Source organism: Dermacentor andersoni, chromosome 3, assembly GCF_023375885.2.
Source record: "Dermacentor andersoni chromosome 3, qqDerAnde1_hic_scaffold, whole genome shotgun sequence".
In the NCBI taxonomy this organism is placed as follows: Eukaryota; Metazoa; Arthropoda; class Arachnida; order Ixodida; family Ixodidae; genus Dermacentor; species Dermacentor andersoni.
In genome coordinates this window covers 194,323,011-194,395,099 of record NC_092816.1, presented here as the reverse complement: position 1 = coordinate 194,395,099, position 72,089 = coordinate 194,323,011, and positions in this window count along the sequence as shown.

Here is a 72,089-nt window from a genome sequence, read left to right as displayed (position 1 = left end):
GCCACAACGTTGGATGAATGCGCAAAAAGCCCGAAACGAGCACTTATACAGAACAAAATAAACATTTCCCCATTTCACGAGGCGTCTTGCGTCTTTATGAAATTGCACGTGGCACACATTCGACGGAGGCTTGTAAAGATCGTTCGCAATCAATTTTAGTTAATAATAAACCAATTTAGCACGAAGACAGCGTGCGGTTGAGCTGCAGAAGCGAAAAAAAGAAAATGTAGCCGGCGTGAAGCATACCAGCTAGTATTCAAAACGCGCGCGCGCAAAACCGAAACCGGAAGTATGGCTCAGGTATTAACGCCGATGGCTCGGTGCGCTGCAGTCAATTAGGCCGCTGGGCTCTATGGGAGTGTCCGTTCTTGTTGTATTTCTTTCTCTATGGCCACCTCTTGAAAGGGATGCAGACGGTTCAAACCATTATGCGCACTGTGTTCTTACTGCTGTTGTGTTGAAGCGATGGACCGCACGAAGGTCAATTTGCGCGCTGCTGCTGCCGTGCTCGCTCCCACCAACGTTTTTACAGCGGCTGTCCGCGCTAATCGAGTGTGATGTTTTGGCGTTTGCTTGCACGCACTGGCACCATGCTTGTTAATTCAGTTAGTAAGCGAATGTTTTCAAGCTTGCACGTCAGATAAGACTGCTATCCTGGCTTCGTATAGCTCTCTGCTAATTTGCTATTGCAATCGACGCGTCGCCTTTCGGGTGCAACAGCGACTTTTTTTATCTCCTTCGCTGAATGGGGATATGCCTAATGTGTCCCATACCACTAATGAGTGAAGTTTCGGCTTCTGGCTGGCTTCTTGCTGGCCATACAGCCTAAAAGACATAGGAGGTAGCGCCGATTAGCTTTGTCAGTTTCGCCAAGCATATCCCTCTTAATCGTTCCCCAAGTAACGAACACCTGTAAATTTAAATATTGAGTAGAGTGTGACGCACTGAAAAGGAAAAAAAAATATTGGTCCATGCTTTTTCGTGACCTGCAAACAGCTTAAAGCCCCATTTAGGTTTACTTCAAGCTACCGCCGCTTAATGTAACCCATAAAAGGGGGCTTACTTCTGAGAAGTGGTTCAAAGAGCAAACGACACTGGCAGAATCTATACTGCAATATAGTTTAGTCCTCGCGCTACTGCCGAACGTTTCTGTGAACAAATCCGAGAATTCGATATTTTACCATGAACTGCTGGTCGTGAGAAAACAATCTTGAGCAGATAAAAGGCAACGTAAATGTTTTAGAGCTCATATATAGCCAGCCTTTGCTACATGCATGTTGTACGATGCCAGTATGGTCGCTTAACTAGATTGTTCTATCCTATGTCATCTTATGGTATATCCTAAGGCACGTTGGATCTGCGGAATCTTTTTATGTGTCGCGCTTTTGCTGCTTGGCGCACTTCCGGTGACAGCCTCGTGTACGACCTGTTGCCTTTATAGTGTTTCGCACATCGCACAATTTTGCACGCTGTGCACAACGCCTGATCAGCGGTAGAAGTCTTTGCCACAGTCACAGCACCGACTCAGTGCTGGAACCCGGTAGAAAACGGCAGCTAGCTTTGTTTTCGCCGCGCGAGCGCACGACATGGAAACACGGAGATGAAATGGAAGGGTGCCACTCTTGCTACAGCACGGAGTAAAGCAATGACACGGAAACATTAGGTTTGTGGGTTTCATAATTTCTTTCAACTGAAGATGGTGTCTTTAGGCAGCCAGTCAAACAAACAACCGATTTTTTCTTCAATAATTGTCGATGTCACGTGTCACTGTGAGTGGCGTCACAACTTCCGCAGTTTACGAACTTGTGCGATTGACGTCGACTCTCTGGCTGTGAGCGCGGCCCCCGCGAGGAGCAAGCGTGGTCTCTGGTTTGAAATTTCAGCTCTTTTCACTGGGCGTTGTGGTTTAAAACTTTGCGGAGACAATCGCTAGCGCGCATTGCATGCACTGCACGTCTCTTTTAGAGGCACTGTATGTGTTGCGTGTATATACACACACACATATATATATATATATATATATATATATATATATATATATATATATATATATATATATATATATATATATATATATATATATATTTCAATGCGCTTGCTGGAGCCTGGAAGGCGCTGGGTACTGGTGCGAAAAGCAGCTCTAGAGCGACGAAAACGCGGTGCCTGGCCATCGTGTGTATACTTTTTGAAAGCGACAAGGAGCATTTCATCGCAATAAGTAAAAGAAGAGACCAAAAAACCCCGCCTATTAAGAAGCCCGATCCTCTGACCTAGAAATCACAAGTGCACTACTTTACCTTTTTAAACGGAACAGCGCGTATTTTGAGAGGGTAAGGGGGGAGACGTGACACGGCTTGTCCGAGTCGAGTCTCCCTGCTTGTCCCTCTCAAAATAGGCCCTGTTCCGTTTAAGATTGCCTACCAACTCGCCCAAACGTCCGTTTTAACTGCTTTACCATTACACCATGCAAGATGTTTTTGTTTAGAACATGGTGTTTATTACAAGGAATGAAATTATGTATGTATGGGTACTATTTACAATAATATGAGCACTAGTTTGTCAAAAGCAACCACTAGCCAACGAGCAGTACATACAAAGAAAACGTCACACAAAGCCGCTTCTTTCATCACAACAAAAACTTGAAAGGAGAACTTAAACACCTAATCAAAACTGGATGCAAATCCTGCTAACATTTTCGTTGAACGTCATGCCAGATGTTCTTTTACGTAGCATTCATTACAGTGGATGACCTTGTTTTGTGAAAAAGCTGTGAACGCCCAGATGCAGCTTCAGTTGGTTTTTACATGTATCGTACAGATATGGCGTATTCCCTGTCAGCTGGCAACTAAAACATATGTCTCTATCGGAAAGAAAAGGTTGTCCGTATTGAATAGTATGCCTTGAACTGCCACAACCCTGATTTTCTTTTGCGATTAGTATTGTTACTTCGAAAGAGCTGTTAAAGCAACTGCTGACCCGGCACACTGTACGGCCTGATACTCTCGATTTTGACAACCGTTTCTTGTATTTCGCACAAATAAAACAGACGATTTTTTTATTGCAAGAATGAGTTTCAATCGACACGTCTGTGGCACTCAGATATTGATCAGAGGAGCGGCATTCAGTGTGGTGGCAGCCTTCGGCGCCAGGACGCATACGCATATTTATAACGCCTCACATCGGCGGAACGGCTTCTGCTGACACTGCAGAGAGGAAAAATAGCTTATTTAAAAACACTTATAGGAAAACTGAAATATAGAATGGTTTCTGCTTGTTACCCTTGTCCCGAAATTGGCCCGAAAGTGCCGATAGCGTGAATACGTCTTCAGCGGGTTATTTAGGCCTGACCTTTCGTTGAAGGGAACCATCTCGGCGAGGGTACTTGGCGAATGCTAAAACTGGTGTAGTTCGGCCTAAGAACCTTATAACCATTATTTTTTACTGCACTAGGGAAAGTGGAAGCGTACAACTTACCTCAACTTTGTTATTGGGGCGATTTATCAATCAGCAGCTGGTTTCCTCTTTTCGAACATGTCCGAGCGACTGCTCAGTTTTTTTTTATTTCGTGTCGAATCCACAATTCAGCGACAACTCGCAGATGTCGGTTGCGTCATCGCTTATAAACAAATATAAACCATTGCAGGAACACATCACGGACACTGACATAAGAAGTTTGGAGAACACGCACGAAATATAAACATGAACTGCTGCTGAGCAATGAGTCCTCATTTACGCCAGGGGAATGAAAAAATTAAATAGATACACACTTCCTAGAAAACGAGGCGATATCATTGTTTGCGTATCTTTCCTTTTTTTTTTGCCCATGTACATAGCTACCCGCACAGCCAATAGGGGCGTGCGAAATTCAAAAATTACCTTTATGGTCTCACATGCATGCATAAACGGAGCAGCTCAGCACCTTTATTACAAGCTGCACCATAAAACAGACATTTGTGACCTCAAAATAAAGCGTTCTTTATGACAGGACACAAGTATCTCCCGATAAAATTGCAACAAGCTTTTATTATTCAACATCGCCTACACTCCGTGCATAGCGGCACCAGTGGGCACAAACGCAACCATCGCAGTTTCGAGTACGAGCTAGTGAACTGCAGCGAGAACCAGAGCGTGTACAGCACTTGCCAGTGCACCTCACCGTCAAGGCAGTGAAACCAGCGTCGCGTGTAGTATCACGTAGCTCTAATCCTGCGATCTCACAGGTGTTACAATGACTTCCAACGAATGCTAGCGTCCCCCAGTGCAAATCAGTGCCAGAAAACACACCGCTTACGCAGTGGAAGGCACTGGAAGACACTGGCTTCTGCAATACAGTACAAGCATATGCAGGGTGGTTTTTTTAGACAATACAGTTTTTATTCAAAAGGAGTAATGATCGCAGCGAACGTGGCGTTGTTGCACACGAGTTCCTGGATGAGGCGGGCTACTTACCGCTAGTAACGTGAGCTTCAGGGGACTGATTAAAAAAATTATTAAGCAATTAGGTCCTTGCAAAGTGAACTTAGAAAATTTACAGAAATCACGGACGATAAACAAGGGAAAAAATTCGCCGAAAATCCATCTCACGATGACTGTCGGCGGTGACGTGCTTAGCAGCGAATCAATATAGTCACGCAACGTATTGCCCCCGTCGACACGAGTTGTGTATGATGCGTGTACTGGAGCGGGACTGTTCTTTCGCGCATCCTTAAGAAAACTCGGTGCCATTTAGCAACGTCACCGCGAAGCGTGCTCAATGCCTCCGAAATTCATGGCGCGCCAGTGCGTGCGAACGCTGATCAACGCGCCAGAAACGAGCCGGGCTTCTCTGTCGCACTTGTTTCTAAACGCGCTGCGCCATTTGGTGGCGCTGCGGAGGAGAGAGCGCATGGCCTGCGAGACCGGAAGCGTGGAGCGCCGGTACGTGGTTACGCTGCGAATCATTCGCTCACTAGCCGCAAACCCAGGGCCCATACACAATGACCCATGTTGGCCAGAGGTTCAGTTAAGAGCAACACATGCCCAATCTGTTCATGGCGCAGCTCGCTAAAGCGTTGGCGTGAAGGGTCTTCAGTGAAAAGCGGCGCATAACCCGAGCAGTTGCGGCGCAGCCTCCGAACGTGTCGGGTTGCAGTCCTCGAGGAACCCGTGTGCCGTGCGTTCGTTTCCCCACTGAATCGGATAAACTTAGAGGATCTTTCTTGTCATTCTAGACTTGCAGACACCTACTGGTATGCTCTGTGCCCCAATTTGATTGATTGAAAACCAGAGCAGAGCGATTGGCACATAACCAGTGTTCCTAGACTGCATCAAAGAGTTTAGTTGAAGGGCAGTTAATACCCAGTCCCGCATCTACAGTGACCAAAGTTGGCGGAAAGGAGGCTCATTGAAGGTCGGTACATATGCACAGTCCCTTTCTCTGTTGCGTAGAGTGCGCGACTGACCACCTCTGGCATAACGAAGGTACTGATGAGATGAAGCGTCGCCGCTCGCGAAAGGCGACATTCGTGGTCTGACACGTGCGTGTCTTATGAGCATGCACCTAGCAGCATGAACAATGTAGAACCAATAGCCGCTGCCAATTCTCGAACCTGTAACTGAAGCTAGCTGATCGTGCGCTCTATGCAGCAGTTAGCAGGACTCAACAGATTGCCACATACTGTCACCAATGTCGGTCCGTCGGTTGGTTTCGAGCACTGTTTCCTAAGCACAGCCGTCCTATGCTCTTACCATTCGACCAGATGCTACACAGTAACGCGTGTTGGCAGGAAAATGTATCCGAACAAACAAACACCATCACCAGCAGTGCAGCGTATGTACATGCCAACTGAAAGGGGAAGCCTCTCACAGCAATCTCCAATTACCACTGTCGTGCGGTACCTGATATCAAATTGCGCCTGCAAACTTCCTTATTTTATCACCCCGCCTAAGTTGAACACTGTCGTGGCGTATGCCATTTACTGTCTTTATCTGTCGCACTTACTTTTCTGCTTAATTGTGTCCAGACTTAAGTAGAAAAGGCCTCCTTTTTAGTTAAGCAATAGAGCCTTGCTACTGACGTAGCCAAATCAGAAGCACGTACGCATAATGTAGGTCTAATACTATCAAGAGTCGATTCGTGGACATTACCACATATTAATTAGAAACAGCAAAGAAAAGCTTCGCGCCATTCATTATTAGCAAATATCTCGATGCATAGGGACCTGCATGCTTTGTGCAATTGTCGTTTGGCATGCGGTTTTCTTTGTTTATCGTACCAAAATAATGCCGCCATAATAACCGCATTACCTTTATAACAAGGACTGACAGCAGCAGCATGGATTGGCTTGGTACGGCCAAGATTTTAATGCAGTGTAAATTTGGGCTTGCTGGTTCATGGTCACCGGGTTACATAGCGAAGACGGAACGATCGCATAAAGGGTAGCGCGACGCATGAAGCACTTTTTGTGTCGTCTTCTCATTGTTTTTGTGGTCGTTCACTCTGCGCCCTAAAACCTGATGATCGTGCTTTTAAATTTCAGCAATGAATATACATTATTGCGCGCGACACGGCAGAGGTCAAAGTGAGGTTTACGTTGCCATGATGGCTCACTTGAGACGCGTCTGTCCGTAAGTAAGGCCTTATCCGCCATCGTTGCCCAACACCCGGTCTCGGCTTAGGCCTCCGTTTCCTCGAAGTATTGAGTGGACGATCACTGCTCTGCCGACGTCCTGCTTCTCCAGTTGGTGAGCGGGTCCGACAAGGAGGGCTGGCCCGGGGGCAGCTTTAAGGAAGTCTTGTTCTTTGTGAAGAAGAGCTACGCCGCTGCCGACACCCACACCGCTTACGCCGTATCCAATGCCGTATCCGCCACCGAAGCTCAGGCCGTAGCCTCCGGTTAATCCTCCAGCTCTTGCTGCAGCCAAGGTAGAGCACAGGAAGATTGCGAAGAACTAGGTGCAAGACGGGAAGCACGCGTGTACCGTAGTCGATGTTGTGTTCTGCACCTCCTATCTAAATGTAACGTTCGCAATACTAATCGAATATAGCCGGGTCTACGGCGTGTAGAGCACCTGATTGCTTCACGTACTGGATGTGAGGATGTGGTTACAATTTCTTTTAATAAAGCAGAATTATAGATGTCTTCTACAGCAAAATAATGCCCGAGCTCTCTACATGAGGTATACATTGCGCACTCACACCTCACCTTCTTCTTCTGCCCCTTCTTATTTTCTTGGATATTGTTTTTTATGGTTTAATACATTTGATGTGGTTGCAACTACAAGATACGTAATATTTTCCCTCCTTGTTCCACAAAAATAATGGTCCTACCACGGCTGAATTATGTCACTAGCAAAATAAGTTTAACCTAGCACTGAGTGCGCCCCTTCCAGAGAAAATTCTACTCGACGGGGCGATGCTACGCGACAAGTGAAGATGTCTTTTGCAGCAAGGGGGAAGCGCACGGTCTAGACGTTCACTTGACCGTAAGCGTTACCAACCTTGGAACAACGTCGAAAGCCGGCACTTCTCTTTTTCTGACAAATTCTCAATACTTTTAAAGGACTTGCTTAGGCAAATGCAAAATACAGCAATTTTTTAGCATCTCAGCAAATGACAAGTAGAATGCATGCCTACAATCAAGGAAAACAACAGAAATACATACATGCTAACGCCTGAGCTTTGCCTAGTGTAATTCAAAAGCGCGTTTTATAAATGGCAATTGCAGGGTGTTTCTTTTTTTCTAGTTTCCTTGCCTTTCTGCGTTGTCATGATTGTGTGTTTATGATCCTTGAAAGTGATCGCTGTATTGATATATCTAGGTCTATTTCTTGATTGCTCAGTTTTAGCTAACCATAATGTCTGCTGTGTTTTCGAACAGGGCACACATAACTTGAAGTGTATTTGAAGGCAATTTTACAAAAAGAAAAAAAGATACTGTTCCACATAGCTTCCACAACATAACTGCACAGCTGCTACGTGACACTACAAGAGAGAGCAAAGTCGAACTTCATAACGTTTTTCAACGCCCATTGGATAAATTACAACGTGGAAAATGCACAGTGCGCATACTATTATTCTCGTATTTCCCTTCGGCTACTGGGAGTGCACTTATACCCTCCGTAGCATTGGACTCAAGAAACATTTTGTTTTCTTTTATTAACAATTTCAATAATGAGGAAAGGTTGTGCGATCACGTGCTGTAAAAATATCCATTCTTTAGGCATAGACAAGGTGGTAAACAGATTGGCATTACTCAGTCAGACAATACCCTACTCAGTAGCCCATAAATGCATATGCATAAATGCATAAATGCATAAATGCAAATAAATGTCTTCAGCTAATCCATTTATTTCCGAAGTTCCTTCGGCCAACAGTATTTCGTCATGTTAACTCTGCCTACGTTTCCGACACTGAATAGCGCCGCATAATTAACCGAATGTAGCTTAGATGTTTTCTCTTAACCATTTCGCAAGTCCTCAGGTCGAAAATATCCTATGCTCCTCTCGCCGACCTCAGGCAGTCACTGCGCCACGAACACCGCATGCTTACCGCTATGCCCATGGTCGTTACTCGCCGGGAAACCGAACTACGGCTAGACACGAGGCCCTTGTTCTGGGCGACTTGTGGATGCGGCAGCCGCTTATATGCCCTCCGCTATCAGGAGTACATCTGATATTTTCTTTTTTCTTTTATTTATTAACTTTTTCTGGCAGCTAAGTAGGGCCTCTGCGCGATTCTGTGCTTGAGGAAGTCGGTGCCTCCTATCTTCTGCGAACGTATCTACCGTTACCGAGCATCGTAAAAAGAGAAAAGTATGGAGAGCATACAGGCGTCCAAAGGTGTGGTCTGCAAGACGACCACTTTCTTGGGGAAGAGGAGCTTCCAAGCACGTTCTCGATTTCTCGCGGAACTGGTGAGCGGGCGATCGCGGTCGCCCGTTCCCTGTGGCCTACCGACCCATCTTCTATCTCGAACACGTGCCTTGGCTGCTCTTTTCCTCGCACTCTACTCGTCGAGATATAAATCGCCGCGTAGGAAATTTTAACGGTAGATGCGCACGAAAGCCCTCCTTACCTTATCATTTTTTTCATCCTTTTATTACTCTCACGGCCGTTACAGAGAGGAATGGGAAAAATTCAATAAAAACAAACAAGAACAGAATAGGTTAAGGCAGATAACTATGAACAGCATCCATAAATTTCGCAGGATCGTTGACGGTGATGACAGAGGAGGGCAGGTGATGATTCCCGTCCAAACCAGTTTTTGTGACAAAGGAATTGAAGTACTGGTTTGTCCGGCACTGTGGAAGATGTGTCTTTAGGTGGTGATCTCTGCGAGACGATAAGTATAACGGAGAAGTTAACAGGGATCTGCACAGGCGAGATATGCGACGTCGTATGGAAAGATCTGGAAGAATAAACGTTTTTTATTAACCCTGAAACACTAGCATGGCGGGAGTAATTCGACATTATATATATAGCCGAGTGATTCTCAACTCATTCTAACATTGCAATGAGAGAGTTAGTGTATGGATCCCATAGTGATACAGCGTGTTCAATCTTCGAACACACCAGTGTTTTATACAGCAGCAGTTTTAAAGGGATAGACAGAACGGAAACGTTGCGCCGAATGAAACCAAGCATGGGGTTGGCATCGTTAGTAATATATTAAGTGTGCGCCTGGCTAGCTAGACAGATAATCTGTTATTTGAATATCAAGCCACGTATACTTGCTAACGTGGGTCAGTGTTATTAAGGGAGTATGACCACGGGGTGATTTGTAGAGTCATGCGTGTAATTCTCATTAATTTGCATTTGTTAATGTTTAGTTTCATTAGCCAAGTATTACACCAAGCTCCAATATTGTTCAGATTACATTGAAGAGCACACGCATCATTTTGGTTAGTAACTTATTTGCAGGAACACAATCATCAGCGAACAATGTTATTTTGGAAGTAATTGAAGAGAGAAGATCATTAATATAGACAAGAAAAAAAACAGGTCCTGGTAGGGATCCTTACGGAACACCGGATGTAACGGGGAAATAACAGAATCATGATCATTAGCGTTTAATTATTCGTGCCGATTACCTAAGAACCACTAGCCACTTTAGCACAGCATTATCAATATTATTTTACTTAGCATATGAAGTAACAGTTTATGTGACACGGTGTCGAAAGCTTTCGCGTAGTTGATAAATATACAATCAATAATAGAAGAGCAGTCCGAAACAGAAATTAAGTCATTAGTGAATGCAATTATTTGAGTTTTACAAGAATAATGGTTACGAAAACCATGCTGTCAATCTGTAAAGAACGAATTATATTCCAAATAATGAAGTAGGTCTGAATGAATAGTATGTTCAAGGAGCTTACATGGAATTGATGTTAAGGAGATAGGTCTGTAGTTGTTATAATTGCCGAATTGTTCTCGAACAGGTCGAACCTACCGATCTCCAGGAACCGGCCATGCTGCGCCAAGCACCGGCGCCATGCTTTAGTGACCTACAGCATCGCTGCTGAGGATCAGACCTGCTGAAACAATAGGGCAGCGAATCAAAGGCATCAGCCATTCCGTAATAAACCATTAACACTATAAATTGCTGTGAAAAGTGTTTACAAAAGCTACAAGAAAAAACTAAGGTTTTCCACGGGCAGCAAAGAAATGACTTATTACAGGTGAAGTGGACAGAAGCCTCTGCTAGACGGAAGCTACGGCTTAGAATACAAGCCATGGCAGCCGTATTCTGATGCGGGTAAAACGTTAAAACGCGCGTGTACTTACATTTAGGTGCACGTCGAAGAATGCCAAATGGCCCGAAACCAACGTATTTTATAAGGGGTCTACAGAGTTTCAACGACGGCGTCTTTTATCTACTTAGAGTCTCTTTGGAAGATTAAAGCAGTGGAATCAATCAATCTATTACGCCACTCCTCCTAGGAAGGTGACTCTGAGAGGGTTCGTAACCCCGTTGCCAATGTGGGAAAATGGTAAAAGTGCCGTAAATGGACAGAGCTTTGGACATAAAGAGAGTGAACCGCTTCGGTTAGAGACACCGGGATGTGTGGAAAGCATTAGGTGTTATTTTGAATGCTGTAAAGTCTCTGTCGAAGTGCCTGAAAGAATCCTGTACATACACTAATTTTCATAGTCTATACAGTGCTCAATTTTTATTCATTTTTACACGATCCTGCATTCGACAGCGGCACGCGACGCCGCTCCGGCCAATAGTTGCTGATAAATATCGCACTGATGCACCCTGGCTCTTCAATAATAATTTTTCTCATCGAATACGTTCATAACTGTGATAATAATTTGGTATCGGCCCTACAAATGTTTGCGTAGTTCTTTGTCCCACCCTTTCCTAGGGTTGAATATTTGCGTTTTGGCAAAACAAATTTTCGCTAGTATGAATTAGTAAACGGCCCGATTCATTTCATTACTTGCTTGAGAGTTTTGGCCTTGGAACAACATATATCAATTTACTCTATGACATTATCTAAAAGTGGACAGATGCACTTAGCTTACTTGCAACTAACTTGATTGTTCAGGGCGCAATGCATAAAATTGACGAGACACAAGGCAATTAATAAAAGCGATTTAAGGTGCGCGCACAGCTGTAACAAAACCCAAAAGCTTCAAGATATTTTTTGTTCCACAGATAAATCTGTAGAGGTAACTTAGAGCTCCCAGCGTTGGTGAGATAAGGCACGTTCTGAAAATATTATGTTACTGATGCAAAGCCAACTGTGACCGTATGCTCGATAACTTGATCTCATTTTAGAAGTAGCTGCCCCGTTGTGGCGGTTTTCAACGTTGCGCGTTAGGAGGCAGTCCTGTTCTTAATACATTCATGAGTATTTGTAACTGGTGTTCATAAAGTTTTGATCCGTGCGCAATACACCTATAGAACGTCGCTGAAATAATGAAGCCCTATCTATCAAAGGAGCCGGTTTCGGTCACAATGGTGCGTGAACTGAAGTCGTTGCCACAGCAATGGCGTATTGCTTATGGCGTAGTGTCTAAGCACTGGGCTTAAGAAATGTCAGCTTTGTAGCTGCTGCCGGCCCGCAGAACAGCACGAGTACCTTTCTTCAAATCTCCCCGTGGTGTTTAAGAGCACCGCCGGGTTTTCGTATCAAAGAAATTTATGAACTGCTTTTCTGGAATTTTTTTGAGGTTGTGCTTGTAAATGCGAAAGAATTTGAACTTGCTAGGAGCAACTTGCTCCGAACTTGCTCCTAAACTGAACCGTTTCCCCCAAAAGTGAAATGAAAACCTGGTACAAAACAGTTCTGGTTTGACGCTTTGCAATATTGGCGTAACTTTGTCGCGGACATGTTTTGTGGCATTCGTGTAACCTGGATGCTGGACGTAATGGGCATAACTTCTAAATGGAGCTGGTGATTTTTTTTACCTACGGTTTCTATAACCGATTCCATTGTTCACGCTCTAGCTTTGTCAGCTTACATCAGTGCCAATAAGTTTCAGAGGTAAGTACTCGTGACATTAATTTCCTGGCTTACGGATACCTCCTATTTTCTTGGCTCATTGCATCACCTAATAATGAAACGTACGTTGGAGTACAATAGCTGTTATTTAACAAAGATTTGCATAATAAGGCGGAATTTTCCTTTGTACATATTATAAATACGCGATAATGCTTTTTTTTTACATTTAGCTAGTACGCGTGTCTTAGGCTGAAACAAGCTCATGGCGCTAAAATTGATGACGGGATAGGTATGACGCAAATGAAAAAAGCAGGGTGACATCGAGAAAAGAAGTGCGCCGGTCTATTTGCATTGCAATCATAAGAATCACGAATTTGGTTATCAGTAACGCAATGTCAATGAAACAACAGAATACGCGATCAGAAATGGACGTCAAACGTAGCGTGTACGCATCGAAACTTCTGAGCGGAGTGAGTGTTGCACTCGGAACGACTGACCGTGCCCTCACCCCTCCGTACACGCCAGCTTAAGCCATTCGTGTACGCCTACTGCGAAGCAAACCGGTTCAGCGGTCAAGAACTTTGCTGCGGTTGGCAAAAAATACCGAGATTCTTGTCAAGGGCAGACTTGTCTCGGGCTTCAACAAGAAAACTGCAAAACGATCTGTTCCGTGTTGCTCCTCGGCGACTAGAAAGCCGAATCAACCCGTAGTTTTGAACGCGTGTGGTCTACTGCCGGTTTTTATTAAGGCTGCGTAAATAAAATAAAGTAGGTAAACAATCGAGCAAGGAAATAAATAAAAAGGATTCGGGGGCTTTGAGTGCCGAAATCACAATTTTCTTATTAGCAGAAGCACGCCGCGGGGGCTCCAAGTTAATTTTGACCACGTGTTGCTCTTTAATTGGCACCCAATATGCTTTACACCAGCGTTTTCGTATCCTGCATCCACCGGAATGCGGCGCGATGTGCTCGGCAGCGTAATGTGTTGGCCACTGGGCTGCAAGCAAGTAAATGAATAAATAGGTACAGGAAAACCTCACCACAGCTGGTGCTCCTTTGCTTCTTTTATCTTTCGTTTGCGGTTCTTGCTTTCATTGGCTGAATTTTTAAATTGGGTCACCTTTGCTCACACTCCCCCTCCCCACCCCCACCACCGATTCGTTCCCTCACGCGTGCACCCGGACTTTCCCTGGAAAATTGGTCATTTTAGCCTTCAACTTAGAAAACAAAACGAAGTAGAGACAAGTATGCCATATTTATTTTCACGATGTAGCTTAAACGAAAATGGCCGGAGGAAAAAATTACCGGACAATAGAGACGGCCATCGCGACGCATGAGCTAGCCCACATGCTCTCCGTTGCTAGGAGCCAGACTAGGAGAAGGTCACGCTTCCACCAGCAGCCCAAACAAGCGCTGCTTTTTCTTTCTTTTGTTTCTCATCTTCTCCTTTGCTTTAGTCATGCTTGCCGATGCGATGAAAGCGAGATCCAGGTGGGTGGTGGAGGGGAAGCCCTGGCTCCCGTCGTTGCAATCTTCACATTGCGGCAATTGCGGCGGATGAACTGGAAAAATTGATTGGGCCGTGTAACGTAATGTATCTCTTCGCCTCCGATTATTCGATGGTGTTCAATAACCCCAGAGATATGCAAAATAAGATGGGATTCGCTGTGCACTTTGAATATGAGATGCACTCTAGGAATTCGTACTCAACATGCATTACTCAGTATGGCATTGTTACGCAGCTATAGGCCCGTTTTCTAAAGCATCTTTTTTTAGAATGTGTTTAATCAATGCAATTATAAAGCAATAAAGAGCAGGATGGCCAGGTATACATTCTGTCCAAATGTGAAACAGTGCACCAGATGCTCACGAAAACGAAGATCCATAAGGTAGAGAGAAATGCTTTCCACCGAAAAAAAATTCACGAACGCACGTCCGGAGAAATATATTAAGCAAGAGTAAACAAATTCCCGGGTAAAAATAAAAACGAAACAGGCTGTACACTAGTTATCTGTCGATGAAATACGAATATTCCGTAAAAATGCACGACACATAAAGACGACCGCTTGTGAAGAATGGGTAATTTTTTTCACAAGTGAGGTGGAAAAACATAAGACCTTGGCTGCAATAATGTCGAATAATATATTAAGAATTATATTTTTAGCATTATTATTATTGCTTTATAAATTATGTACGCTCTGTCCGTTTCCAGGAACAACCTTGTATATGGGGTATTGGAGGTACTGTAACGAAAGAAATGCAATCAGCGAACTCAGTATGTTCGTGTTTTCTTGAAACCACGTTATAGCGATGTTGAAAATGTTTCAGCGATACTCAAACTTGTATATGCTTATATACCAATTTAGCCTGTCATTTCGCGACAGAATAAAAACTGTCACATTTAACAAAAAAGTGTGTTAGAAGCGCTTCTCGAAGAAAATGCTGCAAGAAACTTTCAGGAGGCATACAGAACACACCACTACTAATCGTTACTTCATCGTTTTCTTTCGTGACGCACTGCTTAAAGGGACAATAAAAAAGATTCACCGACGATGACAGCACTCCCTAATACAAAATTTGAGCGCAGCTGTATACGTGTTTTCATTTCGCAATATTTTGCACGGACAATCTGTCTCCCACGGCACGCTGTCCAGTCTGGCGTGACTGCCTCGCTAACGTAGAGATCGCGAAATCTAGTGCGCGGGCGTCACTCACAACAGCCGGCTCCGATTAGTCTACAAGACGACGCACGCTATCCCGACGCCATCTTGTGGCCATCATCGCCGCACACTCCTCTGCGCTTTCCTCCTCGCGTATTTCATCCGCACTGCGATCGGCGTTCATTGCGCCATGTGCTCCTTCATACGATTACGCCGCTGACGTCACCGACGCGGCGCTCGCCGCAGGAACGGGCGCCCAAGAGCTGATGTCTAAGACGATAATTTGAGCAGTATTCGTCGACCGCACCTTTACATTGCCAGGAAAGGCGCTTGTGCCGTAATAAGACATTTCACAAGGCTGAAAAAGCGCAAGAACAAGAGACAGGGAGCTACGCGAACTTCAAGTGCGCTTAATAGTCCTGTCACAGGGGTGTCCATAAACTCCTTTTGATTCCATCGTCATTGTTTCGAGGCAGATGCACTCGATATCACACGGTCTCTCTTCCGCTGAGGAACTTTAATGGAGCTTTTGGTCAAGGGTTATCGGCGATCTGCCTCGGCGGCTGAAGTATGGGCACTCTCGTGCCCATACTTAGTGTAAAACTGACAACCTAATTATTGTTTCATTGAAATTGGTGTTTCGTGCGTTTAGCACGTTTCCATATAATTAAATAATATTTCAAGCAGATTTCAGCGACAGTTATGTTTGCTCCTGTACAATACTCTCGAGTTGGGCCGCTTGGCGCAATGTTTATCTCGCCTTTCAGGACGTTTACACGAGTCCGACAGAACCGAGTCGAGTCGGCTTGTCGGTCTGCAATGTGCTTGTCGAGTTCATGTAAACACTAGCCAGCCGGAGTGAACGAGCGTCGTGTCGAGCTGAGTCAGCCCGACTGCAAGGGTTATAGGTTGACAAAACCCCACCCTGTACTTCCCGCACAGCATTTGATGCGATCAGCCGCTTACTGATTTTGATCTTGCTTACACACTTTCGTGTTCAGATATCTTCTTGATAGATTTTGGTATGTTAACGTTCATTGCCAGACGTTTTGTTTTAACCTGACAATTAGTGGCGTCACTCAACGATAAATATTCGGATCATTTTTTTTTCATATTTATTAATGACGTTCTTTCCGCTATTCGGCATTGTTATTTCTTTCTAAATGCCGATGACATCAACACTTTTAAGGAAATTCATAATATTGCTACGGCACAATATGCGCGATCACGAAAGGCCAGCAGTGTGAAGACGACGACGACGATTAGAAGCTAGCGCGGGCTGTTGCCTCTTGGCCAAGCGCAGCGTATTTTCCTTGTAAATATATTTGTACATAGCTTTTCGTCTGCGTCTTCCTACGTAACATATCTGGTGGAGGTGGACGTTCCCTGTACCTCGTCACGGAGCTTCGCAGTGGACGGTACGTCGAGCCTTCCTTCATGGCTCCCGGCGACGACAACCCGACTCCGCCGGCTCCGACACCTGCTGCCACTTCGACGACCTACATCACTCTCCCCGCTCCCCGTGATCCTGGCGTATTCTCGGGCCAAGATGGGGAAGACGTCGATGACTGGATCAGCCTGTATGAACACGTCAGCCGCAATAACCGGTGGGACCCTACTATTATGCTCGCCAACGTAGTCTTTTACCTCGGTGGCACACCTCGAGTTTGGTATCGCACGCACGAAGATGAGCTCACCAGTTGGGATTCACTTAAGACACAGCTTCGAGACTTGTTCGGCAACCCCTACGGTCAACAACTTGCCGCGCAGAAGGCGCTTTCCGGCCGTGTGCAGACGTCAACAGAGCCCTATGTCACGTACATTCAGGACGTCTTGGCTCTGTGCCGCAAAGTTGACACCCACATGACTGAGTCAGACAAGGTTTCCCACATCCTCAAGGGCATTGCCGATGACGCCTTCAACTTGCTCGTTTGCAACAACGTAGCGACTGTGGATGCTGTTATAAGAGAGTGCCGCCGCCTGGAACTCGCCAAAAGCCGACGTATTGACCAGCAGTTTGCCCGTCTGCCCAACACCCCAGCGACATCTTCCTGTGCCGACGCTCCTCGTCCCAACAACACTGCCGATGTTACCAGGATCGTCCGGCGTGAGATCGAGGCCGCCTATCCGGCTGCCTTCGACTCCAGTCCCACCAACACATCTGCAGTCACGGTCTCACTGATCCAGGCAGTTGTCCGCCAGGAGTTTGAAAACATGGGTCTTCACACCATCTGCTCGGCCCATCGCCCTAATACCCGCCCGGCTTCTTCGATTTCGCCCCGTCCCGCATCTTCTTACCCACCACGTTTCCGCAACCCATCTGAATGGCGCACTGCTGACGACAAGCCTATTTGTTTCCACTGCCATCGAATCGGGCACATTTCTCGGCACTGTCGTAGTCGCTGGAGTTCCCCGAGCCGGCCTACTTATACTGCCTACTCTCGCCCCTCAGGTGGCCCTTCTCGTCCCTATGCCGCACGCTCCGATAATGCCGCCACTGATTCTCCTGCAACGAACCGCCCCTATTCTCGTTCGCCTTCGCCCCAACGACGACAATCTCGCTCTCCCCAGCCCCGTCGCTCCTATTCGCCGACTCCCTTCGGACGCCGCTCCCAGCCGGAAAACTAGACGATGCAGCGCCTCGAGGTGACGCTGCATTGCTCCCTACGCCGCCAAATCCTCTACTGACTTTGCCCACTCATCTGAACCTTCTTGACGTGCAAGTCGACGGTGTTTCTGTGTCTGCTCTCATAGACACTGGGGTGCATTTGTCCGTAATGAGCGCTGACCTTCGTAACCGGCTCAAGAAAATTATCACGCCCGCCACGACGCCTGTTGTCCGTGTCGCCGATGGCGGAACAGCCCCCGTAATTGGTATGTGTACCGCCCGCGTCTCCTTCGCCGATCGCTCAACAATCGTGCTATTCACAGTCATCGCCCACTGTCCCCACGACATCATCCTCGGCTTATACTTCCTTTCCGCACATTCTGCTCTCATCGATTGTTCCGCCAGTACTCTCCGCCTTGACCTGCCTGTTCTGGATCCTGCTGAACCACACCCCAGTCGCCTCAGTTCCGCCGACTTCGTTCGTTTGCCACCTTCGGCACTGACCTACGTTGACCTAGTGTCATCCCCACCAGTCCCCGACGGTCACTACATCGCGGCTCCTATGCAAGACGTCCTCCTTACACATGGGATCACAGTACCCCATACAGTTTTATCTATTACGGCGAATTGCGTCTGCCTGCCAGTGGTCAACTTTGGCTTGACGACACAAGTGCTGCCACGTGGGATGTCTTTGGCCCAGCTTGGTTCATTCGAGGATCACTCAGTAGCATCCATTGCAGTAGACGACACTTCATCCGATACTCCTCTACCATCGCAGTCGGCAAATTGTACCATCGCTGACTTACGGAAAATGATTGCCCCCGACTTGCCCTCCGAGCACGCTCGTGAACTCTACCGCGTTCTGTTTTCCTACCACGATATTTTTGACTTTAACGATCGTCCTTTAGCCCAAACTACAGCTGTCAAACATCGCATTAATACCGGCGATGCCCCTCCTATTCATCGCCGCCCGTATCGAGTGTCACAAGCTGAGCGTCAAGTTATTCACGCAGAAGTTCGCAAAATGCTTGCCAAGAACATTATTGAACCATCATATAGTCCATGGGCGTCACCTGTAGTACTGGTCAAAAAGAAGGATGGCTCATGGCGCTTTTGCGTGGATTATCGGCACCTTAACAGGGTTACCAAAAAGGACGTGTATCCCCTACCTCGGATTGATGACGCCCTTGACTGCCTCCACGGTGCTCGCTATTTCTCTTCTATTGACCTTCGCTCCGGCTACTGGCAGATTGCCGTGGACGATCTCGACCGCGAGAAGACTGCTTTTGTCACACCCGACGGTCTTTATCAATTCAAAGTGATGCCGTTTGGTCTATGTAACGCCCCTGCCACTTTTGAACGCATGATGGACTCCCTTCTTCACGGTTTCAAATGGTCCACGTGCCTGTGCTACTTGGACGACGTTCTCGTATTCTCCCCAACGTTCGCTACGCACCTCGAGCGCCTCTCAGCAGTCCTGGACGTTTTTCGGCGAGCCGGTCTGCAACTCAACGCATCGAAGTGCCAATTCGGCCGTCGCCAGATTACCGTCCTTGGACATCTCGTTGACGCGAACGGAGTGCAACCGGACCCAGGCAAGATCCATGCTGTTACGCACTTCCCTGTTCCGAAGTGTGTCAAGGATGTGCGCAGCTTCATCGGCCTTTGTTCGTACTTCCGCCGTTTCGTGAGAAATTTCGCCGCCATAGCACGACCACTAACCGACCTTTTGAAAAAAGACGCTCCTTTCCAGTGGGGCGATAACGAGGCCTCTGCATTCTCTCATCTAATCGACATTCTCACAACGCCTCCCGTTTTGGCCCATTTCGATCCTTCTGCGCCTACCGAAGTCCGTACTGATGCCAGCGGTCACGGAATTGGAGCAGTACTGGCACAACGCCAGCGTGGCCACGACCGTGTTATCGCTTACGCCAGCAGGCTCCTCTCACCCGCGGAGCGCAACTATTCCATCACTGAGCGTGAGTGTCTGGCCCTAGTTTGGGCGGTTGCGAAATTCCGCCCATACTTATATGGCCGATCCTTTTCCGTTGTCACAGACCATCACGCGCTTTGCTGGTTATGCTCACTGAAAGATCCTACAGGAAGACTTGGTCGCTGGGCCTTACCCCTCCAAGAATATTCGTATACTGTCACCTATAAATCTGGCCGACTGCACAAGGACGCTGACTGCCTGTCTCGCTACCCGGTCGACGAGCCTGACGACGCCGACAGTAGTAGCGCCAACGGCATTTTCTCTGTCTCTGCCTTCGGTAACATCGCCGATGAGCAGTACCGAGACCTATCGCTGCGAGCACTTATCGAGCGTCTGCGCTCTACACCTACCGACGCATCCGTTCGCCGATATGTCCTCCAGGGTGGCATTCTGTATCGAAGGAACTTCCTCCCTGACGGCTCTGACCTTCTTCTTGTCGTGCCAAAACAGCTACGACAGACTGTGCTCTTTGAGATGCATGACGCACCCACTTCAGGACATCTTGGGGTAACCCGCACGTACGACCGCGTCCGCCGCCGCTTCTATTGGCCTGGTCTCGCTCGCTCCGTTCGACGCTATGTTGCTGCCTGTGATCCCTGCCAGCGTCGGAAGACACCTCAGGTGCTACCTGCCGGTCATCTCCAGCCGATCACCGTCCCTGTGGAACCGTTCTTTCGTGTTGGATTAGACCTGCTCGGTCCTTTTCCCACGTCATCTTCTGGGAACAAATGGGTAGCCGTCGCGACTGATTACGCCACCCGATACGCTATCACTCGGGCTCTCCCTACCAGCTGCGCCACTGACGTCGCGGACTTTCTCTTGCGTGACATTATCTTGCTTCATGGCGCCCCGCGACAGCTGCTTACTGACCGTGGTCGAAACTTCCTCTCGAAAGTTATCGCTGACATTGTGCGTTCCTGCTCCATTCAACACAAACTGACTACTTCATACCATCCTCAAACCAATGGCCTGACAGAGCGGTTAAACCGTACTCTTACCGATATGCTGGCCAAGTACGTTTCCAAGGACCACCACGACTGGGACATTGCCCTTCCTTACGTAACATTTGTGTACAATTCTTCCCGGCACGACACCGCCGGATTTTCTCCCTTTTATCTACTGTACGGTCGCGAACCTACCTTGCCCCTAGACACGGCACTTCCTCCTGCTGCGGTCTCAACAAGCGAGTATGCGCGCGACGCCATCGCCCTCGCTGACCATGCACGCCAGCTTGCCCGTGCTCGACTGACGGCCTCACAGACCACTCAGCAGTGTCAGTACAACGCCCGCCATCGTGACGTACAGTTTTCACCTGGTGCGCTCGTGCTCCTGTGGTCGCCCTCTCGTCACGTCGGACTTTCAGAGAAGCTCCTTTCGCGATACACAGGGCCCTACCGCGTGCTGCGCCAGGTGACGCCTGTGACTTACGAAATTGCTCCTGTGGCCTCAACCTCGTCCTCTCCTGTGGCATCTAGTGATGTCGTACACGTCAGTAGGCTCAAGGCCTACTACACTGCTTCCGAGTCCGATCTTTAGTCGCTCCGGGACGGCGCTTTTGCAGCCGGGGGTAGTGCTACGGCACAATATGCGCGATCACGAAAGGCCAGCAGTGTGAAGACGACGACGACGATTAGAAGCTAGCGCGGGCTGTTGCCTCTTGGCCAAGCGCAGCGTATTTTCCTTGTAAATATATTTGTACATAGCTTTTCGTCTGCGTCTTCCTACGTAACAATATTGATGACTTCCAAATCATGCAGTATGATCTGATTTCTTTTTCTAAATACTGCTGAGACCAAAGTAATGACGTTCACGCGCAAAACTGCGACCATTCCTTTTTCTTTTTCTAGATTCTGTACCTCTGTACACGGTCTGTTAGTTCAAGCATGTCGTCGTAATTTCCGATGCACTCTTACACTTTTCTGCTCACACCAAGCGCGTTGCAATGAGGGGTATGCGATCTCTTGGTTCTGTTTGCAGTCTATCGAGGGAGTTCATTCTCCTACACCGTTTATCAAGCTGTACACAACAATCTGTCTTCCTACACACGAATACGCGTCGGATTTCTACAATTACATTTCTAGACCCAACAGTTACTTCTTATATCGGGCCCAGAAAACACTTCTAAGCATATATTAGCATTGCTTTGCTAACATGGCCACTGGACCTTGTTCTAGCACTGTTTCATTATTGACATTACCTATTCTTCGCTGCCAGCGTAATCGCCGCCGACCTTCTGATTCTTTTCAATTTGCTTCGCGGTGTCCTTAGCTGCCCCTAAACCCTCAGTTGCATCATGCTTTCTATACCGTGCAAGTTTACCAGAGGACATTGGCACTTTCATGTCCATGCCTGTCATCACTAACACTAAACCGCCCAAAGAACACCGAGTATTTATAGCGCTTATTTTCACGACCATCATATTTTTGATAGCTCACTGTCATCGTTCTTTTCCGACGTTCTCGTTGCTGTGCCAAATATTCACACATCGTTCCACTTCCTTTCTCCTCCTCTTTCTTTTGTATTTTCCATGCACTTTCTCGTATATACATTCGTTTTCTGCCATTTACCTTCTTATTAAATGTGTTTTTGTTTCTTTTTTTTCTCATTCTCCTCTGAATTGTTGTTTTTAATGTATCCATGCGGGTGTGGCCAGCACTCAGAGTTTAGGGTTCTTCTTGAGCATAGTAAATGATTGATTAATATTTCTGATGGTATGCTCCATAAAACAGTTGGCGTGCCTCATAAAAATGGCGTACCTAGCTCATAATCAGAAAGTGGTTTTGGCACGTCAAAACCCATAATTAAATTAGGACAGTTGGGTACGAATAGTAAATAATAAGTTCTTGCTGCATTTATTTGCAGACTACCTATTTGCCTATCCAGATATTTATCTTGCCTAAAACGTCTGTACTTACATTGTTAAGTTTCTTGGGTGTGTTTTGAGCACGCCACCATGTCTTCCTTGCTTTTATAGCCACGCTTTCTTTGTCTACCATACCGTGGCTTCACCTCGGTCGGTCGGTCGGTTGATCGATCGCTGGTCGGGGTCTGGCCGTTTATATTCCTCCCTTCCTCTTAAAGAAACGACAGAAAGAGGAAGCGCTTTCGCTGGTGCGATTCCACCCTCGGCCCTTCCCCGCAAAAGGCCGATGCTCTGGCCATTAGACCACAATGTCACATGCACTTCTATTGTGCGCATGACGACCGCTCTTTGAGATGACGGCCGCGGGTTGATGATGATCCTAATTGGTATACTACGATGCCCGCTAAGAGGAATCGCTCACGAAGCGACTAATTGTTTTAAAATAAGTAAGAAGAGATAAGCACAAATACAAGACAGTGCAAGAGTTCCCGCATTGCTCAACTCGGCTACGTGAGAGCGCAAATTCTAGATCCACTTTTCTGTGCGCCAAAGACGCAGGAATGAAATTTCAAAATTAACAGAATTGGATCAGCCGTTTTAAGAAAGCTTCGCGTCACGTTCATTGCAAAACTTGCGTTGTATTTGCTTATATTTTTTTTTCATCAACACTCTAAACATCTCCTGTTTGTCTCGACTACTGGTAAATGAATACTCCCATTACCCTTGGAGCCCATTGCTTCTGGTAGGTGGACATTGTTTATAGCTCTTGCTCGATAAATATCTTCCATTACAATGTGCGGAATTCCATGCGGGCATTTGGCACAACAGACACATGCCTGGATTTGCCGGAAGTATTTGCTTCCGTATTTCTTTGTGCTTAGGCAGCCAGATGATCATGAACGCCCAGCGCACCTGCAATAAGGAGCGCAAAGCAGGTACCGAAAACAGCTTTCTTCGAAACATAAAAACACAAGGAACCGGAGGAGGAGGACGTGGCAGAGGAAGAAAGAAAGAGAGAAGGCAGGCATGATAACCTGAAACACGTCTGCTTGGCTACCCTAGACTATGAGATGGAGAAGGGGAAACAGAAAGATAAAATAGAGTAACGAGAGACGAAGAAGAAACCAGTGGGGAGTTCGCGCACGCGTGCGGAGGGCCTCGCCAACTCACAGGCGTTCGTACAGACCAGTCACCCCCATGAAAGATAAAAGGGCCTTCACAGCTTTGTGGGCTGGCGAACGATGGGGACGGTTTTCATGCGGCGCCTGCACAGACAACTGCCAATCGGCGAGTCGTCGCAATGCGATAGATACTGTTTGTCTTTTACACTTAAACTCATGGCAGTGACACAATACATGTTAGATGTTCTGTTCGCTGCCACAGACGTCGCACGCAGCACTGCCAGTCATTACAATCAATGTAGCGTAAGCTTTCGTGAAAGCCACTCCCAACCACAGCCGGTATAGGAGCGCTGCCTTACGTCGGTGAAGCCCCAGTGGAGGTCGGAGTTAGGAGCGAAGGGTTCAGTTCGTGTAACCTAGTGCGCCTTATACTTGGCGTGTTCCACTCTGTTAAATAGAGCTGGCGCGCCAGGTGACGAAATTGCCTTGCAGCGTCTGTCCTGGAAAAGGGAATCGGTACGCTGTGCTCTACTTTCTGTGACTCTCGGGCAGCATTGTCTACGTGACAATTTCCACTGATCCTGCATTTTCTAGCTAGCGATCGGAAAATAATCCCGTGGCGTCTTTGTTTGACGTCGTAGTAAAGTTTGACAACTTCGCACGCTAGCTCTATGTGAGCTCCGCGTCGGAGAACTAACTGCGTGAAGCATAAAGCCGGTCTCAAGTCGAAAAACATGGCCCGCACACCAGGACTCTCTGTGTCAATAAATTTAAGTCCACTGCGCAGGGCCATGCGTTCTGCAGCCGTAGACGCCGTGACGTGTGAGGTCTTGTGCTTAGAATACAGCAGGTACTTAAGTGGCTGGTCTAGCGTTTCCAAATGTTTTACAGTCGAGCCTATGCAAAGTTGAAATATCAAGCTCAAACTTGTCTGTCTTTTTTGTCATGCACCTAGTGTCGAAATCACACAGAATTTTTTAAAACTTATTTTTTTCCAGGTTTAGCCATCAAATCCGGCGAAACTACTGATATAAACCCGTCCGCGCCGAATGCAAGTTGTTTTGCGCCAGTATATAGGAATTACTTAAGAAGCAAAATTATTTGAACTGAACCATCCGAAAAATTGTCTAGTTCTTTTTTCGTTCGCCTTCACAATTGCTTTTTTTTCTTGTTTTGGGCTAGTTGCTGATTAGGTTCATGAATAGCCTTTATGCAGTTTTCATTTTGTCAACACTATGCTATCCTGAAATACCTACGAAATGCTTAGCAAGCTCGCAATCACGCCTATATTGATGCATTTGGTCTATTTGTGATGATGTACTTTTCGATAATTGGCTTCTCCAGCTTTTAACAGTAAATGTTATGCCTAAACCTTTAAAAATATTGCGAAGGAGTGTGGTACACATATAGCAATGTTTGTAAAGCATCGTTCCGTCATTTCTCCACCATCCCATTGAAACTTATGTTTTACAAAGCTGCCAATTTATTCTTTCGCCTCACGCACGCTACAGGAGTGGGTGTTCAATACTCTTTAGAAGGTATGGTCCTGGGCCAAACAAAGATGTCATTTTCTTTTCGATGATAACTTTAGGAGCAACAAACCAAGTAAGATTGCAGCACGGCTATTACCGTTCGAGGCCGAGATTCATTCAAGGCCTAGACACAATCAGAGCTTTTAATGTACACGGCTATCAGTGCATCTATCTACACAGTGTTTGTCGGCCACTACGTTTATTCATTCAAAATATATCACAGACAAAAATCATTTTTTTATATTGATCACAGCATGCACTTTTCTTAAAATGAGTAGGATGTCTGCTATTGTTCTTGCGACACGTATTTGGCTCTAAATGTTTAAAACAAAATGTAAGCTGGAATTTGACGGTAGTCCAGCTCCTTCAATTGCAATAAACAAATGTCGTACCCCGGACACCTCTAAGCATCAAAAGGCCAAATTGTGCGGGTTCAGTCTTTCGCACCGCAGCCAAAGCCATAACCACCACTGTATCCAAATCCGCCATCATATCCCAAGCCTTCGTATTCGTAGCCTCCATAGCCAACTCCAAATCCGAGACCGGAGTGCGCGAGAGGAGCGCGTCCGCCGTGAAGCTTGTTCACGTGGTGCACAGTCTTCAAAAGAAACACCGGCCCCTCCACTGCCTTGTGCAGGCCAGGACCTCCGCGTAGAAGCACTACACTGCTACCAATGCCGACTCCGCCGACGCCGTATCCAAATCCGTAGCCGTCGTTGAAAACAAAATCGTGTCCGCCGGCCAATGCAGTTTGCACAACGACGCAGAAGAGGGTGGCTGCGCTCTGTGAATAATACATAACGGGCAGGTATAACTAAGTAAACAACGCCAGTTTTTGCTATAATGTAGGTAACGGTACAATACCATGCCAACCTAGATTTCTTTTGAAAACTTCATTATTAAGCATAAAAAAACTCGAAAACAATTTAAGGTCCGCGCAAAGAGCGATGGAACGAATAATGTTAGGCGTAACGTTAAGAGAAAGGAGGAGAGCAGTGTAGACGAGAGAGTAAAAAGGGATAGCCGATATTCTAATTGACATTAAGAGAAAGAAATGGAGCTGGGCAGGTTATGTAATGCGTCGGTTAGATAACTGGTGGACCATTGGGGTTACAGAATGGCTGCCAAGAGAAGGAAAGAGCAGTTGAGGACGGCAGAAGACTAGGTGGGGTGATGAAATTAAGAAATTCGCTGGCGCTATTTGGAATCGGTTGGCGCAGGACACGGGTAATGGGAGATCTAAGGGAGAGTCCTTTTTGTCCTGCAGTGGACATAAAATATTGACACGTGTACTTATATTTAACGGGCGACCACATTCGCCGGCTAACAAATGTTATCGCACAGCGCTGGACGCGTCTGCATGTATCCGAAGTTTCTGGAAAGTTATCGATGCTTCTATCCGCTGTTTGTTGTCGCCGAACCTTGTGTTATCTGACTTCATCGCGTGACTCGAATGTTGTAGAACTTTGTGGAAGGCATGCGGGTCCCAGCGATTAGTCTGGAACATTCGATGGCTGCTGTATAAAAACCGACGCACTTGACCCGCTGAGCAGATTTTCGACGATCGCCGACTGTGTTCGCCGCTATCGTTGTGCTTTAAGTGTAGCCTGTTTTGTGGGCACAGGTTCGCCCAATAAAAGCTAGTTTTGTCTTTCACAGTACTGCTACTGTGTTCTTTAACGTCACTACCACGTGACATCTGGTGGAGGTGCTTGTGCGTTCATGTACAGAACGCCCCCGCAAAGCCGCGATCCAAGCCCGAAGCGCGAGGACAAAACCAACGTCGCCCAAGACCAGCGTGCTAGCCGCCGACTGCAAGGACTGCCCCCAAAGCATGGACTTCTACCTGAGACGAACAGGAAGATTGCCACCAAGTCCACCCCAATGGCAGCCCCAGCATCCCCCGTCGTGCTGCAGCAGCCCAGGGAGCCCCCCACGTTCCGCGGATCAACATTCGAGGACCCGGAAACCTGGCTCGAAACGTATGAGAGGGTCGCTAAGTTTAACAGTTGGGACAGCGACGACAAGCTGCGGCATGTTTATTTCGCATTGGAAGACGCCGCCAGGACGTGGTTCGAGAATCGGGAAGCCACCTTAACGACGTGGGACCTTTTCCGAAGCGGCTTCTTGCACACGTTTACAAGCGTCGTGCGAAAAGAGCGAGCCCAAGCACTACTAGAAACCAGAGTGCAGCTGCCAAACGAGACGATCGCGATCTTCACGGAAGAGATGGCCCGTCTTTTCCGGCACGCCGACCCGGAAATGTCAGAAGAGAAAAAAGTCCGCTTCCTGATGCGGGGCGTCAAGCAAGAACTTTTCGCAGGACTTATTCGTAACCCGCCGAAGACCGTAGCTGAGTTTTCGGCAGAGGCATCGACGATCGAGAAAACTCTGGAGATGCGCACTCGGCAATATAACCGCCAGGGGCTCACGCCGCAGTACGCCATCCAAGGACTGGATTCCGGCGACCTTCAGGAGACCATCAGGGCCATTGTGCGCGAAGAACTGCGCAAGGTCCTGCCTTCGTCGCAGCCCCAAGTGGCTTCGATCGCCGACATCGTCAAAGAAGAGGTGCACCGATCGCTTGGAGTTCCCGAGCTGCAACCACAATTACCGCAGCCCCAGCCAGAAGCGATGATATACGCCGCCGTCGCACGCCGTCAAGGTCCCCCTCCGCGACCACGCCAGGGCCCTGCAACGACGCAATTCCGTCGTCCGCCGCCGCCGCCGCCAGCACGCGCACCCGTCGCCCAGCGTACCTACGCGAGGAAGACGGACATTTGGCGCGCCCCCGACCACCGCCCGCTCTGCTATCACTGCGGAGAAGCCGGCCATGTGTATCGCCGATGCCCATACCGGGAGATGGGACTGCGAGGCTTCGCCGTCAACGCACAGCGCCCGAGGGAAGGTGAACGCCCTCGTGACATCGCCGACTACCTCGCCGCTACTAAGTGGAGCCCTCGACGACCGTCCCGTTCGCCGTCACCAGGCCGCTACCTGTCGCCGCAGCGCCGACCATACACTGGCCCAGCCCGGGGCCGGTCAGCGAGCCTGTATCCGGAAAACTAAAAGCAGCAACCGATGGAGGTGCGGTTGCTGTTCGTCGAACTGACGAAGATCCTCCGCCGCCGACGAAGACGACGAAGAAACCATCTCGACGACCTAATGACGACACGCCGCCGTCCCGACGAAGTCAGGAAGCCAAGACTACACCGACGAAAGACGACTTGACGACGCGACGTTCCAGCTTCAGTTCAACACGACGCAGCCGTGACCCGACGCCGAGACCTAACTGTAACGCAAGACAAAGAACCACCGACCTCGACGTGCTTCTCGACGGCCACGCAGTCACCGCCTTAGTAGACACAGGAGCCGATTACTCCGTCATGAGTGGACCCATCGCCGCCCAGTTGCGGAAAGTTAAGACTGCATGGGAAGGCCCTCAAACACGCACCGCTCGAGGACACCTGATTACGCCGACTGGGATCTGCACGGCAAGAATTACCGTTCATGACCGGACTTACCCTGCCACCTTCGTTGTCCTCCAACAGTGTTCATGAGACGTCATTCTCGGCATGGACTTCCTGAATCAACATGGCGCAGTCATCGACCTGAAGTCGAAATCGATAACGCTGTCACAAGATCAAGCGATACCGCCGGAGAGCTGTCGTAGTCACCACGCCTTGAGTGTGCTCGAAGATCAAGTGAGCATCCCGCCGCGCGCCAGCATTATTATTTCCGTCGGCACTGAAACACCCGCTGACGTAGAAGGCGTCATCGAGGGCGACCAACATCTACTGCTCGACCGTGAAATTTGCGTCGCAAGAGGAATCGCTCGACTTCACGGAGGACAAGTGGAAGTTATGCTAACCAACTTCAGCCAAGAGTTCAAACACATCAACAAGGGCACGACAATCGCATACATCGAGGAAATTGTGGAAACCAGCAATGCCTTTGTCCTCTCGGATTCAGCCGCATCTACACCGATGAGCATTGTCCCCGAACCAGACTTCGACGTGAATCCAAGTCTTCCTGTGAGTAAGCAGCAACAGATCAGAAGTCTTCTCCGACGATACAAAGACTGCTTTTCGACGTCATCGAGGATTCGACAAACACCAGTTGCAAAGCATCGCATAATAACCGAAGAGAGCGCTCGACCACTCCGCCAGAGCCCTTACCGAGTTTCGACGCGAGAACGTGAAGCTATACGGCACCAAGTCGACGAAATGCTACGCGACGACATCATCCAGCCGTCAAAAAGCCCGTGGGCATCTCCTGTAGTCTTGGTAAAGAAAAAGGACGGAACCCTACGTTTTTGCGTTGATTATCGTCGTCTGAACAAGATCACGAAGAAGGACGTATACCCCCTCCCACGGATAGACGACGCGTTGGATCGGCTCTGCAACGCTAAATACTTCTCGTCGATGGACCTCAAGTCTGGCTACTGGCAAATAGAAGTCGACGAGAGAGATCGCGAAAAGACTGCCTTCATCACGCCGGACGGCCTCTACCAGTTCAAGGTCATGCCATTCGGACTGTGCTCGGCGCCTGCAACGTTTCAGCGCGTCATGGACACGGTGTTAGCCGGACTGAAGTGGCAGACGTGCCTTGTTTACCTGGATGACGTCGTTGTCTTCGCCGGAAATTTCGACGATCACCTTAGGCGGCTTGCGACAGTGTTAGAAGCCATCAAGTCATCAGGGCTGACTCTGAAGCCGGAAAAGTGCCGCTTCGCTTACGATGAGCTTTTGTTCCTAGGCCACGTGATCAGCAAATCAGGAGTACGCCCCGACCCACAGAAGACAGCTGCCATCGCAAAGTTCCCGCAGCCAACCGACAAGAAGGCAGTGCGCAGATTCCTTGGCATGTGTGCCTACTATAGGCGCTTTGTCAAGGACTTCTCACGCATCGCGGAGCCGCTAACACATCTAACCAAATGTGATGTCGCGTTCAAGTGGGAAACGCCGCAGGCCAAGGCATTTCAAGAACTCAAACGACGCATGCAGTCGCCGCCGGTACTTGCACACTTCGACGAGGACGCCGATACCGAAATCCACACTGACGCCAGTAGCCTAGGCCTCGGTGCCGTCCTAGTCCAGAGGAAAGAAGGACTTGAAAGGGTGATATCGTATGCTAGCCGGTCGCTGTCAAAAGCGGAAAGCAACTATTCTACGACTGAAAAGGAATGCCTCGCCATCATTTGGGCTATAGCTAAATTCCGCCCTTACCTCTATGGCAGGCCATTCAAAGTCGTCAGTGACCATCATGCATTGTGTTGGCTAGCTAACTTAAAGGACCCTTCAGGACGGCTGGCGCGGTGGAGCCTCAGACTACAAGAATATGACGTCACGGTAATATACAAGTCCGGAAGAAAACACTCCGACGCCGACTGCTTATCGCGCGCCCCCATCGATCCCCCGCCACAAGACGACGAGGACGACGACGCCTTCCTTGGAATAATAAGCGCGGAAGACTTCGCCGAACAGCAACGAGCCGACCCGGAGCTAAAAGGCCTCATCGAGTATTTGGAAGGGAACACCGACGTTGCCCCTAAGGCATTTAGGCGTGGGTTGTCTTCGTTCACACTACAAAACAACCTGCTCGTGAAGAAGAACTTCTCACCAGTCCGCGCCAGTTACCTTCTTGTTGTACCGTCAGCGCTGCGTCCAGAAGTACTGCACGCCCTACACGACGATCCAACCGCTGGGCACCTCGGATTCTCCCGGACGCTGTCGAGGATACAGGAAAGGTATTACTGGCCGCGTCTGACCGCCGACGTTGCCCGTTACGTCAAGACATGTCGAGACTGTCAGCGACGCAAGACACCACCAACAAGGCCAGCAGGATTACTACAGCCGATCGAACCTCCTCGCCGACCATTCCAGCAGATTGGGATGGATTTGTTGGGGCCGTTTCCGACGTCAACATCCGGGAATAAGTGGATCGTCGTCGCGACGGACTATCTCACCCGCTTCGCTGAAACAAAAGCTCTACCAAAAGGCAGCGCAGCCAAAGTGGCGAAATTTTTTGTCGAGACCATCCTGCTGCGACATGGTGCCCCAGAAGTCCTCATCACTGATAGAGGAACGGCTTTTACAGCAGAGCTCACACAAGCCATTCTGCAATACAGCCAGACAAGCCACAGGAGGACAACTGCCTACCATCCGCAAACGAATGGTCTCACGGAGCGCCTGAACAAGACCCTCGCCGACATGCTAGCAATGTACGTCGACGTCGAGCACAAGACGTGGGACGCGGTCCTGCCGTATGTAACCTTCGCTTACAACACGGCGGTGCAAGAAACGACACAGCTCACGCCGTTTAAGCTGGTTTACGGCAGGAACCCGACGACGACGCTCGACGCCATGCTGCCGCACGTCACTGACGAGGAGAATCTTGACGTCGCTACCTATCTCCAGCGCGCCGAAGAAGCCCGACAGCTTGCCCGCCTACGGATCAAGAACCAACAGAGGACCGACAGCCGACACTACAACCTCCGACGACGCTTCGTCGAGTACCAGCCCGGCGACCGTGTTTGGGTGTGGACCCCGATACGCCGACGAGGACTCAGTGAAAAACTACTGCGACGATATTTCGGACCCTACAAGGTCATCCGACGTATTGGCGCGCTGGACTATGAGGTCGTGCCAGACGGCATTTCGCATTCACAGCGACGCCGCGCACGATCTGAAGTGGTCCACGTGGTGCGTCTTAAACCCTTTTACGGACGCTGACGAACTTCGTTATTTTGTTGTTTTCTTTGCTAGGAGTGCTTTTCTTTTATTACTTTCGTTTGTTTGCGGCATCGGGTCGATGCTTTTTAAGAGGGGGGTATTGACACGTGTACTTATATTTAACGGGCGACCACATTCGCCGGCTAACAAATGTTATCGCACAGCGCTGGACGCGTCTGCATGTATCCGAAGTTTCTGGAAAGTTATCGATGCTTCTATCCGCTGTTTGTTGTCGCCGAACCTTGTGTTATCTGATTTCATCGCGTGACTCGAATGTTGTAGAACTTTGTGGAAGGCATGCGGGTCCCAGCGATTAGTCTGGAACATTCGATGGCTGCTGTATAAAAACCGACGCACTTGACCCGCTGAGCAGATTTTCGACGATCGCCGACTGTGTTCGCCGCTATCGTTGTGCTTTAAGTGTAGCCTGTTTTGTGGGCACAGGTTCGCCCAATAAAGCTAGTTTTGTCTTTCACAGTACTGCTACTGTGTTCTTTAACGTCACTACCACGTGACAATATGATGATGATGATGATGATGATGATGACAATGACGCTATCCTAAAAGTAAGTTACATTCTGAATGCAACTTTTTGTTCTGAATAGCTTAACTAGCTGCGAACTCCCTTGGCCACTAGCCCTTCCATATGCACAAAAAAAGCCGCTATGAAAGGCTGAAGCACATATTTCACTAACAAGAACACCGATCTGAAGTGTACAACCACCAATGCGGTTTTCCTAGAGCTGTGCTTAAAGAAAATGCGAAAGGAGAGAAGTAGCATTTACGAGTGAAAAAGCATTGAAACTGGCTCTTCGTTGAGGTTCTGCAAGCATTAGTGTCAGTTCTGTCAAACTTGTCAGCATGCCTCGCATCGTGAAACAAATTATGGTCGCTTTAGGTTCTACTGCGTCAATAGAAGCAATCTCCGGCTTTCATGATGTCCAGAACTTCAAATGTGTCGTTAGAAAAGCCGGTAGAAGTAATGGAAACTTGGAGATTACCCTCTTTCTTTAAATATGTTGTTACTGAGAATATGCTGTCGATCTATGTAGATATCCTCTCAGGACAAAATTTCAACAAGGGGGTACTCTTCTTTATGCCCCTCATAAAGTTGTGTGCGATTGATGAAATTTTTGTTTAAGACACATCTCTAAATTTTAGGACGATTATAGATCATTTTAGACATCCGTCTTGCCTATAAGTGCGGCCCTGTTTGATTATGCTACCTTAGCCTATTTACTCACACACCAAAAATCTCTCCAACATTTCATAACCATGTTCCGTCTTTCATTTTTTCCAAGTAAGTACGCATGGCTGACCACACTGGCTATACCTACTGTCAGCCTTACCTGACGAACGATAATCGCACATGTTCCACAACACATACAGCTATTCTTGTCGGTAACTAGAACCGCTACTTGCATTGAGGCGTATCTCGAGATGGTACACTCCTACCTCATATGAGAAGAGATATTCCAATGAGTAAGACTGCAATACACAAATCCAGAGAACTTGATGGTCTATGCAGAATGAAAGCCGCGACATCTCTAGTGTATGTACGCTTACAGACATATACACAGCGGCTGCATGCTTCTTACCAGGGCGTTCATTGCTGCTCCACTGTCTTCGGCGACATTCTTAGCATCTCACGCTCCGTTGTCAAGAGGCGTCTGGAGGTCCTTATACTTGCACGCGGAATATGCTGGAAGGCTCTGGAAAAAAGTATAACCGGGAAACAAGCACCACCTGTTCGCTCTCTCTCACATGTGGGCTTTGTTTACGGCGGCTTCTCGTTGTTTTGCATCAAGAGAGATAATGGTTGCCATTTTCTCCACCGCACGAAGCTCATTGTCTTCATTGTATCTAGAACAGTCCGCGCAAAATGTGTTGAAGCACTCACGCAGTCGTCTTGTATTAAAATACGAAAACCGGCCAAAGATGACACGCGGACACGAGTGGTTGGCCGTAGCTATTCTGGCACTCCGGTAAGCGAAGCCATTTGAAAGGGCGGGCATAAAGAAAACCACTGATATCTCGAAATGCTGCTGTTTCCATTCGCAGCTGGAACGAAGAGCGGCTCTGTTCGTTGAAGGAAAGTAAGATATACACGAAAAAGTAACACTGCAACTACTACTCTCGGGTGCACTAGAAAGAAGTTGTTATGCAGACTGGGTACATTTGCATGGCCAGAAGCGCCCGAATGCCTAGATAAGCACGCGGCAACCTGGTAAGGCGTTGCTGTAGCCAGCCTTACCTAAGCCTCTGCGTGATTACCGCAGCGACGCATCGTTTCCGGTTCGCTGGTGGCTTTTCATGCTCGAAAAGTACGCGCTAACATTTAGCCCTCTGTCGAAGTGAAAGGAAATTAGGGTACCTTATGACATCCTTACGTTTAACAAGACCATCAAGGAAGCACTTTAGAGTACTGTGTCGTAAAAGTTTTGCTATTTTCAAATCGAATCTGCAGGAAGGGCTGCGCTTGGAAAGAGATCAATAACAGGGTCTATATATTACCGAAAATGGAGCGATAAACATTCGGACGTGAGTGTCTTAGTCTTTAGGGCTCAAAACGCTTCAAACGTGGTTCAACAAGGCTTCCAGCTCAACTAGTTGATAAAGCAACCACTACTACTACCATTCATCTGCAGTTTTCCTCACAATTTTCTTAGTTTGACTTCGTTTCTTCAGCGGGCAAATTTCTGCTTCAAATACACTGAATGAAGTACCCTAAAACATCATGTAGAATTTTGTGCATTCCCCACTTAAAAAATGAGAGTAGCTTTACCGCATCTCTCTTAGCGCTATGAAAAAAAAAGGACGCGAACATGTCGGAAAGTTATGAGCCACATTCACGAAGGCGTATCCCGCAAAAAAAAAAAAAAAAAAAAAAACTCTAAAGAATGTAGCTCATCCTTACAGCAGCCGGTATAAACCCGTGACAGAGATGCCTGCCTGGTTGGGAGCCATCAGGAAAAGGCAAGCTTCCAAGGCGGCGCCAATTTGTTTTTGTTTTGTAGCAGCATCCGGTAAGCAACATGCGAAACCTGTTCCTTTCGTTTCTTTTAAATTTTAGCCTTGCGGACAAATGTTTACCGAAAATAGACACAGAGCGCTAAAAACACTGAACAAGACAGCGTATAGCATGATGACCCAAATTGAAGTTTAACCCTTAATAGGACCATGACACACATATCCGCCACCTTGTAATGTTCTGTCCTGTGGAAGAAGAAGACGTTGCATAGCAGAAGAGAAAGAGTACGAGTTGTGCCCTGGCCCGCAATCTTTCTTGTTATGGCGCCACTCGCTGCCACTGTGTCTATATTGGTACGTAAACCTTTTTTCACATCTGCCACTAATATTATGAAACTTTAGGACTTCGCGCAAGAATAGTTTTGAGAGTGGGTACTAAGGGCTGACAAGGTCCAAGTGCTAGAAAATTGTTTTCATTATACAACATAGATAGACATACATTATACATAGACCATGGTATTGTCGAAATCATTTCAAAAAAGAAAATAAAAGACAGCAGTGTATTTGTCATAAATATCTATAGTCCTCCGAGCCAGAAAGAGGCGGACTTACGCAAACGTTTTGCAGGAGCGAGCAAATTAGCCAAAAGAAACCCCCTAGTGATTGTAGGAGATTTCAACGCCAAAGATCTGACCTGGGGTTACAAAAAACCAGACAGGAAAGGCATACAAGTTAAGGAAGCAGCAGATATATACGGCTGCACCCTCATAACAAACGACAGTACGCAACCAGACTAGGTAACAGCATAAGCTCCGACACATGCCCCGACCTGACATACATCCGGGGAACACACAAGGCGGTATGGGAAAACCTGCTGGAGAATCTGGGCAGCGATCCCTACATCCTAAAAACGCAATAGGCAACCGGAAGAATAAAACGTTAAATTGGCACCACCAAGGTGACAGATTGGAATGCCTTCAGGAAGGAATGCAAAACTATAGAGGGAAGCATCGAGTCCCTAGAAGGCTGGGGAAACAAGCTCGACAAGTACACCAAAGAAATAGAAAGAACAGAGGGAACACCTGAGGTGCACTCATGATTACTCAAGCTATGGGAGGCACGACGCGGGCTCACTAAAAGATGGAAAAAACAAAGGGTGAACAGGAAGCTCAAAAAGAATATTGCAGAGATAACCAAGGAGGCGGAGGAGTACGCTGCTCAGCTGAATAGGCAAAACTGGCAAGAGTTTAGCGATTTCCTAAACGGAACCCTTAGCACGGCAAAAACATGGCACACACTCAAGGCGCTCCTCGACCCAACAAAAACAAAATCTGAAAACAATAACACCATACACCGCCTGGTACATCAATTCGAGGTACCAGACTCTGAACTGCTAGAGCAGGTCAGAGTCAAATGTTTCGGACATAACAACCCGGCGGCCTACACACAACAATACCAAGGGAGAGAAAACGAGCTGCTGGGCAGGCCAATCACAAAAGAAGAGGTGTACGCGGCCATAAGAAGAGTAAAAAGAATACAGCAGCGGGCGCGGACAAAATCAGAAATTCACTTATTCGAAACCTAGGGGATGAACTGGTGGAACAAATGACCAACTTCCTCAACCAACACTGGGCTGCAGAAACGGTACCAGAGGAATGAAAACACGCCGAGATTGTAATGATCCCCGAACCAGGCAAAAAGCTACAGGTAACAAACTTAAGACCAATCTCCCTCACATCGTGCTTAGGCAAACTATATGAGAGGATAGTAACGAGAAGACTATAACATTACATGGAGGAAAACGAGCTATACCCCCGTAGTGTTTTCGGTTTCCGAACCAAGCTATCCACACAGGATGCCCTTCTCCAAATTAAACATGAGGTTCTCAGCAACATCCCATACAAGGGAGAACACGTATTATGGCACTAGACATAAAAGGAGCTTTTGACAATGTCAGCCACGCGGCAATCCTGGAAAGCCTTAACAGCGTAGACTGCGGGAAGAAGGTACACGGATACGTCAAAGCCTTCTTCTCCAATACAACACGAACAATAGATTTGGGAGAGATCCGGTCGCAAAAATTCCCTACACCAAACAAGGAGACACCCCGAGGTTCAGTAATTTCCCCGATACCCTTTAACATCGCAATGATTGGCCTAGGGGATAAACTAAGCAAAATCGAAGGCATACAACACGCGATGTACGCAGATGGCATCACCATATGGTCCACTAAAGGCTCGCTGTGCCGTAAAGAAAGCTATCTACAAGAAGCAGCCACTTGCGTGGAAGAATACGTCGGGGAAATAGGCCTTGAGTGCTCAGCGGAGAAATCCGAACTTCTGAGAATTACACGGGACACGAAAAGCAAAAAAAGCCTTATCATGCGGCTAAAGGGGTAGCCGATACCGGAAAGCCAACAAATCAGGATTCTTGGAATGTGGGTGCAATCCAACCAGCGCTGCACCCACACGCTGGAAACACTCAAGCAGTCAACAATCCAAATAGCACGCATGATGACGCGGGTGCCACAAAAGAGACATGGGATGAAAGCTTTAGCTGGTTGGGAACCTGGTGGTCACTAGGGTCGCTTACTCACTCCCGTACTTCAACTGCACAAAACAGGAAATACAAGAAGCAGGCACCGTTTTACGCAAAGCGTACAAAACAGCACTTCACCTGCCGAACAATACATCCACAAAGAAACTAATGGCAGTTGGTTTACGCAACACCTTCGAAGAACTAAAAGAAGCCCAAAGTATCGCACAGCTCATGAGACTCCAGCAGACCAAAACGGGAAGGGAACTGCTAATAAGGCTAGGCTTCGCGGAATCAATCAAAGAAACCCAAAGAACGGAGGGGATTCCTGATGAATATCGGAAAACATACACTATTAGCCCCCTACCCAAAAACATGGACGCAAATCTGCACACGGCGCGAATGGACGCAAGGGACGTCGAGAAGTACCTGGCCACAAAAAGCACAACAGTATACACAGATGCTGCAGTATAGGCCAAGCAAAGAAGAACAAACATAGTCAAGACAGCTGCGATAGTAATAAGCCCTGATTACAAAGAGATCAGCGGCGCGTCATTGAAGGACTGCTCGGTAACGGAAGCTGAGGAAATAGCCGTAGCTCTAGCGGCAGTGGAGCGGCTACCGATCCGAAAGCTCCTTAACAATACTCAGCGACTCGCAAGCTACGTGTCGGAATTACATGAACGGCAGAATAGGACGCAGGGCGCTTCGCATCCTCCACTCGTGCAGGGCTAACAACAAAGTCAGGCATACAATTTCTGGGTACCGGGACATGCTGGAATAGAAGGGAACCTAAGGGCGGACAAGGCAGCTCGAGAGCACACAGACCGAGCGGCCACAAGTACCGACCCTGAGGAACCCATACCAGTCAACCCAAGCTACTCTGACAATGTGAATTACTATAAGGGGGTCCGAATCAAATACTCTCCACCCCACAACAACCTAAATCAGCATAAAGCAACCTCTTGGAAGAGGCTGCAAACAGGAACATACCTAAATATAAACACACTAAGCAAGATGTTTCCCACCCAGTATAGAGACATTTGCCCCTGGTGCTGCGCCAAGCCCACCTTATATCATTACATAAGGATGCGTTCACAATCAACAATTCCTTCAAATAAAAGACCCGAGTGCGGAGCCGTGGGATAGGGTGCTCTCCAACAGCGACCCGAAAGTCCAGCATAGGCTAGTAAGGCACGCTCACCGAGTAGCCACCCTCAGTGGTGCCCTGGAATAGGGGTGTCGACCCTGCGCAGATGGGGAAGAAGACCGTGAAGGCGGCCGACCACATTTGCCGCCGCTAATTTCTCACCAATTGGAGCAAATAAAGTTTTTGCTCCTCCTCCTTTTCATTATTGGAGCACTTCCTAAATTTTGCCCATATTTGCTCAGTGCTTGCGAGAATACAGTTTTCAAGGTTCCCGATATGTCATGTCCTTGCCCTGTATTTACATTTACACATTGAGCTCGCAATAAGTGCTTATTTTGATATGTTTGGCGATAACTAATGCGCATAAGTTGCCTGTATCAATGCACGTGCAAAGAGGTTCGGCACGTGGGCGAGAAGTGCGCTTAAACTTTTTGCATGCGTCTAATGTTTAAGACTGACCCGCCGTGAGTGCTTAGTGGATATGGGGTTGGGCTGCGAATCACGAGGTGGCGGGGCCGAATACCGGCCTTGGCGGCCGCATTTTCTTGTGGGCGAAATGCGAAAAAGCCAGTGTACTTAGATTTAGGTGCACGTTAAAGAACTACAGGTGGTCCAAAGTTTCCGGCGTTCGCCACTACGGCGTGCCTCATAATCAGATCGTAGGTTTGGCATGCAAAACCCCATAATCATTAAGGTTTAAGACTGAGCCACTTTGTCCAACGTGCTTTTAATAAATATTTTTATGAAAACCGTACAGGGTCAAAGTGAGAAACGAGCACCATTTTCGAAAGAGCCATTTAATATCAGCGCGACAAATACGTCCCACATTTTAAATATAACCAGCTATTTGTACAGGAGTCAAATTAGGTGCAAACTACTTATATGTACCTCATTTACTCATACCACGCCAATCAGTTTCAATGATATATTTCACTCGGAACGCAATTAACATACAAAGGCTGGAGTTGATAATTCATTTTATTTAACTTTTTTAATTTACACATACTGCACACTTATTTAGAGCCATCGCAGGATTATCTTACCAGCAATTTTCACATTCTGTTGCTCACAACAATGTAAAGTTTATCTCTTTACACTCCACAATATAGAGCACGGTTTAAATATTTGTAAATGCAAAACCTTTATACGCCCCATTACGTGAAAATCCGTCGGCGTCGGCGTGACCACGAGATGGTACCAAAAATGGGCGACGGCGCAAATAGCAAAAGCCCGCCGAAATGCTCGCATTGATGTCAGATTTGTCAAGAAGGCTCCTGTGAACAAATTAAATTGATGGCTTGGAGAATTAAGTTTTTTACATTTCGGTCTGCGTGGAAATCGTACCCGGGCCTCTGAGGTGCGAGACGGGTACGCTTCCCCGACGCAAGGGTTAAGGTTGCCTACCGTCCCGAATTTAGCGCGATAGCCCCCACTTTTGCGTGAAAATCCCGAGTCCCGATTCGACGAAGACGGGATTTTAAAATATCGCGTCTTTTCCTTTTTCTGTGCTGAATAGTAATGTATAAGCCAAATTTCCTTATTTCAAATGCCGACAGCTGGAATGAACATAATTCTCTTTTGTCTGCCATTGCATTGCCACAAACGCAAAGGCGGTTTAGTTTTTCTGGATTCGGTTCCGTAGTGAGCCCTGACTATTCATTCAGGGCTCACTACTGTATTATGTTGAAAACAGCGGCCTCGCTCAGTTACCTTTGCGTAGATCAGCTTTAATGTGTTAGGCGACACTTACATAAGAGGCACACTTTCAGACCGGTTGTCGACTCTATGAGTAAGGCCTGCTCTATTCTTGACGCTGACTTTTTTTCCGTGACCAAGCAGTTGGATTCGCCACAGACACTCCGACATTAATTCGCCGCTGAGGAACGTGACATACTCGGGCGGTGGGGATTTATTCGTTGTTTTTTATACAAGGACAAGCACTTTTTCGTGCCTCACATACGAACAAGTCAAGGAGGCTGACAGTAGTGCTGGATACTTCGTCAGTGGTTCAAGGTCAGCTGTGGGACAAGTTTTCAGCTTTACATATACATATATCTTTATTTGCACGGCGCGCGCGCAGTCTTGCACGTAGATTGAACTATCCGTCCAGACAGCCCTTGGATAAAGCAGTTAAAGCTCTGAGAAGAAATGGATTATTCAAAAACGTAATTCTTCAAAAGGGCCTCAGTACCATGAATTATTTGCAGATGTTTAGAATCTAAGTGACGGAGCGTAGAAAAGAAAGTGCAAGAGGCATAGGTCCTACATTCGGAATGAAACGTTCCGGAAACCACAAATGAACTTTTCGGCGGCGCATCAATCCCATTTCTTATTTAATTTTATTTTGCGATTTACGTCATTAAGTACGCGTAGCTGCTTGGACGGGCTAGTGAATCAGCCCTTGAAGGCTACAACAAGCGCTAAAGATCCGTGGCCACTAAATTGTTATAACATGTTGCAAAATACATTGTGTTTATTTTTGTAACAGTTTGTATCAAGTCGCATGATAGATTGTCTGCTTAACGGCGAACATGGAATATAAATAGTTTTTTTTTCTTATGAATTCCATTCATCTTGCTAATACTAAATGCTCACTACCGATTGCAGAATTCTCCGCTCTTATGAGACTAAAAAGTTTAAATAAATTCTGGTGTTTTACGCGCTGAACTCACTAGCTGAATTTGTAGTACGTCGTAAGGGAGGACAGCGGAATAATTTTGACCACACTGTCAAAAATTTCCGTCATCATACGAAGGCATTGCAGGTAAAAATACGGAAAGCATGTCGTAATCTTAAAATACGACAAAAGCTTCTTTTGATATGCGGAAATTTCTCCCAGTTTTAAGCTTTATGTACATTTCGCGGTGGTGCTAGAATGGATAGACGGTTTTACAGGAAACAGACAGAATTCCATATTTTCGTTATGCGTTTGCGATGAAAACTATATTGCAGTTATTTGGGCTGGTTAGTAAGACATCGTGAGGCTTATAGCGCGCGTGTGTGTCACGTCTTCCTTTCGTCCTTTTCTTTTCACGCGCTATAAGCTTCCCGAGGAAAACTATACACGCTGTCTGGATGAGCGCTTGTAGTCGCAAAGTTTCATTTAACAATATTTTATTGAACGCGCAAACTGTACGCATTATGAAGATACGTACAAAATGTGAGAGCCAGCGTTCTACCAAAGCGAGGTTTGGGTACGGGCTAGTTGGTATACGCCACAGCGCTAGTCTTCGACGTTCATTTGGTCCCTTGTCCCTGTATGCGCTGTAAGTGATGTTTGAAACAATGTTCTACCAAAAGCTGCAATAACAGATCGTGTAAATATATATACGCGTCCTCTGTTCTGGACGCAGTCGGCCGCGCATACGGGCCTTGTAACAATGATCATATGCGCAAATATATGCGTGTGTTGGTAATTTTCTCAAGTTGAGAGCTATGCAGGTAATAAGAGAGCATATATGTTTAAGTGAACGAAGAGCCGTGGGCGTACGTGCCTTTGTAAACAAACTATGAGCACTCAGGTGGTGGTGCACTGGGAATGGCATTGGTGCTCTACACACACACACAAAAAAAAAAAGATGGTACGCACTATATATCTGTACCGAAACACAGGGAGTGCAAAATAACCGTAACTGCGCTTGCATTTAACAACAAATGATCTCGAAGGGAACTGGCCACCTATAGAATCAAGTACAACTGCCGGATGCAATTTTCGAATGCGCGAAGCAATTAACCCAAGAGTGAAATGGTTTGCTGAACTGTAATGTGTTTGGTTTACCTCATTCCCATAATATTTCCAAAATATCTCGTCTCTGTCTATAAGTGTTCATTCATTGACTCACAACTGTTACAAATAATTTTCACAGTTCATATGTTGTCAATACTTGAGGCGAAATATGTAATCGCGAACATTGGGCACGTCATCTTGGAACAAGAAGGGGGAGCGCACGTTCTTGTACGCAGAATAAAAATCGCGAACGTGCGCCGAAGTGTGTGCGAACTACGAGAAATTGACTAAAGATGAGGGACCTAGTACCGCGCTAGTACTGTGTGCACTGTCTTAAAATAGAAAAAGGAAAGAAAGAAAGAACGCCCAGGGAAGAGTTGGCGTAACGATTCAAGCTTTATTTCTTTTTGACCCAGAATGAAACACCATTTGTTCCATGCGTTTATCCGTAGGGAAATGTTATGGCACAACTCATTATTAACTCGTTCATTACATGCACCAACCAGCCTAAATTAGCACTATAATAGAGCTTAGCGACGCATCGCAACGCACTGATTTACACTGCATTGCAACACTGGGGTTTCCTATGCCCAATAGCAAGCCGTCTGGTTCACCTCTCTCCCTCGCTTGCATTCTCTGCCTCTTTGTACAAAACCCGCTACCTTATGGAAGGGGAAGCGTTCTCCACTTTCAGAATTAATTTATTTGTGAAGCAAATATTTTATGTTCCAGCAACTAGAACGCAAATTCGAAAGCGCAATCGATTCCGTTTTGTTCTCCGCACTCACAGAAGGCGGCACCAGTGGGCAACGCGCGTTGTGCTTCTGACCTAAGGAGCGGTAGACAAAGCTGGACAAGTGTAGTCAGCCGGCATTTATCGTTTCATGTTGTAAAAATGATTCGTTACCGTACATATGTCCTGATCAAGGATATATGCGATCAGATATGTCCTGAGCAAGGCCCCAAGGAAAAGAGTTTGACGGATTGTCAGCGAAAAAGAAAAGTGACGAATGGTTACGCTGCTTGAGTCGCGGTATGTTAGAATTGGAAAAGTTCCGTTTTTTTCGCTGTGTGGTGCACGCTTGTGTGCTCGTCATGTGCCGTCATAGCGCGGGAATATTTGCGCTGAATGTGTTTCAGTTCGTCAACAAAACTGCACGCATCGAAGAAGTTGTCCTGCGTTCGGGTGCCACGTATGCAATTTGACACGCGATAGCCTGCCCTCACCGGATGTTCAACAATGTAGGCGCGCTCGTACCTCGCTCATGGCGTAAGCCCGTTGTAATTTGGTTTGGCTTGCATAACATAGGTGTTAAAATAATGTGTGGTAAGCCGGCGTCGCGAACAGAAATATTGTTTCACTAGGCCAACAAGCAGCGTCATAGAGCAAAAATTACGTATGTTTTCAGACCGATTTCGATCATCGAACGTAAGATTTATATGAGAGTATGCCTGTATGGCATGGGACCCCGCAAAACAAAATCTGCCTCATATGCTCGAGCATGTACAAAACCACGCAACCCGTTTTGTCTGCAGTAATTATGACTTGGCTTCTAGTATTTCTGCACTTAAGGATAGCTTGGGGTGGGAATTATTAGGCACATGCAAACAAACATTAGATTAGAAATGCTTCCTCAAATTTATTTCGGTATGATTAAATTAGATAATGAAACTTACGTTTTACCTTCTCATTTGTTATCTCACAGAAGTGACCACTGCTTGAAAATAAGAGAATTTATTTATAGAAGAAACGTCCTTCATGCACTCGTTTTTTCCCCACAGAATATCACAGTGGAATCAGGTACCGCAGGAAATTGCTGATTGTCGCACTGAAGCAACCTTCAGAGAATTTCTGCTGAATTTATAGCGGCGTGAACCTTTCTATGGCGCTGTTATTTTTCTTTGATCAGTTCTGTATTTTATTGAGCTTATGTACCATTGTGTACCCCCCCCCCCCTGCAATAATGCCTTCGGGGGCTGCAGGTACACGAAGTAAATAAATAAATAAAAATGGTAGCGCGATCGCCTCGATCGCGACAGCAGTTTTCTGTGCGACCCTTCTAACCTCTTGCTCGCTTGCGTTCAAAGCATACAATAAAACTGCATTCGGTTTCGCACTTGTATTGACGCTTCTACTGTCCTGAGAATATGCTGTATGAAGAATTTCTGTTAGAATACGGAAATAAACGTTCGAGCTAATAGCAGTGGTTGACTTGGTGTTAGCGTTATTTTCTTGCTTGCATGCACGTTGTTATTGCAGTGACCAAAAAAAGTTCGCTCTGGCTGCTCTGCTGTGTGTTTCCTTGATGCAACTGCTTGCAGTGCAGCAAGGCGTTTTGCTTCAAAAGATGCCTGGGCAGTCAAAGCATTCGCGTCACTAAGCAAGCTGTAACTGTTGCATCAGTTGCAAACAAAAATTGGACATACAAGAGAAGCGAATGCAATCATGAGAGACTGTATTTTACGAACAATTCAGTTGTATTACTGCAGCAGAGAGTAGATATGCATTGAAATCACAATATATTGATACTTAGCATGAACAAAGTAACCTAGCATTATTAATTAATCATTTTAGTTTACTGAAAGACGCACCGGGCGGAGGCCACCTCCTCCGCCCGGTGCGCCTCTCGAGTCCGGACGCTCGCCGCGGTCTTCGTTGCACCCGTTGATGCCCCGACAGCCACCACCGAGTATGCGTCGCTGCTCCGTTGGTACTCCGCCGCGTCGACGTAGATGGCGCCTTCTTCTCTGGCGTGGAGGTCCACGAGAGCCCTGGCCCTCGCCAACCTCCGCTCCTTGTTGTGCTCGGGGTTCACGTTCCTCGGGATCGGGCAGACCCTGAGTTTTCTGTTGATGCTATCCTGCATAGGTACGTATTTCTGCTGCTTGCCTTCCCTCGGCTCGAGGCCAAGGTCCCGCAGTATCTTTCTTCCGGTTCTCGTTTCACCGAGACGCTCGAGTTGCGCCGTTCTCTGTGCTTCGGCTATTTCGTCCAGCGTGTTGTGGACTCCCAGTGCCATGAATTTTTCGGTGCTCGTGCTCCCGAGGAGGCCGAGTGCCGCCTTATACGCCTTGCGTATGTTGGCGTCTATCTTGTTACGTTCGCTCGGCCTCCAGTTGTGGAAAGCGGCCACGTACGTTATGTGGCTAACTGCGAAGGATTGAACGAGCCTAGTCAGGCTCTCCTCCTTCATTCCCGCTCTTCTGTTGGACACTCTCTTGATGAGCCTCATAGGTGTTCGGTCCTAGTTTCTTTTTCTACAACTTCTTAGCTAAACATCTGAAAAGTGAATGCAACTTGACTCTTTTGCTTGATTTTCTAGACTGCACGCCCTGGCTGCAAACCAATTTGAGTTCAAAAGTGCTTGCACTTTACTGAATAATAACTTGAAGCAGCCATAGCCACCAATAAAACGCATGACATGATTATGAGAATTGTAATATTGTTTTTTGATCTACATGGTGTCCCAACTATAATGCGCCATGATTTAGAAATATGTAAGTGCCATGTAGCAGCAGAGAACCAAGGTAATGCTTGCCGTCACTTGGAGATATTTCGCATCGTTGCTTGGAGACATTTCGCACAGTTTCGCATCTCCAGTCTAACCCGCATACAGCATCGACGTTTTTTTTTTAAACGGCTTAGGCTAAGGCGGCGATCAAAAGCATGACCTTTGGCGTCACAAGAAATTAACGCACTTTCCGTCTCGGCAAAGTAACTTGTCAATGCATAACCTTGAAAAGAGCACGGCAGTAATATACAGAGAATTTCGGAATCGTGTTATGGATGCAGGAAAGATGAAGACTTGCGCAAATGAGCTAAATACAGGAAGTGCTACCTCATTTCTTGGAAAATTTCGGTTGTTGGCTAGAAGAACAGATGAGCTGGGGGGCGTACGTTTCTTAACTCACTATACTACATAGTTCATTTATGGTAGGTGACGAACAAGATATTTTTCTTTAGTGTTCTTTATGCCACTTGTGTTCCTACCCACGGACACGTTTTTTGATGGAGGGATGAGAGGACGTACTAAAACATTACGCCAGGCCTACAAGGAGATCTTTTAAACTTAATGGACAGCTTCGCGAGATAGGCTGTTCAAAGCGCTCTGCTCTTTGCTCGTCGTGGCCTCTGTTGGCTCGCACAATTCGCTTCTCGTCCATCACCTACACAACTCCATCACTCCAAGTAGATCCCGTTTGTATCACTTGGAATTTCCTTGTTTTTACAGTCAACCAGAATGCAACACAAATGGCGTGCCGGTAACTAAAGGCTTTTGTTACGCAAACAAAAGAACAGCCGCAGAAGGCGACGTCTATTTTAGCGCCACGGAGCATTCTTGAAACGCACAAGGAGTCACTTAGATGAATATCGGACCCGTTGGAATGCATATGTAATGGATGCACTCGGAACAGGCCGAAAAATCTATCACGTCCCATAGCGTACTTCCCTTTTCTGTTTACTTTCTCGTATACAGCCAGCTGGATCTAGTTCTTAGTGTCGTCAAATGGTTTCTCATTGTTTTCCTTCCACCCAGCCGCAACGACCCGAAAGCGGATATCTAAACCTAGCCAGGGAAACCCGTTGGCGTCCTTTCACTTTATAAAGACTCTCCGCTGCGCTGGTTACTGAAAGTTGTTGGTGAGACGAAAGCATGCGTGTCCTAGCGCAGTAAACCAGTTTCCTCTTTCAACAAAACGACGGAAAGTTATCACTCTAAGTGCACGTTAGATTTTCCTAGGTTGTAGGGACAAGAACACACGCCAGTTTCCACGCCATATAATGTAAATTTTCTTGCTCGGTGTTGTGCGCCTCCTTGTTACCCTATTCCTTCTTGAATAACACCGGCCACTTACTATTTAGATCCCTATTTTTTTCTTCCTGCGTTATTATCTGTAAAACAATATAATACTTTCTCACGCACTGTGCCAAGTAACTTTCTTCGAAGGATTTTACGGGCAACTAGCTACCCTGCACCACTTGGGGTTCTACGAACCGCTGCCAGATATATTAACGTTTTTGCGTACACCAAGCATTTCTTGTATATGTGTCAAGGGCGTGTACGTCTCACGACAGCACCAATGAGGCGGCGATGGCGCTTCTATCGCCATAATAGCATGAAGACTGGTCTTTGAAATCCGTCGAGTAAACCTTACATATTGCTTCGTTGCGAATTGAGCCGATCCCAAAGGCCGTACAGTCTAACTGAGCGTCTCGAAGCGCTAGCAGCGAGAAGGGATGAATGGGAGAAAATGGTGCGATCTCACTCTTACAAGCAACTGGTTGATATGCAAAAGTCAGCGGCAAGCTTGGCTATCAGTCGCGCCTTTGATTCCAGAGTCTATGGGTGATTAGAAACTTCTAGCAGCGAACATGCTTTCCCGAGTGATCTGCAAGAGAGAGGAACAAGTTTGAATGATATGCTGGAGGTGCTAGTCTGGCTGTTCACCTGACATGCTGCTCCACGTGCTGAGTGATGATTATCATATTTATTTACCTATTTATTTATTTATTACTTACTGCTTACCTTATACGTAAGACTATAGGAGGCTCGCGACACAAATACAACAATGGCACTGGCTTCAAACATCGGTTTGTTCGTGTTAACAATGCGAAATATTGTGAACAATGAAAAAGGGCGTTACAGACACTTTATCGAAGTCAGATTAATGAAAATTCGCATGCTCATGCACAGTGATAAACCCTTAAAAGCACGGTAAACTCACACAAACACACACACACACACACACACACATATATGTACATATATATATATATATATATATATATATATATATATATATATATATATATATATATCAGAGGGGCTTATTGAAGAATAGGACTTACGCAGTGCCACAGGCCCAGAGCAATATTCTCAGTGCCCTATGTAGGCGCCAAAATAGGCTCGTTGAAGAGCCACATCCAGGTACACGATGCCACAATGCCAGCGAAGCAAGTTGATGCAACAGTTGGTTTTTAACGCTGTTCTGTCAGCATTGTAGCCCGATGTGCTTACTATTGCACCATGGACTACTCAGCGACCCAGGTCAGCGGGAAAACGATTGGAAGCATAGATAGACATACGGATAGATAGACAGGCAGTCATAACCTCTAAAACTTCGTGATGTACCCTAGGAATGCTAGTCACAATAAAACCTATTTAGAATCTACGAAACCCGAGCTTTTGCCCTTTATCGCAGGTATAGTTTACATGAGTAAACAAACAAACCTGATGCAGATGCATAATTAGTAGAAGAAACTTATTTCATGTTTAATAAAGAATATGAGCATATAGAGGAAAAGGTGCTTTTGGGCAGCTTGACAAAGCTTTCACCCCCTGTATCCTGGACATGGGTCAGCATTAGGTCGCACCCTTATGAAATAACACATGAGGGGTGAACTGCACAGATTCATTGAACTAGACAAGTGTGGAAGCCATAATTACAATAAAAACAACAAAATAAAACAAGAAGTTGCTCTAAAATCTGGCATATAATTTCACATGATTAATTTCTTGAAACGCAAATGTGAAAATTTTTATTTAATCTCAGCATAACAAACTGTGTACACACAAAGAACAAGAAAAAATAGAATACATTATAAAATAAGCGCTAAGGCTAATACTACCTAAGTTGGTCGAGTGTGAAATAGTCTATAGGTATATTCAAATCTCGTTCCTTAAAATATTTAATACTCTAGGAATAATTCAATATAACCCCTCTTCATCATATTTAGTTCTACTGGGACGCATTTCCCAATATTCGAGACGTCTAGTGTTAACCAGATTTCGTAAGTAACGGGTATTTTTTTTTTTCATTTCATTTCGTGGCACATAATCAATGAAAGATATAGAGATGGTCCGAAATTGGCAGCAATGACGAAACTGTGAACGTCGTGATAAGTTACCTGCTTCTGTACAGGTCAGTGTATGGGTGCATTCAATTTCTTACTAGCGAATTTTTCTGTCGTGTTCCGCTGCCGCTTTCAAGTTGTTGCTGCTTCTGTCTCTCATTCCCATACCTCGGTTAAACAGTCAGTAACTGATTTGTTATGGCAAAAATCAAAGAGGAAGACTGAATTCTTGGAACTTAAGGAGGAAATACTGCAGAAAGAGATTTCAGAAATGAAATACGAGAATTGAAAACCGAGCAAAGGAACATTACGAAAAGTATAGGCTATGCTCAGAACAAATGCAGGACTTAATAAAAAAAAACTGGACGAAGCTGTCGCAAAAAAATGTTCAGCTCGAAACTGTGAATGCTTCTCTGCGCCAACAAAACGCGATACTAAAAAGCTCTTTGAACAATCTTCAGCATCGAGTAACTAGCAGTGAGCAATAATCTAGGGATGTGTACTTGGAGCTACAGGGTGCCATTAAGAAAGGAGATGAATACGTCGATGACCTGCTGTGCAAACATGGTGCAGCCATCGGTGAGCCGATTGCTAGAAGCGATGTAGAAGCATGTCACCATGTACCAAGTAGAATATAGAACACAAGGCACATTGTTCTTCAGTTCAAGTCTAGTGTAAAGCGGGATAATATGCTGAAGAAAGCCAAAAAGGCACTCCGCATTAATGCAGACATAGGCATAAGCAGCTCAACATCATTTTCAGCACCTGTGCACGTCAATAAGCATATTTGCCTGACGCCGAACAGGTTGCTGGCACCTTCGTTGAAAAATAAATATGAAATGAAGTGGAAATAAGTGTGGTCATATAACGGAAAGACGTATGCTAAACAGTGCCACGCAACACCTGTTGTGCACATCCCACGCGAGCGCGACATCGATAAGATTTTTGTAAGGCAGGGTGGTTCGTCGGCTACGTTAGTTGAGTAAAAGGTCTGCGCTTGCCTGTATTTATAGTCGCCTTACTTTCTTCTTTTTGATCTGGAGGATCTGGAGCTTGCCTTTCCCCAGTGCGTTAGCTCCCCAGATCCTTTCACCAAACAAGTGACTCAGTGCTACATATTTATACAAAATCACTGAACCACAAGAAAGACCATGTCACAATTCTTCTTTAAAATTTTCATTTAACCTTTAGCGCTATTAGGTTGACGGAAACTTGGCGAAGAAATGATGATCAGGCATTCAATTTGGACGGTAACAATTTATTTTCCCTTAATCATCCAAACAAACGAGGCGGGGTTCTGGCTCTGCTTGTTACGGTAAAGAAAAATTATCATATTGTCCCTCAATTTATGTAGTAACTGATGACTATGTAATACTAACAATTCAATGTAAACTTGAGCTGTTTTCTGTACTGTATTGACCTCGAGGCGCAAGTATTGCAGTTTCCTGCTGTTATATGAAACTTTTTTGAAATATGTTTGCAATAAAAGCTTACACGTGGCTTTTGCGGGAGATGTTATTATTAATGTGATGGAAGAAAGCAATGTCACCCATGATCTAAACAACCTGTTAAATTCCACTAGATTTACCAACTTAATTACGACGCCCACTCCTATTACATGCTCCATAGCATCGGTTTTGAATCCTTTTGTTACAAATATTGACAACATGGTCTACAGCGGAAGTACTATCTGTTATTAGTTACCACTGTCCTGTCATTTTAAATTGCCATAAAAACCACTAGATAGAAATTCATGACAGGAACAGCTCGTTATTCAACAAATTACAACTCGGAGTACTGACTCATTCAAAAGCGAAATGAAGAATCAAGGCTGGTCATCTGTAAGCGAGAAGAAAACTAAAAATGATGCTTATGATGACTTCATTAAAATTTTTATCGTATCTACGGAAAATATTTCTTTTCAAAACTTTCGAACATGTAAAAAAGGCTAGGAAACCTTGGGTCACTCGTGAATATCTGAAAATGATAAAATAAAAATATCTATTATCATTCGTTCTTGCTCACGCGCTCATGGAAGTGTTGAAAGAATTTAAGAAACTTCAAAATCAAATAATTGCTGAGCTTAGATGCGCTAAAGAAGCTTATTATGGTCGTCTGTTTAAAAATTCTTGTCGACAAGGGTCTAACGCCACCTGGAAGTTTATCAATAGTATACTTGGAGGCGAAAATAAAAATGCTCTGCTTCAGGCCTTAACACTTCGCGATCGCGATTTAATGGTCACATCGCTCGCAAATCACTTCAATAACCATCTCTTAAAGACAGTAAATCCATGTAATGAATATGTGGAATTGATTGCCGGACGTGGTAATATGAAGCAGAGCATCTTTCTCGATCCAACAAATGAAAATGAAGTGCATAACACTTTTGTGTGCTTAAATAATACTAAATGAGTCGATGCCAAAAATTTGCAGCTCTCCAATAAAGCACGGTATATCACCAAAGTTCTTGCATATGTCTTTAACCTAATTATCAAAACTGGAGTTTTTTCAGAAGCCATAAAACGTGCTAGAGTGTCAGTCATTTTAAAGGGGGAAAGTAATTACAGACCTCTTTCTGTACTTCCTGTCTTCCCTAAGGGCGCAGAAAAACATTATGTTTGTTCGAATTAAGCGGTTTGTAAATAAATTTAATGTTCTAACCGATGCACAGTTGGGCTTTCGAAGAGGCAGGTCTACTGAAACTGCACTGCTTAAATCGATAGAAACTATAGTTCATCTCAATGAAAAAAAAAAGACGGATTCACAGCCGGTATCTTTTAGATTTCAGCAAGGCCTTTGATTTCCTTACTACAGCAGTGTTTTGCACAAAGTAAAATCAAGTGGCTTTCGTGGTAATTGCTTGTCTCTACTTAAATCTTATCTTGAAAATAGACTCAAGAGTGTGCACATCAACAAATGTATCTCGTCATTTTTGCGTATAGTTGAGGTGTACCGCAATGGAGTATTCTGGGTCCCCTGATCTTCGATGTTTATATCAATAATATCATGAACATGGGCACAACCATTAAGTAGGTAATATACGCATATGTTTCACCGATACTTATCTGTGACATTAATCTGCATCATTTAATAATCAAAACTAACGACGTGCTTTCGGAATTTCCTCGTTGTTTAAGAAGAATCGGCTTAAGATCAATCCAAATAAAACTAAAGTTATATTTCGTGCTAAATATAAAATAGTGACTGTAATAACCAACCGCTAATTCGCGATTCACAGCGAGTAGGTATTGGTGATACGCATAAAGCACTTGGGGTTTACTTTACATCGAACTTAAGTTGGGATGCTCATGTTAACTACCTCTGTAGGAAAATCTGCTCTGTAACAGGAGTCGTCTCTCGCTGCCGTATTCTGCTGCCACTCAGCGGAAAACTTCAAATACACTGCGCGTTGTTTACCTCACATATAAATTATTTTACGTTTATATGGGGCGCAACCACAAAAACAAACATAAATAAAATCCTTGTTCTAAAAAAAGGATAATTCGCTACATTGGAAACATTGAGAGTCCTGGAACCACTTGCAAAGCGTTTCAAGGTTTCAGTATAGTACGGGTTGACAACATTTACTCATATCATTTGTTTAACACACTCAACTTTTCGAACACAGAACTCTTGAACTTTATTACAGCCTTATAATGTTTAGAGCGTCATGGTATTACAGCACCCACAAGAAAAACCTATATATGGCCTGCGCCTCGATTTCGTACAACTTATAAGTATCAAACTTTGGCATAGAACGTCCCAAAACACTAAATAAATATGAAAACACAACCAGTTGTAGTAACAACAGTTACTTCCTTTCTTTTGTTCTATTGTTCTGTAGCATAAAATTTAGTATCTATAAATGATATCTACTATACTGCCTGCTAGTCATTCATTAAAATCGTAAAATTTTTTTCAGCCTTTCTAGTGTATTTGTGTGGGTGAGAAATATGTTTTACTTTGTGCTGCGATTTGCATATGCGTCTCCATGTGCAAGGTATTTTAAATGTATTCGTATGATTTATGAATATGTAGTATTGTGCTTTGTAATCTGCATGTTTAAATTTTTGCCTTGATCACGACCTATCTTAGTCTTTACCTGCACACCTTATATAACTGCTGCCATGTAACGGTCACCTGGGCCCCCTCAAGCCGTTTTCACGGCTTTTATCCCAGCGGACATTCCAGCATTTTGTTTGGTAAATAAACTTGAATTTTAATTCTTCTTAAGTAACGTTCCTGTCGGATGATAAGGAGCAGTATTGGGAACTACCTTTATCACTCTGTTCTGAAGTCTTTCAACTTTCCAATTGTTTGTGAAAGCAGTGGTTCCCAATACGAGAACAGTACTCAATGCGATATATAAAATAAGAATGATAAAACAGAGGCCTGGTCTTTGTTGGTCATAAGTAACGCTGAGGGTACATAAGTCTTAATGCCCTAATTGCCATTTTAGCTGCCTTTATAGTACGTGAAGTGACCTACGAATACAGAAAAAACGAAACGGATAGGTTGATGAAAGTAAACGTACTACTTCCAAATCTGCCAAATAACAAATTTGGGAAGTCTGCAAAAAAATAAAATTAAAAAGAGCCATCAGATTTCACTTTGCCCTTATTATCTGCGAATTCGTAAGCGCCGTTGAAATCTAGCTGCCTCCTAGAGGACGTTTTTGAACAGGTCTCCTTCAGCAGCTACGCCACGCTGAGTCCGCTTTATCACATCTTCAGTGGCTTTCTTGATGACCGACGCTGGAATTCAAAGGCAGACATCCGTTATTCTTGCCTTGAGCTTGCCTGAAGTTTCCGCCTCAATCATGTAAACACGGTCTTTCACATAACGACAAAGAAAGAAATCGAGTGGAGAGAGGTCTGGAGACCTAGTCAGCCAATGTTTAGGTCCATGCAGTTTATTCCAAGGCGCATTAAAATCGCATCCAGCCAGTTTCGTGCTCGACTGCAGCTGTGTACTGGCGCCCTACCTTGCCGACACCATCAAAGTGGAAGACGTGACAGTGGTACTTCACTGAGAAACGCTGTACAGTCTGTGTGTGATTGAAGATGGAACCAATTATAACACCTGCGTAAAGCCAGTAGCACGAACTGACCCAGCAGTGGTACTAGTGCATAGTGCGCTTTACCCAGTCAGGATTGGATACACTCCAATAGTGGTTATTACGCAAATTTATCTGGTCGCGTCTGCAAAAATTGGCTTCATCTGTCCGCACGATGTTGCTTTAAAAGCTCAGTGACTCATCGTCTTTTGTCAAGAGCGAATTAGAGAAATTTCCACGATTCTACAGGTCCTTATACTCCAAGCTTTGGTGCATGCTACGGGTGAAAGGCTGAGCCATTTAGAATCCTTCAAACTTATGACATTGAAATTGGTACCCGGGTGGCCACGTCCCTCACGCTAGCATAGAGTTTTCATAATTTCTCATGATCGTCGATGCTTTTGGTTAGGGAGCGTGAGGACGCGTCACCTCGCCGTGAGGCAGCGCGAAACCGCGGCCTTACGACAACGAAGAGCCGCGGATGCCGTGCTTCGCTTGCACCACTTTTGACAGTGACGATGTTTCCATTCATAATAAATGTTGTCGTTACCATTGCTTACTGGAAAGAGAAGCAATACTTAGACAGATATCATTCGCGTTCGTTTCACACACCATTGATAAAAGTGTCCGCCGAAGGGGTCACTGAAGTCTCAAGTTTCTTTTCCAGGGTCAAGAAAACACGCAAAGCTATTTGAACTGAGGTGAATATATAACAACATATTCCTTCTCTAGGCTGTCCGAGTTGTAGGATGATCTCACCGCTGGCATCCAGTTGCCAGAGTTGTGGTGGGGGATGTAGGGAGGGCCTGGCTTTTCGTCAGGAACTAGGAGTTCAGGATTTATTTACATGTTTACATTAAAACATCAGACACATTTCAACAGTCTAGCATGGCTCTCAAATGGAGCACGCAAGACGAAGCACACGAGCTCGTAGCACCAAGCACACCGCTTGTCGAGCACACAACTAGCAGCTGACAAACTGCTCCTTAAAAACACTCTGTCCTCCCTAGATCCCTACGGGAGGGAAAACTTCTGTCCAACCTTCGTCCAATCCGACAGTCCACAGTCGTTGGGCCGTAGTCAACCCGCCTTTGAGAGGGAGGGCTCACACCCTCACATACGCGCTTTGGATTCCCAGAACCCGAGTTTAGTGGATCCTCGTAGCCAGATTGTCACGCTTGACCCCAGCTGGCGCCTCTTAATTCCGGAGCCGACTTCTACGGTAACCGCCTCGAGTGTCAGCAGACTGTGACGAATCCTGGGGCCCGAGAAAACGCACCGCAAAACACCGTTTGTTAGAGAAGCTTTCTTGCTGCAAATAGACATGAAGGCAACTGCAAATCAACCAACAATACACTGCACGCCAAACGTGGCCAGCCCTGCTGCCATCGCCGACTCTCCGAAGGAGGCGCATGGTGGATTAACGCTGCCGTGGTCTCCAGTTCTCCGAAGGAAGAGCATGGTCGGTTAGCGCTGTCGTCATCGTCGGTTCTCTGAAGGAGGCCAGCCCCACGGGTTGATCGAAACAACTGCAGCGGGCTGAGATAAGTTTGCAGAGCAGTACTCCTGCAGGCCGATCGTAACAAGGCATACGCTATCTATACCTTGAGAAATAATTTTAATTGGCTACCTTCTTCTCTTTCAAAACCATAATAAACATTGTCCTGTTTGTTTATTTAAATGTTTTTTGTATGTGCATGGTCTTTACAGTGAAAATTTAAGCCAATGTTAAAGTGAGAAATTACGGATGAGGCAGCCGCCGCTAGTGCCTACTATGCGCTTTTCCTGCTATTGTCAGGACTTGCAGAAATAACGTGAAAGTATGAATTAAAAGCAATGCACGTACGCGCCACCAGTGATGCAGTAATCTATTAGCCACAATAAAGTTTGAAGTGAGAAGTTGGAGGTAAGTCAAAAGAAACCTCGATTGATGTGGGTGACAAAACTCTGGCAATGACACATTAGGTGTCTGAGGTAGGCTTCGGCATCGCCGGAGCGTGGGCGGCTCTACCCGCTCCGGAAAATCCCGAGCGGGCTCGGGATTTCCCCCCCCCCCCCCGTAGTCTCCCCCCCGTAGTCGGCGCCTATGGTTTGTGTCATTGTGCGGTTGCCTTGTGTGTAGTGCATTAAGTTGCCAGAACTGTGGAACTGTCATATATTCTCTTTTCATCATTCAGTAACCTGCTGCACATATTGGCAGCAGGATGACCTCGAAAGATACGTTGTTCATGGCATTTATTTTCCTTCACTATTTGTGAAGGAACCCGCCATGGCTGCTCAGGCGCTATGGTGTTGGGTTGCTGAGAGCGAGGTCGCGGGATCGAATCCCGGCCGCGGGGGCAAGATTTCGATTGGGGCGAAATGCCAAAACACCCGTGTAGTTAGATTTAGGTGCACGGTAAAGAATCCCAGGTGGTCGAAATTTCCGGAGTCCTGCACTATGGCGTGCCTCATAATCAGACAGTGGTTTTGGCACGTAAAACCGCAGAATTTAATTTTTATTAGTGAAAGTTGAACGCCGATGACGACGAAGTTGTTAATTTAAAGTTTAAGTGGGGCGTCATTGTTCTACGAAAAAAAGAAACTGAGAATAAAACGCTATTATCAATGTTGTCCGAATATTCAGTTTACCCAAAGAATTACCGCCCTTTCACTACTGTGAAGAGGCGTGCAAGTGCAGCTCATGATCCAGGGCTCTTCGTAGTCGCAACGCCTCCGCTTCGGGGGATTTTTTATCTGGGCACCGGCGGATGCACATCGCGTTGCAGCTGGCTCTACTAATCCACACCTAACCACCAGGAATCTTTCACCATCGGCACAAAATCGCACAACCATCGTCACTGGCAAGTCACCAGGTTTTACTTGACACCAATATTTCCGGGCTGGACTCTTCTTACCCCGAGACGGCCGTTTAAAATCCCTAAGTGGCGGTCACCACGTTAAGACTAAACGCGCCATCGCGACAGCGGCACGGCGGACGCAGACGCCGCGTCGGCATCCGACGCAAACTGCAACGCGGCTCCCAGCGTAGAGGCCCGAGCCGCGGTGATGTCCGCCAGCATTACGACACGGCAGGCCAACTGGACTGCATGGATGCAGACGACTTGGAGCTCACGCGCGACATCGAGTTTTGCGACTACCGCCCCGGCCGTAGCGGAGCAGGCGACATGTCCAATGATACACATCTTCAGCCACCCGTGCCTCACACTCCTTGGTACCGGGTGGTCGACGCTCGCCGACGGAGGGTTGTCGCCGAGGAGTCCTTCAAGACTCCACCCACCCCATTCGACTCACGCGAACGTCGACATGGACCCGGCTGACCTCGACTGCCGCGCTTTTCCGCAGGGGACCACAAGGTCCCCTGCGGGGACCTCCTCTCTGAACAAGAGGAGGTATAGCACTACAACAAGAAGCGGTCTTACCACTGCGAGACGCGATACAAACCGCACTCCGAGCCCCGCTGCCTCCGGCGGCGCACATACGAGTACGCAAGGAATAGAACATCGCACTCGTCAGCACCCCGGACCCTGACCTGGCGGAGCAGCTTTGCCACATTAAGACGCTCCTGCTCGGCAACGAATCGTATCAAGTCTGCGTATGTGGCTTCCCCGGACAACTACTGCAAGGGGATAATCACAGGCGCCCTACCTATACCTACCGAGGAAGCCCTCGTGAGCGATACGGTCACCTACCCCCATGATATCAGCATAATCCAAGCCAGACCCTTCGGAACGAACGTAGCATGCCTCTACACCTTCGAGGGCAGGCGAGTTCCCAGCTACGTGTACTTTCAAGGCGTAGAATTTCGATGCAGACCTTTCCGCCCAGTCACCCAAGTGTGCAACTGCTGCCTCCGAACCGGACATAGACATGACATCCGCCCATACCCACAAGAACGGTGGTGCGGGAACCATGGCTTGCTTAACCCAGATGAACACCACGAAGGTTGCCTTCCACGCTGTCTTACTTGCGGATCAGATGAACATCCCACCATCGACTTGAGTTGTCCGGCTCGTCAGAGGAGACTCGGGCCCAGAGCGGTGAAAGAGTGGCGCCAGCGACCAAAGGGACCCGATACGACTCCACCGAGGCGGAGTACCGAGGTATCAACGACAAACCAACAACCTGACGACATTCGTAAGAATGCCTGCAGCCGAACACCTCACAGCACTGCCCGACCTAAGGAACCAAAAATATCATACCACGAAAAGAAAATCAAACAAGCACATGTTCAACCCCGAGTACCTCCTGCCATACGGACACCTGCGACACCACTCACGAACCACCCGCCACGCCCTCCCGTGCATTGCGGCACTAGCAGCGACGCCAGTGGGCGGCACTCCCTCAACAATTGCCCACCCATGCGCTTGGCTCGGCGGCAAGAGGGGGTCTGAAGATTTCATCTGGTTTGTCAACCGCAGGGTGCCTGAATCCAGACTCACAGCTGCAACAACGGCAGGACCCCTTAGCCGACACTGGTAAGTCACCCGTTAAGCAGGCCTCACCAATACCTCCCCACTTAGCGCCGCCCCATGCACCAGACCTCTCACAACAGACCTGTGCACAATATTTCCCAACCCCAGAATTCAGACAAGGCCTCACGCAACTAGTTCTAAAATTTGTAAGCGATAGCCTCGAGGCTGTCAAAACACAAATGGTTAAGGAACAAGAACAGGCCCTACAAAGAGTGGAGACCGCGTTTAATCAAGGCATCGACAAAATAGAATCTGCAATTATTCACCTCTTCGATTTGCATGCTCAATCATCACCCACCCGTAAGCATAAATAGCCCAAGCCTGCCACCGCCGCTCAGTCCCCTCAGCCCATGGAGGAGGTGACCAGCCCACAGTTGGGGGTTTCGACCCTCGTAACGACTCAACATGGCCAACTCCAATAAGCGGCAGAATTCGGGTAGAGCGGGCTTAACTCCTCCATCCGGAAACCAAACTTCATATGACCTAATCATATGGCAATTGAATTGTAGAAGCATCAAAAAGAAACTCGCCCAATTGACCGCATACATTCAATACTTCCCGAAACCGCCAGATATACTGACCCTGCAGGAAACAGGGTCCGCATCTCTATCCTTGCAGGGATATCATGTGGCAGCTGTAACATCGCGTACCGCTATTATTATTAATAAACCCCTCCCCTTCATAGACCGAACCCTACCGGGGTATTTCAGAAGGAGGAACCGAGTACACCGCTCTCGAGATTATCCCGTCCAACCCCATATCGGGAAAAGGACTGTTGGTTGTCAACATATACAGTCCCCCTAAAGATAAGGGCACAAAGATACCAGAAATTCTTGCTCAAACACGCTATACACATCGAATCATAGTGGGCGACTTTAACGCCCGCCATACGGCATGGGGTTATAAAAGTAACACGCCGAAGGGCAACCTTATACATAACACTATGATGCACCACGCACTTACTTTAATCACAGATCCTACTATACCAACGAGAGTGGGCACCAGTACGGCAAGAGACACCACGCGAGACCTCACGATGACAAGCACACATGTGATAGTGAAAGCACACGAGGTCCTGCCGGACAGATTAGGCAGTGATCACCACGTGATACAAACAATCGTAACGCAAAATTCCAAAAATTTTCGGCCCAAAATTCAGACCCTCGTTGACTGGGATAAACTCCGCTCGTACGTCGCCATGGAGTCTCGGACTCAAAAGATACAACATGCCCTCGACAGAGCTGGAAGAAAGGTTAAGAACAGCAAGAATGCCCCCCATGTAGACCCCCACCTCCTCCATATGTGGGAGGCTCGTCGAAGCCTTTCCAAACGATGGAAGCGCCAGAGATTCAACCGCACACTTCGCCTTCGTATCGCTGCAGTCACGGAGGAGGCTGCACAATATGCCACCCAGCTTGCTCAAACAAACTGGGCCAACTTTTGCGGCACACTGAAAGGAACGCGGGGCACAAAACGCACTTGGAACCTCTTGAGGGCTCTTCTCGATCCCACTTCCACCAAAACCCACGCGGACGCTACTACTGAAAAGCTCATTTACTTAGAGGAGCAAAAGGGCACGGATATTATGGCACACATCAAAAATCTACATATTCCGCGGCCCATACCTACACATACGAACGCAGCCCCTTTAACGCCCCCCTGATCCAGACGAAAACCTGGATGCAGATTTCACACTGCCGGAGGTGAAACAGGCCCTTGGCTATATTACCAGGGACACTGCACCAGGGCGCGATCGGATAAAGTACAAGGTCCTCCGAAATTTATATGACATATCTTTGCAGGAGCTCACGCATCTCTTTAACGAACACTGGCGAAAGGGCACACTGTCTGGCGATTGGAAACACGCCCGGATTAATCTTATTCCGAAACAGACTAAATCCTTACTGCTTCAGAATTTACGACCTATCTCGCTCACGAGTTGTGTAGGCAAACTTTTTGAGCACGTGATTGTCCGGCGACTACAACCGCACTTAGAAGCTAAGCATTTCTTCCCCAACACTCAGTTTGACTTCTGCCCCAACCTATCGGCGCAGGATGTCCTCTTGCATATTAAAGAGACCTTATTAAATCCCAAACGACGGACAGCCCACACCAGAGCCATCCTAGCATTAGACATACAAAAAGCCTTTGACAACGTAGGAAACGACCATATCCTCAGGACCCTTGCCACCACATGTTGCGGCCGTAGGATCTGGCATTATGTCAAAGCTTTTTTGGAAAATCGTACCGCCGAGATTAGATTAGGTCCCCTCACATCAGCCGCTTTTGCCCTCCCAAACAGGGGCACACCCCAGGGAGCCGTCCTATCACCACTATTTTTTAAAGTAGCAGTGGCCCCACTCACCGGAGAGCTCGCAGGCATCACTAAATTGCACCACGCTTTCTATGCTGATGATATGACTCTGGATGTCACAAGGCTCTATTGGGGAAGCCCAAGATGTCCTACAAACAGCTATTAACGTTATCGAACGGCATGTTCGCATAATCAGGCTCTTCTGCTCGCCAGAAAAGTCCGAATTGCTCACTATTAAACCCCACAAAGGCGACCCAGGCATACACCTGTTAATACACGGTCAACAAGTGCTTAAGGTACATAGAATCAGGATCCAGGGTCTGCACATCCAATCTAACCCAGATGCGGGTTTTACACTGAACCTCATCGATAAGCAAATAAAACAAATCTCAGGACTGGTTCGCCGGATTGCGTCACGCAATCACAGCCTGTCTGAAAAGGACGCCATGCAAATGATTGAAGCTTTAGTGGTCAGTCGCTTTGCCTACCACCTCCCGTATCACCACCTCACTCAAAAACAAATGGATCAGGCTAATCGTCTAATCAGGCGGGCGGTTAAGACCGCACTGAGGCTGCCGATGCGCTCTAGCACTAACCGCCTCCTACAGACTGGTCTCTATAATACCGTCCAGGAAATCATAGAGGCACAGAGGAGTAATGCGCCTCACCCGAACACCCACTGGGCGAAACCTACTCCAAACTCTGGGGTGTGAGCCAAGCGGCACGATCCCAATAGAAGAGCCGTGGTTCCTCATTCCTGTAAGACTCGCAGCTAACATGCAACTCAAACCGTTGCCACGAAACATGAATTCGCACCGTTATCCGGGTCGACGCAAGGCGCGGGCTGATTACTACACCCGATGTTACCAAAATCGCGAAGACGTCCTTTATGTCGACGCGGCTCAAAGGAACGGTCACGGCCGCTGCCATGACGGAGGACGGACGCATTAACATCTCTGCCTCGATTAAAACAGCGCGCACCGATGTGGCTGAGGGGGTCGCATTAGTCCTAGCAGCGGCGCATGCGGCTGCGGATTCTACCATTACAGAAATCTGCCCCGATTCCCAAAGTGCATACCGTTACTTCCTTCAAGGCGTAGCACCTAATACCCATGTCACACGGGAAACTCGGATCTCCTTCAAACTTCCTTCCGTTAAAGGACTGCAAGGGAGTTTCACCTCAAAGGAGATAGCTCTGTGTCACACGGCCTATAAGCGAGCTTTGGAAAGCTGCCGCTGGGGGCCCATTAGGCGCTGCTCACCTCGTACGCAGTCGTCAAAGAAACACGTTATATATTGCTAAAAAGTTTTGGTCACTTGTCTTTTCTTACAAAAAACAATTATTTATGCATTGCATTTTAAAAATGTCCGAGAAAGCCCGGCTCGAGAGTCGAATGTAGCTGCTCAACTCAAATATACCCGCCGTGGTTGCTCAGTGGCTATGGTGTTAGGGTGCTGAGCATGAAGTCGCGGGATCGAATCCCGGCCACGGAGGCCGCATTTCGATGGGGGCGAAATGCGAAAACACCCGTGTACTTAGATTTAGGTGCACCTTAAAGAACCCCAGGTGGTCGAAATTTCCGTAGTCCTCCACTACGACGTGCCTCATAATAAGAAAGTGGTTTTGGCACGTAAAACCCCATAATTTTTTCAACTGAAATATCTTTGTCAGTGCTCGCATACTATATTATATGAAATAAAAACAGTTATAATTGCTTTTAAAAGTGAAATTAATAAAAATGAGGGAGATTTCCTGACTCGAAATTCAAGCACGCTGGAAACAAGAGTACTCCTTTCAGTCTGCAAGGGAGATCTTCCATCTCCTTTCGCTAGGAACTGCTTAAAACTTCCTTTGCTAAAGGACTGCCGTGTGACACGGCACGCATCTCATCTCCCTCGATATCAAGACGTCCTTGGTTGAATGGAGTTAAAAGGACTTTAGCCGCGTCCGTGCGACAGGGGTATAAGACGGTCACACACATATTGCAAAACATTCCTTCACTTCCCCACCAGGTGACTATCACGTGGTTACCTGGACATGAGTGTGTCCCCGGGAACGAGCGCGTTAATGCGCATGTCCGAGGTCTTTCCCTCCGGACCCTGGACGACCACTCACCCAAACCCATGGAAAAACCAGGAGAGGGGATCTGCACCTACCACCAGATTACAGGGATACATTACCATGTATTACAGGGATGGTAGACGAGACTTACCTCCCCCTCACCATTCCCTTACCGCCCCTCAGAGTTCAATGTGGAGCCAGATCCAGACCAAAACATTTATTACTACCTATCTTGCAAATTTATTTTTCCCTGGTCTCCATAATCCACGATGTACCACCTGCCGAGCGCCCCGGGCAGATCTTTTCCTATTTTTGTGGAGCTGCCCCACGCCCATGGTGGTAGAGCCTTTTCCCATCCCTTCCTTTTCCTCGTGGGAGGCCGCTCTTCGGGCCACTTGCTCGGATGAGCAGCTCTGGCTGGTGGGCCGTGCTTGCCTAGAGATGTCGGCCAGGGGGCTCCCGGACGTCTAGGGGCCCAGCCACATTTAAATAGATCCAATAAAACTTTATCCATCCATCCATCCTCCGCTTCGCGCTCCCTCACGGCGAGGTCGGCACGTTGATGACGAGCACTTTCTCGGGTGAGTTCTCGGCGGCGTTCATGAAACGCCGCCCGCTCTTGGGCCGAACGCACGACGCGCGGCCTGCTCCCTTCAGTGCAGCCTGCTCTTCGAGAGCACGAACCGAACGCGGCCTCCCCATCTGACTGCCGGGACGGAACTGGCGGGAAACGGCGGGTGCGAGGTGAACGAACACGTTATCACACTCTTTCTCTCCTCCGGAGGGAAGGGATGCCTGTGATGGGCTCGCGCCTTGCGCTGCGTCTACTGCTTCATGCATATAAAACCCCGATTTAAAGGGCGCCTACGATGAACCGACAGTGGCTAGATCGGTTACTATGGTGGTGTCGCAACCCTACAAGCAATATTTATTTTGCGCGGATTGAGTTTTTTCGTACAGCAACACCGATGCCGACACGAGTGAGGCAATACAAGCTTCGCTTCAAAAGAGTCAGTGAAAGAAAATTTACGAAACAGCTAACGGCGACAATCGAAAGGCAAGCGCAAGCCTTCATTTGTTCGAATGAAAGTAGTCTTGCAAGTGATGGCCACGTGTCAGCCAGCCGCTCAACCTGTCTTTGATTTTCACATATATCCATCCATTTTGCCTGCGTCTGCGAGGAAATCGGGAGGCAGTAAAGCAAATCAATCGAGGATGCCGGCGAGGCGATAGCGTAGTGGTTCGCATGGCCAACTCCAAAATCTATATTGCAAGAGTTCGAAAGAAACATAACCTGTTTAGAAGATTGGAGTCCACTACCGAACACGATGACCGGCACGCAAGTTGAAAATATGGCTTATTCCTAGTCTTCCTACGTTGTTTGTAATTTGTTTTTTTACAAGGAGGGCTGCTTTACTGCGGTGTAGAAAAAGGGGAAAAAAGTAGGAAAGTAGAAAAGTCGCAAGTTCCGCAATATTCAATGCGCGATGTAGTTTCCACGTAGCTTGCAATATAGATTCCATGTCTACAGCGCTTTTCTAAGTTTCTGCTCTTGAAAAGGATTAATCTATGAACTCTAACGTTGCCAGCGTCACTCAGGAGAGACTGGCATTCAAGCAGAGACCCAAGGCACTCCACTTTTGTGTATTCAGCGCATGTTGTATTCAAGACCAAAAATTCCGGCTATATGATGGTTGTTAAACCTTTAAATAGAACACCATAGTCATGCGGGAATCAGTACGTTGCCCGGTCGCCCATAAGATTTCAAAGCATAGTAGAATATATATTGTTTGAAATATCACTATACTTCCTTACAAGATTACTGCATATTAGCTGCACATTATCTTGCTTCACTTTGCCCAAAACTGTAATTACTGTACACGGAGGAGCGGCTTCTCATGAAAAATAAGACCTCCGGTAGTTATACTTGAGTAATTCACACGGGTGAAAAAGCATAAACGAATAAAAGTCGGCTATTCAAAGGCGCTAAAAAAGAAGTCAGGGACGCCATTTACTGTCTTGGTTGAATCCAGGGGTCATGTATGGATGGTAAATTAAGGCTCCTCGCTTACGAGAAGGGCGTAGGTGCCGGGCGCAACGAGGTCAAATGACCAGCACAACCAGTTCCGCTATGAGCGGGTGATGCACCTGCGTCACTGGCGCAAAAATTTTTGGTGCGAGTTCACTTCTATGATCACTCAGGGCAACACCACCACGGACATATTCAGCGGTTGCACCTAAGTAATAAGTTCATTCAAAGGCCACATAATCACAACGTGGATGTCAATGGTAATGCGAGTAGGATTCCAGCAATTCAGACACGCACTGTATTTCTGAAGTGATATTTATTAATTATCTGCAGTGGTCACTGTGAGACTTCCGTTGATTCAGCTATGTGCGACATACTCCTGTGCCGTCCCACTTTGCTTTTTCACTCGCTTGCCAACGTTGCTCATGCGCATGGCGGCATGACGACAACTGTACACTGACGACAACTAATACATGAAATAAAGTAATGATAAATTGATGGAAATGAAAGTGGATCCAGAAACAACTTGCCGCAGGTGGAGAACGATCCCACATCTTCGCATATTACGCGTGCGATGCTCTAACCAATTGAGCTACCACAGTGCCGTTTCCCCATCCACTTGCCATTAATTTATCATTTGTTTATTCAATTTGCACAAGTAATTCCCCCAATGTTATCCTTGGTGTCAGTGTTTGTTGGCTTCTTACGATGTCATTAATGAAAATCACGCCCTTCGGTTAACCCACTTCACGTTTATCACATAACGAGGGTCTCGAATCCGGCAACATTGATGTCTTCAGGTAGCATGGGTCGGTTGATTGACTAGTTGCCTTCACCCAAAAATGTCATGGTCTTGGGACGCCTACGGCCGAAAGGATGTTCCACATCCACCCGCCAAGGTTTGTGAGTGGTGGCGCTTGCTCACGCTCCCAGGGTTCTACTAGAAAACAAATACCCAAGAAAGTGGATGGAGAAACGGCGCCGCGGTAGCTCTATCAGTTAGAGCATCGCATGGGTAATGCGATGATGTGGGATCGTTCCCCACCTGCGGCAGGCTGTTTTTTTTTTCATCCATTATCACTTCCACTAATTTATCATCTCTTCATTTCATTTATTAAGCACAAGTAATTTCCCCTGGGTTGTCGTTGGTGTCAGTGTTGGCTTCTTATGATATGATTAATAAAAATCGGGCCCCTCGGTTAACTGCCTTCTAGTTCATGCAGTCGTTTGCTGTTCATTCAAGCGTTTGCTGCCCGACACACTGCTGTAAGCTTCTGGGTACGAAAATATTTGCGCAGAGAAATTCTCTGTATTTATCGAAGTATGAAAACGCGTGTCATATCATATTTTATGTTCTTGTCTCTTGTGCATTTCCTCTTAGACTTATTTAGCCTTTCGTCAATATAAGGGTAATGTCTAGCAAGTGATCAGAGACTGTGGTCTCTTCGAGTGTCAAAAATTGTATTCGCGCATTCCAACGAATTAGGAGGTCCCCTGCAGGCAGTTCTGCATAAGAAAATGAGCCGTGATGGAAATGGTGTCGAACCATGCGTTTTGAAGATGCAACGCAAAATTCGGCATTTCAGAACGTTTGCAAATTAACATTCTGTCAATTCATAGAAGCTGACAGATCTACGTAAAAGCGGTAACACTTCTGGAGTAAATATGCAGGCTTAGAAAACTGATACACACAAAACCGAACTTTATTCATCGCACACCAAAATAACTGGTGAGCACATTGTTGTAGTTCTGACTCTTGTCAGGAAACAAAAAAAAATTCTCTACGCTCCTCTGCTAAGGGTGCTATAACGTAAAGCTATTCCAGACTTTCTAAAAATCAAAGGCGTCATAATCTATCAAGCGGGAAACACTTAAGTGCATATGCAGAGAAGTATTTCTAAAACATCCAGTTCAGTGAAGTAAGGGAGTGTTTCTGCGCGGAGAAAGGTAAGTTTCTCTCACACACACTCTCAACACGGGCTTTATGACACGAACATCATTTTAACGTCCATCACCGCGTAGGCACAACTCTAGAATGTTCATCGCTCTACGTCAGCGTTAGAAATGTAGGCACTACCAACAAAGTACGCACTGAGAAAATCAGTGTCTCAATAAGAGGGCTCTGCTAGTTTTGTGTAAAAGCATATCATCACAGAATCGGGTTTTATGCGATTATTATTCGCACGGCACTGCCTGTATTTTTAGGCTGAACGAGGATCTATGTTGCTAAGAGGTTTCTGCCAACTTAGGTATCTTGATATGTGGCACTGGGGATGTGCCACGGTTCCATGAAACTATTTGATGCCAGTTTAGAGCAATAGTTGGCTATGTCGTTTGCGCTCTTCTTCAATGAACCTGAAGCCAAGCTGGGCAACTTGGTATGTGACATTAGGTAAACGTCGCTCTTTAATAAACTTCTTTCAGGCGAACTTGGGTAATCGAGCTCGTGCCGCTGCGTTTGTGGAGCAATTCCACACCATCGATTGACTCGTTTTATGCCAACGTTCGTCACTGCGTATCTGGAACTGGCTATGTACCGCACTTCAGGTTTTGCCACTTTGATGTGCACTTGGGCCACTGGATATGTGCAAATCGGCATGTTCTTTTTTTACCGAAAGTCTTTACAGGAATTTGGGTAACATGGTATCTGCCACAAGGCGTGTGCCGCTTTTCTGCGAACGTATTTTACGGCGACTTTGGTCACTGGATAATAGTCACAGCACAGGTGCCGCTCTACGTCCACAAAAGAACAAATAATTTGTCCTGTGCTGGCTGGAGTCGAAACCGAGTCGTACATATTCAGGCAATCTTGTTTGAACATATATTCGCACACGCTCTATGCAGGGGCTCCGCTGCGGCGGCGCTAATTGATGCAGCGTGTCTGGTGGGGCGCACGACAAAGTAGTCCAACTGCATATACGCCTTATACATGACCGGCGGTTGCAATACGCTGTGCCGATGCATTGCTTCAATTCTAATCTCGCTAACATCGACATTCATTTTTGAGGCGGGTTCTGCCCGATTCTTTTTTTCTCGAGGTCAACCGCTGACCTCCGTTTCAAGGAAACTTCATCGCGCGACATGGTCGCGTGAAGCCTTACAACTTCAGGCCAAACGTGTAGCCACATCTCACCATTTTGGCCACTTCACGTAAACTGAGCAGTGTTCTGGACTTCAGGTACCCTTTGTCCGATCCTGCACCGTAGTTCGGGCTTTATCTAGGCGGTACATTTGTAACTGCTTCTCAATATCAGGGCTTGAAGGCCTTTCATAAAGGTGTAGGGTTCGTGGTGTTCCTATTGCCTTGAAACGATTCAAATACTCATCGACGTACACTAACACAGGAAGGCGTCAAAATCCCTAATTTTATTACACAACATAGTGCACGCTAAAAACGTCAGCACTATTCGGAACAACTGAAAGGCGGCAACATGAAACGCAAGGACCATTCTGAGCCTTTCGGTTCCGGTTTAATGGAGAAATGTCGCGTCCTGAAACAAATGGAATGGCTCCTTCACGTATTGAAACGCATGAGAACGCGTTTGTACACTTTTCTCAACTCTCACCACTTCTAAACGCACACGTGCCCTTCTGCCCTGATCTCGTGGGAATTCTAGCAACATTAGGTTTCAATTTGGGCGCGTGATTGCTAAGCCGTACGACGTCACCTGGTTCAAATGTGTTTTGGAACGACTAACCGTTGATGCGTCGTGAGAAAACTTCATCTATGGAAAATACCTCCGGGGCACGGCCAGAAAAAGCGCAGTTGGACAGGTGGGACCTATGGGCAACCAGGTACCTTGTGATTACTTTCATTGTTCCTGCGGCGCTCGTGGGATTCCGGTTCTTCGATAAATGAAATTGGTTGATGAATGTAATATCCCAAAATTAATTAACTGTATCTAGCCTTTCTTACTTCTGTGCTTGCAATATTTTCCCCCTAAGTTCGGTGGTTTCTCTTTGCGACTTTGCTGTGCAAACACTCATTCTTTGTCCTTCAGTACGCTTGCTATATAAGAAGGAATAGACTATGGTTTGTAGAATACAGTGATTCTTTATTTAAACTTATTCAAACGTGGTACAACAGTGAAGAATAAAGTGTTACTACATCGAAACGTCATCTTAATATCATATGTTCGATGCAGTTGCTTGCTAACATTGGGATTGCGTGTATACTCCGTTCACGAAATTGTACGCTAGTACAATACTTGTGCAAATCAATTCGTTAATATGATCCAATTGTGCAGATGAACAATTTGGGTGTCTTTCTTAAATGCTTTGTGTAATGGCATTTTAGGAACGCAATTTCAATTTACACTTGGTAGAATAATTTTGCGTTTATCAAGGCCGTTGTACCCATGATTTGCTATTAGACTTATGAATGCAAGCAAAGAAATAGAAACACACTTAGAAGTAGCTGGTAGCCACCTTAACTGTTTCCTTTATCACTGTAAGCGTCCTTTGCATAGGCAAGCTAAGGTAGTTCTTCCTACGCACTTTGGTTTCCAATAATTGCTGGTTTGGCTTTCGTTCTGGATGTGATGAAGGCAATTTAACCCATCGCAATAAACATTTGCGACTGTTCACCTCGTAATTTGTCTTAAATTGTATGCCCCTAATTGTAGACACAGCCACCACTCTAACAGACAATTTGTGGATTACATGGTTTTATTACTTCTCCTATGTTCAACCTATGCAAGGAAGGGTGCAGCAAAAGGTCGCTAGATTTTGGTGGCTATTAACGTACCCTACCGTACTTCCTCTGAAAGAAGGGGCGTTACGACAGCCTATAGGACAGTTCAACATGTTCGTTAAAGGAACGAGCCGCTGTCATTGCACAACCGATGGGTTCTCAGTTCATTCAGCGTCGATCGTTGTATAATGACGGATACCCTGCCCCGTAGTTTCCACCGTTGGCTTCGCCATCGCCTCCACCGTACCTCCTGCCGTTGCCTCCGCCATTGCCTCCATCGTCACCTTGGCCGTCTCCTCCGCCGTCGCCTCCGCCGTAGCCATCAGCGTAGCCTCCGCCATTGCCTTTGCCGTAGCTGCCACCGTATCTTCCACCATAGCCTCTGTTATTCCCTGCTCCATCCCGTCCGCCGTTTCCACCTCCGTCGCCATCACCATTATCACCACCGTAACCTCCACCATAGGCGCCACCATTTCCACCGCCGTAGCTTCTGCCGTATCCTCCAGCATATCGGCCAGCGTTTCCTCCTTCGTATCCGCCGCGGTTGCCTCCACCGTCTCCACCGCCGTATCCTCGGCGAGAGCGTCCGCTGTTACCTCCACCGTATCCACCAACGCCACGACCTCCTCCGTAACCTCCATAAATTTCTCCGCGATCGCCCCCTCCTCCAGCATTTCCACCACCGCCATATCGACGGCCAGCAGACGCTATCGCTGTTGCAGCGCAAAGGAACACAACAAAGGCCTACAAAAAGGAAAGAGACGGCAAGTTTCACAAAATTTTAGAGATGGAAAAGTGGAGAATAAGATTCTTTGTTTCTATATGGCACACACTCATCGATAACGCTCGTAATAGTGAGCTCAGTAGAAATTGGAAGCTCTTACGCTTATTTTCCGTTGTTGGACGTTGTATAACAACATACAGCTTTATAATAGTGTTTGCAATCAAACGTAAAAGCATGACGTACGTAAAGCAATAGCGTTGTTATCTCTGTGCATGCTATGAAGTTTATGGGGTATCTGTGGTTTATGTGCGCTATTGTGGTTTATGTGTGGGTTATGTGCGCTATCTGTGGTTTAACTGCTCTTTCACATGGAAATGTTGAGTTAATAGGATTTTGAAAAACATCGCTACAAGCGTCCTCTACATGCCACAGGAGAATTTGCCCAGCAGTGTCTTTAGAACAGCCGGTTTGCCTTCCTTTGAGAATCTTTTTAAACAAATCGTAGTACTTAAATATTTTTGGAGCAGTGTATACAGGCACATAAATACGAAACCGGTACCGTTGAGACATGTTCCTCGTTATCTTAAACCGAGAGTACGCACTCACTACGGTAAAGCAACACGGCGCTATTACGTTCCTGCTATCTTCAATGAACTACCGGACGATGTATTTTCTTTGTCCACCCGCAAAACACTGAGAGTTGCTGTTCAAGCATTAGAGAACCTTTAATATGTACTGATGTTATCAGTGCATCTTTGATAATGTGTGATGGTTGTGCCAAGTGCACAACCAGCTTCTGATGGAGTTCTGGTGTGGCGCGTAGATTGCCGCGGCTGCCGGTTGTCGCCGCACAAGCCCTCTTGTGGCTTCGGCGCTTCCGTTTTGTATACTGTTTTAACTATACTGAATAAAGATTATTATTATTATTATTATGATAACGCACGTTATTTGGCCAGTTTAACGTTCCTAGTATTTATGCGCGCTAAGAAATAGCGTTGTCCAACATGGCGGCAACCATTTCTCCTCCCTCAACGGGAATTCCCGTCAAAGCTAGGCTCTCGTTGTCGTTGATCGCCAGTAACTATTGAAATGAGCTTTCGCTTCCTCTAAGCTCACCTGAAACGTTTGTTATGAGTGCATAGCGCATCCAATTTCTGAGATCGTTCAGCAATTCCGGCGGCCGTATGCCTAAAGGGGACTCGTCGCCATAGCAACAACAGAATGGTTTCTAATGGATTGCCTTGGCTTCGATACGCTTGGCACAAGCCTCCAGACGGCGTTCTGTCTTCTAACGTCCTTCTTACACTTGTGTTGCCAGACGTTAACCTAAATGTTTTGAATGTAAGCGCATTGTGACGTTCCAACAAGGTGCTTGCGTTTCACGTACGAAAAGTGACAAACGCTGTTCTAAAACTGTCTAATACCAAAGTCAAAAGCAATCAAAACCAATAACGCTGTATGCGTTGTCCCTCTTCGGCCTTCCGAAAAATTGTGAATTTTTTTTTCATTTACAGAAAGCATACACATCTAGCTCTTAAAGTCAAAATGTTGAGCAG